The 62,611-nt window shown below is 57.4% G+C and overlaps 2 protein-coding genes and 1 non-coding gene across 6 annotated transcripts; 1 reads left to right on the top strand and 2 right to left on the bottom strand.

The window, feature by feature from the left end:
- Positions 1-2,675: 2,675 nt before the first annotated feature.
- On the bottom strand, positions 2,676-15,766 carry MYDGF (myeloid derived growth factor). 2 transcript variants are annotated; one of them, XM_060145515.1, is made up of 7 exons: positions 15,540-15,766; positions 14,135-14,185; positions 7,300-7,361; positions 5,856-5,937; positions 4,612-4,684; positions 3,174-3,242; positions 2,676-2,752 (listed from the first exon to the last, which is right to left on the bottom strand). In XM_060145515.1, the coding sequence occupies exons 1-7, from the start codon at positions 15,717-15,719 to the stop codon at positions 2,733-2,735; spliced, it is 537 nt and encodes a 178-aa protein (XP_060001498.1). In that variant the 5' UTR covers positions 15,720-15,766; the 3' UTR covers positions 2,676-2,732. The 2 variants fall into 2 exon arrangements, with proteins under 2 accessions (XP_060001498.1, XP_060001499.1); XM_060145516.1 differs by having other exon boundaries at positions 2,676-3,242.
- Positions 15,767-20,572: 4,806 nt separating this feature from the next.
- Positions 20,573-61,759, bottom strand: DPP9 (dipeptidyl peptidase 9). Of its 3 annotated transcripts, XM_060145508.1 has the most exons (22): positions 61,598-61,759; positions 60,557-60,609; positions 57,891-57,978; positions 54,004-54,257; positions 48,074-48,186; positions 46,708-46,881; positions 46,456-46,624; positions 45,595-45,708; positions 42,202-42,330; positions 40,871-40,932; positions 39,192-39,292; positions 38,349-38,526; positions 37,957-38,119; positions 34,483-34,562; positions 31,317-31,469; positions 30,776-30,911; positions 28,658-28,803; positions 27,565-27,711; positions 26,528-26,680; positions 25,760-25,902; positions 24,313-24,424; positions 20,573-21,643 (listed from the first exon to the last, which is right to left on the bottom strand). In XM_060145508.1, exons 3-22 carry the CDS (start codon positions 57,944-57,946, stop codon positions 21,551-21,553), a joined length of 2,676 nt encoding a protein of 891 aa, XP_060001491.1. In that variant the 5' UTR covers positions 57,947-57,978; positions 60,557-60,609; positions 61,598-61,759; the 3' UTR covers positions 20,573-21,550. The 3 variants fall into 3 exon arrangements, with proteins under 3 accessions (XP_060001491.1, XP_060001492.1, XP_060001493.1); XM_060145509.1 differs by lacking the exons at positions 20,573-21,643; positions 24,313-24,424 and adding an exon at positions 26,271-26,405 and having other exon boundaries at positions 25,765-25,902; XM_060145510.1 differs by lacking the exons at positions 20,573-21,643; positions 24,313-24,424 and adding an exon at positions 26,271-26,402 and having other exon boundaries at positions 25,765-25,902.
- A 259-nt stretch (positions 61,760-62,018) lies between these two features.
- TRNAG-UCC (transfer RNA glycine (anticodon UCC)) lies at positions 62,019-62,090 on the top strand. The gene has a single exon. It is a non-coding gene; the product is annotated as a tRNA-Gly (tRNA).
- The last annotated feature ends 521 nt before the right edge of the window (positions 62,091-62,611 follow it).

Below are 62,611 nucleotides of genomic sequence, written 5' to 3'. Positions count from 1 at the left end.
GGGTGGCTAATCCACTCTGAGTGGCGTGCTTATGAGAAGGGGACATTTGGACACAGACTCAGAGGACAATGCTATATGACGGTGGTGGTAGAGACTGGGGGGAGGTGTCTGAAGACAAGGAACACCAAGGACTGCCAGCCACCCCCAGAAGCTGGGAGAGAGCCTGGAACAGCCCTCAGAGGGAACCAGCCCCGCTGACCCCTTGATCTCAGGCCTCCAGAGGTGAGAGCGAACAAGCTTCTGTTGTTTCAGCCTCCCAGGCTGGGGTACTTTGTTCCGCAGACCAGGAAATGGGCCCTGGGAGCCACGCAAGGGCCGCGGTCGGTGCAGGTGTGTCAGTGAGGACGCCTCCTCCCTCTGGTTGGCATCGTGGCCCAGACTCCCACATGGGAGAGGAACGGAGTGTGCCCCCCATGCAGGGTGTCAGGGGAAAGCTGTCTGAGATGCGTGCATGTTTTTAAATGATTTCATATTTGGAAAACAAACAATTGTTTTTATAAGACAGGCCTCAGAAACAAAGCTCAACAACTCTTGGCTTTGGCAACGCTGGTGTGGCGATTCTTAACTTGGGGCATGGATGGACACGTTGGGGTGTGGGAGCGTTATTTGTGATTTGTCAGAAGTGGGCATGGGTTTTAAAAGAATGCGAAACCCGGCTGCAGGTCTGGCCATGTCAGGGCCGGGAAGGTTATTTTGGGCACTCAGTGGGGAGCAGGGGAATGATGTCTATTTTTGCAGAACCTGGTCTGTTTAGGGCAAAGACTGCAAACAGGAGGCCTGCAGGCCTTATTAGGCAAGAAGATGGGTTTGCTTAGCCCCATCCAGTGTTTGAGACATTTGGAATTAGTTGCCAACACTTAAAACCAAGGAAATAGCACGTCCCGATCTTGATCTTGGCGGTTCTCTAGAAAACGCGCCCGCACTGCCCAATGGTTGAAGCTGCATAGAGGTTGCCCGTCTTTGTTTTGCCACAGTCGCCACCACTCCCTTTTGCCTCTCCACAGCATGAGGGGCTGGCTGATAGATTAGGACCCCAGAATCAGGGCAGCGTTTCTCTGGTTTCTGCTGCTCTGAAAAAGTCAAAGGCTTTCACTCAGGAGCCAGCTGTTCCTACCTCTGCCCTCCACTTCCAAGGCAAACTTTCCCTCTTATCTTGGGTCAAAAGACATCTTCAAATGAACAGTCGTGCATTTTGATTACGCTGAGAAGCCCCACATGAAATCCTTTGCCCTCTGCTCTGCAGGCATATATCCATGTGATAAGGCTTTGTACCTGTCTGGACTCTTTTTATACACTTGAGATTTAATTTTAAAAAACCAAAGAGCGCTACAAAACTATGTAAATAAAAGCATCTGACAGTTTGCTCTCACCCACCTAGGGTTTTTGCGTTTTGAATCAAGGTTGCACATAAACGTCACACACCCGCAGCCTGTTGGCAGGTTTGATTCCCGCTGCGTTGGAGGACAGACTAGCAGAGGTGGCAGAGCTTGGCTTCTGCAGCCCAAACAGGGCTCAGTCCAGCTCCTCATAATGACCAAAGGTCCTGGGGCCGGGTGGCTTCGCTCACCAGAAAGCTCCGTAAAGGTACACGCGCACATCACATGGAGTAAAGGGGAAGCTTCTCTGTGTCCAGAGGCGCCCTGCTGCGTCCCAGCACATTGCACCTACCGCTCTGCATCCCTGCTGGCGCCCAGTACTTGGAAGTGGTAAGTGACTCCAGGCTGACCATAGAAGAATCAATATCCCTCTCAGCCAGGGCCTGGCCCTCACACACCTCGGGGCCCAGGGTGCACCATCGTCTCCGCCTGTGTCCAGCTGCCTGGTTTTGGCAGGAGGCCCTGGGCAATCATCTCCTGGGCCCTGTTGAGAACTGCAGGTCGCCGTGCTCGGTGGAGTGAGCCTCCCGGAGGACGTGTGCGCCTCCAGAGCTGCTCACGAGGTGTGGTGCAGATCGTGTGCGCTTGACCACTGAGGCTGCTGGTGCCCCGCCCCTGCCCCGAGTACCGTGGGCCCAAGGTCCCCCTCAGTGAGTCTGGGAACAGCTGTTCATCTTGCTTGCGCCTCTCTCTGGAGCCATTCCTACATCAGCCCCGCTGAGGCCCCAGCAGGTGGGGTCATAGCAGCACCGGGCTCCTGGGTGGCATGAGGGAGGGCCAGGTGAGTGACAGGAACAGAGAGGCCTCAGTCGCCCCAACGCGGTGATTCTGATCATCAAGGACCCGCTCCATGGCCACATGGTTTCTTTCCTCACAGTCAGAGGTCAGGGTGACAGTCCAGTGGGGGTCAGACTCCCAGGCCCTGCTGTTGGGAGACCAGGCTCCCCTGAGTGGCTGAGGCCTTTGGGGATGTCGTTTATTTATTTTGGTTTGCTTGCAGGTTTTTGTTTCTTTTTTAAAGTCACCGAGCTGCAATCCGACCTCAAAAAAAAGTAAGCAGAGCCAACCACAGGATGCAGAAGAGCAGGTCTGCCCTGGAGCGCTCACCCTCTGCTGGGCGTGGCCCCGTGGGCTCGGCAAGGTCCAGCTGCCTCGGGACCCGCACGTCTGCGCCTGCAGAAAAGTCCCTGTGCCCAGGGTGCTGCAGCTTTACGTCTCCAGCAGCGAAGGGAAGTAGGGGCCCCCAGCCCCACGGGCCCAGCCAGGTGGGCACCAGCGCCAGATGCCAAGACTGTGTGGTTGCTTTTTAATTGTCTTATTTATTTAAATATGAAAGAACATTTCACTTCTGCCCAGTTAGTCTGAAAGTTGGTCCCCTGGGGGATGACAAGAAAACAGCTGGCTTAGGGTCAGAGAGCAGCAGGACGGCTCCCCCCAGGAGCATCCTGGAGCCTGGCCTGATCCAGGGGAGACGTTGCTGGCTTCAGAAAAGCTGTGACCCCCGTGAGCCCCACCTTGTGCCCTGACGCCTCTTCTGATAAGAAGAGCAGTGGGTCTCAGAGCCACACTCCTCGTGGGGAGGGGAAGGTGGGAGCCAGGAGAGTCCTGGCCCTCCGGACTCTGCCCTGGCGCCTCAGCTGCCCTGCAAAGCCCTCTGAACGGGGCGACATCAGCCTGGGCAGAAAATTAACAGCCCCCACCCCCCAAGAAAACCAGTACTGGGCCCTCATGGGGCCCAGCTCCTGCAGCGGAGGTGAGGAAAAGCCACCCTCAAAGGGACTCCTGGTCACAGCTCACTGCGTGTCGCCTTGGCCACGATCACCAGCTTGGACAGCTCAGCCTTGAAGGCCCCGGGCCTGTGGGACACTGCAAAAGAAGAAACCCTCGGTCAGCCCTCGCCTCTGCAAATCCTCCGGGTCCTGAGCCGGGTGCGGGCAACGATGGGAGCAGTCTCCGAGTGGACTCCACAGGGAAAGGCCCCTGGCCCTGTATGTCTTACGGGTGAGGGATAGGAGAAAGGCGGGGAGGCTGTGGGCCTGTCCTGAGGGCAGTGGGAGGCCATGGGAGATGTCGACGTGGGAAGAGCCGTGGTCATTTTTGCCACACTGAGAATGGCTGGGGTTTGGAGGTTTGCACTGGCAAACGTGTCTGATGCTCTTCGGGCAGGGTCAGGGAACCTGGCCGCCCCCTGCTCTGCACACCCAGCCTGCCCCCCACTCCCTGTCCATCCTCACCATCTATGCTCCCTGGAGCTCAGGGTCTGCAGCAACCCAATCCCCTCTGTCCTTGATCTCCACTCTAAACGGGCCCCTGCCCCCACCCGGAGGACCTGCGGGCAGGTTGGGCCGCCTTCCAGGCCCTCCTAAAAGCCCCGCTCGTGCCGCCCACTCCCCTTCCCTCCCCTCTGGTGCCTGGTGACGTCCACGGCCACATGGGTTGCTCATCTCATCTCTCCCCCGTCCTTCAGGACCCTCGGGGCCCCCCGACTCGGCTCAGCCCCGTGTTCACTGTCTCACCCACTCATCCCCCCTTGCTCTCGCACCCTGAGCCCCAACTCAGGTGCCTACCGCCCCTCTTTCTGCTCGGCATCTGGCCTGCATGGCTACAGCTGAATGGGGTCAGAGGCCACGGGGGTCTCGGGGCCCCAGGAGGTGACCCCCGCCTCCCGTGTCATGCATGCACAAGGTCCCGACTGCGCTGCTGGAAGCTGTCACGGAGCCCAGGACGGCCAGGCTGTGTAGGCGTCAGACCCCGCGGCCCCCTGCTCCCTGGCCTCCTATGGAGCTGAGTGTCGCTGAGTGTCCCAGGACGCAGCTCTCATGCTCTCCGTTCTCTGCTAGGGATTGGGCAAGTGTGCCTGCCGCCCGTGGGCGAAGGGTGGTTTCTACACTTTCAAATAGTTTAAGGAAAATCAAAGGAAAAATGGCGTCCTGCGATATGACATTCACAGTTCAGTGTTCACAAAATGAAGTTTTATTAGAAGGCAGCCACCCCCATTCACAGACTAGCGGCTTATGGCTGACTTTGCCTTACGGGGTCTGGGTCGAGTTGTTTCAAAGGGGGCCCCAAAGCCGAAAATATTTACTAGGTGGCCCTCTGCGGAAGCCGTTTAGGGATGGCAGCCTCCTCTCACCACAGGGCCCCTGGATCGCCCTCTAGCGGGGGTCTTGTCCCCTCTCTCACCCCCTCCCTGCTTGAGAACCTAGATTCCAGCTCCACAAACCCCTCTACGTACCTGCTGTTTTGGTCACTTCAAATTCCTCATTTTTCAGGGGCACATCGCTCTCTCTTTCAAAAGCAGCTTTCGACTGAAAGGGAACAAGTGGAAACTTTTCTAATGGGGAAGGAACACGGCTCGCTTTGCTTTGCAGAGCAGCAGAGACTAAAGCTGCATGCTTCTGCTGAAGGGCCGCGAGATGCTTTTTTAAGCACATAAAAGAGAATCCGGCAGCAGTGGGTTAATCCACTTAAGAGATTGTCAACTAGCTTAAAACTTCATGCCTTCCCTGCAAATCGAAGGGAATTTTTTTTTTAGTTAATTTATGGAAATGATACTAGCATGGCAGTCTCTTCTTGCATGTAATTTTTAAACAGCAGAATTGTGTCTTTTTCAAATCAGTAAAAATAATAGAGTTTCAAAGTAAGAAGGGACCCCAGAGAGCGATTAGTTAACGGTGTGATGGACAGTCTGATGTGTCATTGGAGCGGCCACAGTCCCCGTTATACAATCAGACCCTTGCTGGGGTTGCTGGGAGGGAATTTTGTAGATGTGACAGAGGCTCATCCTGAGCTGACTTTAAGTAAAAGAGATTATCCTCGGGAACCTGGGCGGGCCTGATTCAATCAGGGGGCGGGCCTTCAGGGCAGAGCTGAGGCTTCCCTGGAGGAAACCCCCAAAGCCAGGCTCCCACAGTGGAGGCCGATTCCTGGCAGTGAATCTCTTAATGCCTGTCTCCTACTGGTTCTGCTTCTGGGACTGATAAGGTGATTTTCAAACTGTTTCTGACCCAGATGAAGAAGCAGGGGTGGGCTCTACAGAGTGGGTGGGCTCTGGAGGGGCCATGGGGGTCAGGAGTGCAGCAGAAGGTGCTGGCTGGCCTGTGAACCACAGGTCACTGGAGCCAAGGGGCGTGGGGCCCTCCCGACACCAATGAGCTGCCCACCTGCCCCCTGGGCCAACTTCCGCCCTCGCTGCCCCTGTCCCAGGGCTGAGCCCCCTTGCCCCCGACTTCCTGTTGGCTTTGCCAGCAGGGGGCACTGGTGGGAGGCCGGCGGGCCTTACAGGAGGGAGGCCAGGTGTCTCTGGGGGTCAGCCAGGTTCCCCTCTGGGCACCGTAACCCCGGCCCCCCGCGCCACCAGGCCTCCCTCTAAGGGCTTGGTGTCCCTCTCCTCATTCCCCCCCCAACACCCCGGGGTCTCCAAGTTGCAGTCCATGGTGGCCCAGCCAGGCGGCCACCCCATGTGCAGGTGACACTCACGTAGGCCATGCCGTACTCGATCTCAGCACCCCGCACCTCCACCTTGAACTGCGTAAAGTACAGGTAGGACTTGCCCTGGGGCCTGCGAAGAAAGGTCGGGCGACCGGGTCAGCCCAGGGCTGCGTGCCCCCACCTGCTCTCCAAGATGGGATCTGCTGCCAGGCATTTCTGGGAAGGACGGATGGGGCGCCCTCAATATGATCCACTCTTTCCTCTTTGCCAGGATGCTCTTCCGACTCGTTGATGGACAAGCCTCTTTCCCCTTCTGGGTAGGAGCTGTTCTAGAACGGGGCCTCTCGCATCCACTCACAGAACACTTCCCATCCAGTGGACAACATCCCACGTGTGCACTAGGGGTGAGGCCGGGCCACATCCCGGGGGTGAGAAGTATGGGGGTTAACTAGGAACGGCAGGGTGTCTGGGGCTGAGCGTGTCCTTGGGGGGCCACTGGGTGGTCAGCTAAGAGGCTGCGGGCTGAGGACCCTGCTTTGGGCCAGTGCGGCCTGGGTCTGTGCCCAGGTGGAGGGCTGGTGCTCACAAGCCGTGTGAGACGGTGGTCTACTGGCGGGGGGATGCAGCCCTGATTACTAACCTGTAATTAGGGAGTCCCCCACCCCGGCTCCTTGCCTCTGGGATGCTTCTCTCTGAGGCTGGGAAGGGGCACAGACAGGGTCTCCCCTCTCAGCGGGGATGATTGTAGCGTGTTGAGGACGCAGGGCTTCTGCCCCCACGAGAAGCTCCCCAACAATACTTGGTACTAAAACGCCTGCGGCTTGTAACGCATCGAGCAGGAGACGGGGATTCTGCGCCAACGCCTGCAAGCGTCTTCTTTAACTAAATGTCACTGTCGCTGCTCTCTGTGTCCCACTTCTTGATCCGTCCCCTATGTTGACCCCGGTCCCATGAGGGTGAGAACGCGGCTGGGACTTCTACGTCAGGCGCGTGGCAAATGCTTGAGAAATCTGTTCTGCTTGGGCGACACATTCCAGGCCGTGAGGCCCCGGGGAGAAGGGCCAGGAATTGGTGAAGCTCCATCACCCTCCGCCCCGTCAGAGGGCCCAACACCCCATTCTCGGGCTCATGGAGCTGGGCTCCAGGAAGTGGGATTATGAAAAGGGTGGGCACAGCGGGAGATGAAGCCCTTGAGCAAGGAATGTAACTGAGGTGACCATGAAGGGGGTGGCATCTGGGGAGCCCGGCCCCGCTCCCGGGGCTGCAGCCGCTGCCTAGACGCCACCTCCCAGTCCCCCCCGCCCCCCTTGGGCCTCAGTGTCAACGTGCTTCCCCGGGAGGCCCTCCTTGCCCTCAAGTCCCACACAGGACGGCACCCACCCCCTCTCCCGCCTGCGACCCTCCAGGGGCGCAGGACACCGTCAGTATGGGTACCGCCCAGAACGAAGGTGTCTCGTCCGGGAGGAGCTCCCAACACCGGACCCTCGCTCACCTCCAGATGGTGCAGGTGAAGTGCTGCTGGTCTTCGCTGGTCCCCAGACTCATCTGCCACTTCTGGGGAGAGAGGACAGGCAGGTCAGTCCGGGACACACAGCCTCGCCATCATTATATGTCTGTCCAAGCCCACGGCACACACCACACCAGGAGTGAACCCTGATGGCAACTCTGGACTTGGGGTGATGACGTGTCCGTGTAGGTTCATCAACGACTGTCACAAACGTCCCACTCTGGTGGGCGATGGTTAGGGGGCAGGGGTATACAGGAAATCTCTGTGCCTTCCGCTCCATTTTGCTGTAAAAAATAAAGTCTACTGGGAAAGATAAAAACAAAAATAAAAGAAGGAAAGACAATACACCCATGCTTGCTTGCATAAGCACAGAGCAGTCCTCAGAGAAGATGCAAGATTTTAATAACCCCGGTTACATGTAGGACGTGGGTGGGAACTGGGCCGACAGAAGGCGCTGGAGAGCTTTTTATGTTTTTTTCTTTTTGAATGACGTGTGTTAGCTTTTTTATTTTTATTTTTTTGGCCACACGGCATGCGGGATCTTAGCTCCCCAACCAGGGATCAAACCCATGCCCCCTGCAGTGGAAACGTGGAGTCCTAACCACTGGACCGCCAGGGAAGTCCCTGTGTTAGCTTTTTAAAAAAATTAAATTCAAAAAAAAATTTTAAATGGTTCCAAAACACACCGCTACCAGTTTATTCTCATTTTCAGGGCCTCTGAAAATCCGGCCAAACGCAAGGTCTGGTGACCTGCGGCGTTTTTGCATTTTGCTAGGAAAATGAGAGTGTCCCGTCCTCTCCTGAGAGTAAAGGTGGAATCCAATTGCTGATCATCTGGTGAAATGCCAGAGCTTTTCCATTAATAGAAACAAGGCCATTTGTATGTTAATTACAATGGGAGTAAACGGTGACTTGGAAGTCTTTTGCCTGCAGCGTGAAGGTAGAAGCCAATTACTCAGGTAGGGCAGGCATGGCAAGGGGACCTGCCCAACACATTTATTTTCTATTTTAAAACTCCTGCCCAAGGCTCCAGGCCTCTGAGCGCCCGGAAACAGTTTTACGCTGTGAAATATATCTGGGATGGTTTTCCATAGCTCTTAAAAGATTCATGAAAATGAGGCTTCTTTTTTTTTTTTTTTAATATTTATTTCTTTATTTATTTGGCTGTGCCGGGTCTTAGTTGGCATGCATGCAGGATCTAGTTCCCCGACCAGGGATCGGACCTGGGCCCCCCGGCATTGGGAGCTTGAAGTCTTAACCACTGGTCCACCAGGGAAGTCCCGAGGCAAACATTTAAACATTTTTTTTTTTAATTATGAAAGCAAACAAAATTTAAACCAAGAGCTTCTTAGCAATAGGGTCAACATCCCTCTGAGTGGTCTTGTTATATGAACTTGACCTTGGTCTCGAGGCCACAGGCCGGGGTGGGCAGTAGGTGCCCTTGGTAAGGCTCAGGTTTTGGCATCAGACACTCACACGACGGTGTGTTTTGGGGCAGCCTGTTCAGCCCGAGCCTCTGTGACCTTCTCTGGGAGACTAGGGGGCTCAGGATCTAAGTGGCTGGGTGTAATCGAGGACAGGTAATTGGTAACCGCTATTATTTTTTATTAGGAGACAAGTAACAGGTAGTGAAATGGACCCATTTCAGTGTCTGTTCTATGAGTTTTGACAAATGCACACACTGTGTATCCACCGCCCAATCAAGATACAGATCAGTTCCATCTTCCCAGTTATCTCTCCTCCATCCCTCTGGAGTCAACCCCTTCCTGCAAATTCCCGGTAACCACTGATCTGCTCTGTCCCCATAGTTGTGCCTTTGCAAAATGCCACCTGAGTGGAATCACACAGGACATGGTCTCCTGCGCCGGTCAGTCTCACTCAGCCTAACGCATATCAGATTCACCCATGTGGCTACACGTATATCAATAATTCACTTGCCTTTAACAGCTTTATTGAGAAACAGTTTACATAACATACAATATGGGGCTTCCCTGGTGGCACAGTGTTTGAGAATCCTCCTGCCAATGCAGGGGACGTGGGTTCGAACCCTGGTCTGGGAAGATCCCACGTGCCGCGGAGCAACGAAGCCCGCGTGCCACAACTACTGAGCCCGCGCGCCTAGAGCCTGTGCTCCACAACAATGAGAAGCCTGCACACCGCAATGAAGAGTAGGCCCCACCTGCCGCAACGAGAAAGTCCGCACGCAGCAACGAAGACCCAATGCAGCCAAAAATACATAAATAAATTTACATTAAAAAATAAAACATGCATAGACGATATGCTCTTTTAAAGTGCGTGCTTCAATGCTACCTAGTATATTCAGAGCTGTGCAACCATCACCTGTATCTAATTCTCATCACCCCCCAAAGAAGTCCCATCCCCATGAGCAGGCACACCCCCATCCCCTCCCCCAGCCCAACAACCACGAACCCACTCTCTGTGTCTGTGGATCTGCCTGTTCTGGACGTTTCCTATCAATGGAATCACACACTCTGGGTCCTTCCGTGTCTGGCTTCTCTCACTGAGCATCGTGTTCTCAGGGTCCATCCACGTTGTAGCAAGTGTCAGTGCTTCACCCCTTTTCATGGCTGACTGATGTTCCCATGTGTGGAGGGACCACACTGTGTTTATCCATCATCAGCTGGGGGACACTTGGGTTGTCTCCACTTGTTGGCTATTATGAATCAGGCTGCTATGAACATTCACGTACAAGCTTTGTGTGGACATAAGTTTTCATTTCTAACAGGGAGATACCGAGGAGTGGAAGCATGGGGTCGTATGTTTAACTTGATAAGAAAGGGCCAGTCTTCCCAAGTGGCCGCATTCCCGGCAACCTCGGACGAGCTCTCTGGCCGCTCTCAGGATGCTGGCCGGCACTGAGATCATGAATAACGCTGTGCCTGCTGTCACCCGGCACCAGCCAGCCTCTCAGGTGACCCTCTGGAGAAACGAACCACTGTCAAAGCAGCCTGGCCTCCCACTCTCCCCAGGCCCAGCCTGCATCCCGGGCCCCCTGGGAGCCCAGACCACAGACCCATTTCCCCTCTGTTGACGATGGCTCTAGAGAAGTGCCACTTGGGCCTCTGGGGCTTCCATTCCAGCTGCTCCTAGGGGCATCTTGGCAGGGCCCCCAAGTGTGGCCAAGCGGATCCCGGAGAACATCTTGGACGGCCCCTGCATGTTTGCTGAGAATCCGGCCGGCTGTTTGCTCCTAAGCGGGCGGCAGGCCAGCAGCCAGAGAGCCCGTGGGTCGCACCGCACGCACGCAGCTCTGCAGTCGGCCCGTCGTGTCTGATGATCACAGTTCTAGGCTGGTGCCGCTGGAACAAGTGGGTGCTGGACGTGTCTGCTGGGCTCTTAGGTGTTTTCCTTGAGGATGCCCGAAACGGCAGAATCAAGCCTGATGCTGGTTTTAGAATTTGTGACCCAGCCACCTTTCCAAGAGTGAGCCTAGCTCTCTCCCCCTACGCTGCAGTGGACTGTCCATCCCAAGGGTCCCGTTAGGGAGACGCGGGCGTTCTTTTCTGAGCTGCTGGTGACACGGGGCATGTCCTGGCTCAGGGCGGCGGTCAGGGGCCTGCGCCTTGGGGACCTTGGTCACGTCCCAGCTGGGGCAGCCAGGTCAGTCTTCAGTCTCTGAGCCACCGTGTCCTCGTGTGTGAGGCGGGGATAAGGACAGCCTCCTGCGGTTCTGAAGAGGAAACGAGACGTGTATCTGTCTCAGCACATTGCGGGCCGCCCGACAAACACCAAGGCGATGGTGTTATCACAATTTTACTGTATAACGAATTAATCATCTACACAACAAAGGAGGCATGGAAAGGGCTGACTGGGGAAGGAAGGCGCTTTGGGAAGGATCTGGAGCTCGTGGCAGGGCACGGCTGGACCAAGGGAGAATGTTCCACCCCTTGTCACCATCCCATAATGGAGTGGACCACCTGGAGAAGCAGCAAGGCCTGGAGGTGGCCAAGGAAGGGGCGGATGATCGCAGGATGCCTGCTGTCCTGGAGGCAGGCGGAAGGGCGGCAATGCTCCCCAGCAGAGCTGCCACCCCCTGGTGACACCACGGGGAAGGGTGTCACCAGGCGTTTGCTACATTTTGTTAAAATACCGTTGCTGGGGGACTTCCCTGCGGTCCAGTGGTTAGGACTCCGTGCTTCCAATGCCAGGGGCGCCGGTTCAATCCCTGGTTGGGGAACTAAGGTCCCACATGCTACGTGGTGTGGCCAAAAAAATAAATAAATGACATAAAATACTGTTGCTCGGAATCATTTACTTTTACTTACAAACTGGAAATATGCAAAATAAGGAGTGCATTTCATGTCACTCTAGCCCAGTGGTTTTCACTTTTGTCCCCCAGCGCACACGGGGTGGGGCGGCTGCTGGTATCGAGGGGGTGGGGGCCAGGGAGGCTGCCCAGGACAGCCCCCCACAGAGAGCGACCCCGCCTCTAAAGTCAGCAGTGCCCGGTGGAGCAGGCGGACTCGCTCTCACCCTTTTTTTTTTTTTTTTTTGGTTTTGGCCGCACTGCCCGGCTTGCAGGATCTTAGTTCCCTGACCCGGGATCGAAACTGGGGCCACGGCAGTGAGAGCACCGAGTCCTAACCACTGGACCCAGGGAATTCCCGCTCTTGCCCATTTTAATGTGCTGCCCTAAGTCAGGGAGTTGGGGGGGAAGAGATGTACTCAGAACCAGGATGCTGGGAGGGCCAGGCACGTGGCAGGCAAACATGGAGCAGTCCCCAGGCAGCCTCCATCTCTGGGACTCTCCATTATTAGGGGACACAGTGCCATAGACTATTCTGAAAGGACAGTAGTGTTCCCTACAGTCTGAGGGTTGGGGAGGAAAGCACAATTTACGGGTACAAAAGATGCTTTACACTGACTTTCGCAGTGACAATTAATTCTTCCTTTTCAATTATCTTTCATTCTTTCTAACAATCACGAGGAGAAAGTCTGTTTTGTGTCTCTTCTCAAACACGTGTGCTGCCCTCCCTTCAGACAGAACCAAGCGGCGGTGTCTAGCCAGAATTTAACAACAGTATTTTATCCTCAGAGTATTTATCTGTAATGGTGCATTACTGGCTGTAACAGTAATCTATTGCTGTGTGTATTCGTTTCCTGGGGCTGCTGGAACAAATCACCACAAATTTGGTAGCTTACAGCTGAAATCTGTTCTCTCACAGTCTAGAGGCCAGCAGTCCAAAAAAAAGGTGTGGGCAGGGCCATGTTCCCTCTGGAGGCCCCAGGGGAGAATCCTTCCTACATCTTCCAGTTTCTGGTGGCTCCAGGTGTCCCTTGGCTTGTGGCCACATCACTCCACCTCTGCCTCCATCTTCACATGGCCTTTTCCTCTGTGTGTCTTCTTTTTATCAAATCGCCCATGTGTGTCTCTTATAAGGATGTGTGCCACTGGATTTAGGGCTCACCTGGGTAATCCAGGATAATCTGTTCATCTCAAGATCTTCAACTTAATTATATCTACAAAGACTTTTTCTTAAGTGTCACAGGTTCAAGGCATTAGGATGTGGACATATCTTTATGGGGGGGGCCTCATTCAACTCACTACACTGTGTGACAAATTACCACAAACTCAGTAGCATTAAAAGCTGTGCGGGACTTTCCTGGTGGTACAGTGGTTAAGAACCTGCCTGCCAATGCAGGGGACAAGGGTTCGAGCCCTGGTCCGGGAAGATCCAACATGCCGCGGAGCAACTCAGCCTGTGCGTCACAACTACTGAGCCTGCGCTCTAGAGCCCGCGAACCACAACTACTGAGCCCACGTGCCACAACTACTGAAGCCTGCGTGCCTAGAGCCCGTGCTCCTCAACAAGAGAAGCCACCGCAATGAGAAACCCACGTACCGCAACGAAGAGTAGCCCCCACCCACCGCAACTAGAGAAAGCCCACGCACAGCAACAAAGACCTGATGCGGCCAAAAATAAATATAAATAAATAAATAAATAAATAAATAAGAAGCAATACCAATTCATTAGCTCACAATTCTGTAGGTTAGAAGTCCGGGCGTGGTGGGGCTGGGTTCTTTGCTCAGTCTCATAAGCTAACATCAAAGTGTCAGGCAGATTGTGTTCCCACCTGGAGCTCTGGTCCTCTTCCATCTCATGTGGTTGCAGCAGAATTCATTCCTTGCAGTTGGAGGACTGAAGCCCTCATTTCCTTGCTGCCAGCTGGGGGCCGCTTTCAGCTCCTGGAGGCCACGTCCTCCCTCCCATGTGGTCCCTCAAAGCCAGCTGTGGTGCACTACATCCTTCTCGTGCTTTGAATCTCTCTTACCTCCTCTTCTGCCTCCAGCTGGAGAAAACAGCCAGCAAGGAACTAGGGACCTCAGTTTCACACCGAAAGGGACCGAATTCTGCTAACAACTGGAATGTGTCTGGACGAGGGTTCTCCCCAGAGCCTGCTGGTGAACACCCAGCCCAGCTGACACCTTGATTGTCGCTTTGTGAAGCATCCAGCTGAGCCGACCGGGACTTCTGACCTCCAGAACCGTGGGATAATAAATGGGTGTTGTTTTAAGCTGCTCAGTCTGTGATAATTTGTTACTCAGCATAAAAAATGAACAAAATACCCTAATAGAGACTCATGGGAATGGCAGAGTCACGTCTCACATCCCTCCTTCTGTCCAGACGTTTGTTCACTCCGTGGAATTATGAATGGAATCTGCCGTCGTTATGTAACTTAAGCACTGTCTTTTATTGGTTAGATAAGAATAGTCTGATGTCCAGTGTCCCCTAGAGAGCATCTCTGTATGACAATGGATATTGTCGTACTAAACCACGTAGAATTTTGAACAACTCACCTCATTGGTCCCTCCTTGAGATGCGTAGGTGAACACACAGGTATATTTGTCCTAGAGAATGGAAGGAAAAAAGAGTCTCGGTAGGAGATAATCGTTAGTGCTTGAAGTACAGGGTCTCAGGATGTCCTTCTGAGATCCAGAATCAAGAAGATCCTGCTTTTGAGTATCTGCACTCAGAGAAAGGAGGTGGAGCCAGATCCCTCTGGCCGATGTCCCTGGAGGCCAGCCCTGCAAGGCCTTCCAGTGTCTGCAGATCTGGAATTCCCACACCTGTCTCCCTACTTGGGAGATCCTGGGTAAGGACAAACAACCCATATGGCTTCTGGGGGATGAAGACCAGGAAGGGGGAGGTCACACCCACCTCCAGCACCCACCCATCTAGGAACACGAACTTTGGAAGGAGGGGCACCTAGGGGCCCATCTCTGCTCCGCTGTGGACCTTGGACAAGTGCAAAACTTTCTGAGCCTCTGTTTCTTCATCTGTAACATAGGCCTCACATAAAGAATTTGGCGGGCTTCCCTGGTGGCGCAGTGGTTGAGAGTCCGCCTGCCGATGCAGGGGACGCGGGTTCGTGCCCCGGGCCGGGAAGATCCCACATGCCGCGGAGCGGCTGGGCCCGTGAGCCATGGCCGCTGAGCCTGCGCGTCCGGAGCCTGTGCTCCGCAACGGAAGAGGCCACAACAGTGAGAGGCCCGTGTACCGCAAAAAAAAAAAAAAAAAAAAGAATTTGGCACAATATCCTTTGGTTATAAGGAAGTACTCAACAAATAGTGATGATTGATATCGTTGTTACAGGCAGGGAAAAGGAGACTGGGAGAGGACGTGACTTCTCCAATAAGCTAGGGACGGGCTAGACTAGACCCAGGCCTGTTACCTCCAGGTAAGGAGGGCCTGGCCCCACATTTCAATGAAAAAGACGGGGGGACCTTGTGCAATGGAAGGAAAGAGCAACGCCTGTCCACTTCCTCCCTGGTCAGAGCTACAGCGGGACGACCTTCTGCAGGCCCTGGAGGCATATGCCCATCAGCCTCCAGCTCCCCTCTCCCCATCTCTGGGCCCGTCCTGCCCTCCAACAGCGAGGGAGTTACCTGGGTCTGGGGGATAAGGCTGCTTGGGCACGCTGGGCATGAGACAGGAATTAGAGACGAGGCTAGTGACCCAGGCTTCCCAAAGCCGCCAGCCCCCAGGAGCCCCGCCTCCCTTCTTAGTTCTGTCAGGCCTCGCTACCAAGTCCCGTCCTCCATCCTCAGGCCCTCGCCGGTCTGCGACCCCTCAGGCCCCGCCCCCTCCGGTCCGTTTCCCCCCATCCCCCCCAGACCCCGCCCCGCCGGTCCGCGCCCCCTCCCCAGGCCCTGCCTACGCATGCACCATTGCTCAAGCCCCCGGGGTGGCTGAGACACATACTCCAGGGCCCACGTTCTGGGAGAAGGAGTGCACCACGCCGCCGGGCCGCACGTCAAAGGCCACCGTCGTGGGCTCAGACACCGCCCGTGCCGGCCTCAGCGCCACGGCCACCAGGAGCAGCGCGGCCCACAAGCTCACGGCGCCACCGCCGCCATTCCTTCTACTGCTGGGCGCCGCCATCTTGGGATCAGGTTCGCTGGGCAGGGGCGACGGACGGAGCGCGGCGAGGGACAAGTGGGGCGTCAGCCGGAGGCCCCGTCAGCGTCGACACGACCACGTGATCCGGAGCGCCCCGCCCCTCCGGCCCGGGCCGCCATCTTGGGGCGGGGCTTGGAAGTACAGAGAGGGTACTGGGGTGTGTGAAATTGGAACAGGTTCCTTGGTTTAGGGTCCGTTCGTCCCTCACTAGGCAAGGGATTGACCCTTCAGTTCCAACAGTTCGTACATGTACAAGGAGTGAAGTAAATAAAAGACCACCAATAATATTCAGATTAATACATGTAGGCAGAATGAGGGAAATGACAGATCACCGTTGAGCAAACACCTCATGATTGTTACAGCCAAGATCCGTGGATCGCTGCTGAAAACTGGTGGGGGAAACGTATTGTGAGAAACGTATTGTGAGAAACAACGTATTTGCGTTGTCTCAAAGAATTTCCCCCCCAAGGTACATATTAGTTACAAAGGGAAAGTAGTAATTTTACAGTAGTGACACCATCTTTAGCCTAGTGATCAAGTCAACGTCGCTAAAAATGAGACAGTGACACCATGGAGCCGCCAACGGGATGCAGAGAAGGACATTCTCAGTGGCATCTCTGTGGAATTCCTGTCCAAAATGGACGACCTCAGTTTAATCAAAGCAAATACCAAATGAACCCAAGTTGAGAGACATTCTACCAGGATAACTGGCAGTACTCTTTAAAAGTGTCAGGAAAGGGTTTCCCTGGTGGCGCAGTGGTTGAGAGTCCGCCTGCCGATGCAGGGGACACGGGTTCGTGCCCCGGGCCGGGAAGATCCCACATGCCCCGGAGCGGCTGGGCCCATGAGCCATGGCCACTGAGCCTGCGCGTCCGGAGCCTGTGCTCCGCAACGGGAGAGGCCACAACAGTGAGAGGCCCGCGTACCGCAAAAAAAAAAAAGTGTCAGGAAAGACAAAGACTGTGGAACCATCACAGAGTGAGGAGACCAAGACATGGAAAGGAAATGTGGGATCCTGGATTGGATCCTTGCCTTAGTCTGGGCTGTTATAACAAAGTCCCACAGACTGGCTGGCTTAAACAACACACGTTTATTTCTCACACATCTGGAGGCTAGAAATTCAAGATCAAGGCTCTGGCAGAATTGGTGTCTGGTGAGAGCCCATTTCCTGGTTCACACACTCCATCTTGCTATGTCCTTACATTATGGAGGGAGAGAGGGAGCTCTCTAGGGTCCCTTTATGAAGACACTTATCCCATTCATGAGGGCTCCACCCTCATGACTTAATCATTTCCCAAAGACCCCCACCTCCTCATGCCATCACACTGGGTGTTAGGGTTCAACATGAATTTGGGGGCAGAGGACACAAACAATCCGGGACCAGAAAAATGACATTAGAGGGAGAAATGGTGAAATCCAAATAAGTTCTGTATATTAGATAAAAGGATTGAACTGATGTTAATTTCCTGGCTTCAATAACCTGGCTTGTACCATAGTGATGTGAGATGTTCACATTAGGGGAAGCTGGGTGAAGGGCATTAGGGAACTCCACTATTTCTGCAGAAATAGCTCCCTCTTTGCAGCTGGCTGCTGTGGACCCGTTAGGAATTGGCTCCATAAATTGGAGGCCGGCAGACCTATTCTGTGTTAAACACAGCAGGATTCCATTATATCTCCATATCCTCAGCGCTGTGTTTGACCAGCCTGTCACTATGAAGGATTCAGATAGTGGCCAAGCGCTTTTGCTAACAAGGTATTTCAGTTGTGAGTGGTCTTGAGTTTCCTACTCAAAGAGGGGTAGGTGTGTGTCTGTGTTTTCAGAAAGACTGAGCCCCAAGCCTCTTGTTTCTCCGTTTTCCTTTTTGCCTCCAAAAAACAAACAAAAAACTGAATGGATTAAAAGAAAAAAACCCATCATTCCCAAGATCCTGCTTTTTGATCATGACATGAAATCTAGCAGTCATAAAGGAAGAAAAGATTTGATAACACAGGTATCACGACTTTTCTCTCCATGGTCAGGATGCCATAAACAGGGTGAGTGAGGACATAATGAAGAGGATGCATGAAGGAGCTCCTTTGTGGTGAATAAACAGCTTTTTTTTTTCTTTTTTTTGGCCGCAGGGCATTTGAGATCCTAGTTCTACGACCAGGGATCAAACCTGGGCCCCCTGAAGTGGAAGCACAGAGTCTTAACCACCTGACCCACCGGGGAAGTCCCCAACAGCTCTGTATTTTGACTGTGGTGGTGGTTCTAGGAATCTGTACAGGTGACAGCGTGGAACAGACCTACACACACACAAATGAGTGCATGTGAAAGCTGATAAAATCTGAATAAGGTCTAGAGTCTAGTTAATTGCGTCGTATTCACATCAGTTTCTTGGTGTGACAGTGTGCTGGGGTTAAGTAAGATGTAAGCTGCGTGAATGAAGGGTACACGGGACTCTGCACTGTTTTTGCAACTTCTCATGTGTCTATAGTTGATTTTAAAAAAACAAAAAAAAAAAAAAAAGAAAGAGGCTTCCCTGGTGGTCCAGTGGTTGGGACTCCGCGCTTCCGCTGAGGGGTGCATGGGTTCGGTCCCTGGTTGGGGACCTAGGATCCAGCATGCCTCGAGGTGCGGCCAAAAACACAAAACAAAACACTATACAGCATTATAAATCAACTATACTTCAATTTAAAAAAATAGAGAATTTAAAAAATACCATAAACATGTTTGAAAAGCAAATGACAAACTGGGAAAGTATCTGCAAACGATATGAAACGGGTTTTTATGTCCATCGCTTATGGGTTCTTGCCAGTTAGGGAAGAGCTGAGCACTTCCACCAAGAAAGGACTCGAGCATGTACACGGGCGACCTGAAACAGAGTGGGAACCCTCCCTCAGATGGAAATCCCACCAGTGGTGGAGAAAACAAGTGGCCCTGTATCAACCATGAAGAAAACAAAGGTCTCTTAAACTGCCACCTCCAAGACCAAGACCTTCTGCCAGCAGACACTTGTCCTTTTGTAGCTGCCCGTCACCCATCCTCCCATGTCCCTCCCCAGGCCTTGTTGTCCGGGCAGGAATACAACTGACTGAAGTTTGACTGATGGATGCTGAGTACTGACCGAGGGAGGTAGGGGTAGTAAGTTCCGATGAAGAGCTCCTGCTTGAGGGGCTTCCTGGCGGTCCAGTGGTTAAGACTCCACACTTCCAGTGCAGGGAGTGTGGGTTCGATCCCTGGTTGGGGAACTAAAATCCCGAATGCTGTGAGGCACACCCCGCCCCACCCCCACCCCCCACCCCCAAAAAGTTCCTGCTTGAGACAACTGCAGGGCATGGGCTGCCAAGCCTCAGGGGGCAACCCCAGTGCCCCCTTTCTCACCAGCTTCTGTCATTCTGTGACTTGTGACTAGCTGCCTCTCCACTTTCTTTCACAGCGGATTAAGGGCAAGACATCTTCTTGTTCCTGAGATGATTTTAAACATTCACTGGCTGAGATTCCTACCCATAAAACTGTTTGAGAAAAACAACACAGTTCAATTTGCAACGTGTATGACCATGGACTGATTTCCTTCATATATGAAGAGTGTCTACAAATCATTGAGGTCAATAGATCAAAAGAAAGGTGGGCAGGGCTTCCCTCGTGGCGCAGTGGTTGAGAACCCGCCTGCCAATGCAGGGGACACGGGTTCGTGCCCCGGTCCGGGAAGATCCCACATGCCGCGGAGCGGCTGGGCCTGTGAGCCATGGCTGCTGAACCTGCGCGTCCGGAGCCTGTGCTCCGCAACGGGAGAGGCCGCAACAGTGAAAGGCCCACGTACCGCAAAAAAAAAAGGTAATTTGCAATATTCTTCAAAATTAAAAATGCATATGCCTTTTTATAATTCTAGGAATTTACCCTATGCACTCAGACATATGCCCCAACCATGTACAAGGCTGTTTGTTGTAGGATCCTTTATACCCAGGGGTTTGGTCAGTTACAGCCTGTGGGCCAAATCTGGCCGGCTGTGTGGCTTTGTAAATAAAGTTTTATTGGCACACAGCCACGCCCACTCATTCACACATCACCCGTGGCTGCTTTTGAACTGCAAGGGCTAGAGTTGAGCGGTTGCAACAGAGACTGCCTGGCCTACAAAGCCTGAAATATTTACTATCTGGCCCTTGACAAAGTCTGTTGATTTATACAAAAAGCCCAGAATAATCTATGTTACCCCTTGATAGGCGCCTGGCAAAATAAATTGTGGCACGTTCACAGGGCAGAACAGAGGGCAGGTATTAAAAAGAGAGACTGGGGAGGGGTTACCTCTCGGGAGGGAGGGCGTATTTTTCCTCTATATTCTTTTGTACTAGTTTGTTTTATTCTTTAAGCCATTAAAAAAAACCTGGACTTTCCGAAAGGATGGAGTGGCTGATGGCACAGGGAGAGGCCACCGTGCTGTTAGAAACTCAAGTACCAAGAGTGCCCCCTGCGCAGGCATGGTCTCTGGTCTCCTAGTCTCTCAGCTGTTAGGACATGAAGAGGGGCACGGCCTGCCGTCCCTTGTCGGTGTGTCCTGACCCCCAACTGCTGAGTCAAGTCTCTGGACAAGGAGAGGTGCAAAAGGAAGTAAGGGCCAGGCACCTCGGAGGCACCCACGGGCTGCCTCAGGACTCTGGGACTGTCCTTACTGGGCCAGTTGGCGCCCCACCCCCCCACTTCATGCCAGGGCAGCACCGCTGAGCAAGCAGCGCCCCCATCCTTCGACTGCAAGGACCGCCTTGCCCTTGGCTAAGCCTCCTCCCAGGACCCCCGCCCACTCAAGGAGCCCCCATCACCAGCCCCAGGGGTTCAGAAGGAACCTCAGGCAGGCGGCGACGCTTCCATCTGGAATCGTTTAATGAGTCTACTTCTTACACGCATAATTATAAAAGAATAAGAATCGACAAAAATATTTTCTTTTCATAATGTGTAGAGGTGGTTTGTCTCTGGTGGGGTTTTTTTTTGTTTTGTTTTTTTGTTTTTTTCCTACCCGCCCCTGGCAGAACTCTTGGCGGGAGGGAAAGGAAGGAGTAAGGATAACCCTGAGGCGGGGAGGGTTCCACTCCCAGCCCTGGAACCCCGGTCTGGGCCGGCGGGCCAGGCAGAAACGTGTGGCAGAGGGCTGGGCTGGGGAGAACGGGGCCGGGTGCGCTTCAGAGCCTGCCTGAAAGCCGGGCCGGAAGGCTGCCCCACTTCCCTGCGCACCGCTCACAGCCTGCCGGGCACGACTCCTGCTGTGGGCTTCGGGTGCTGGCTGGGGTGAACCCTGTGGCCCAGCGGCAGACCCTGAATCTAGATTTAGGCACCCCTTGCTATCTTTCTTTTAAATAATTCATAAAAATGCCCACCCCCCAAAAGAAAAACAAAACGAAACACAAATATGAAGTGGGCAGGTGGGGAGGAAAGGCAACCGCATGCTTCTGCGCCGGTGGCCGGGCTGGGCCTGGGGGTCCCCGGGGCAAAGGCTGGCTCCTCCGAGTCTCTTCTGGCCTCCAGTGCCCAGCGGAGTTGAGACTCCCGCTCCTGGATGACAGGGAGAGGAGGGATGGCTTGAGGAAGTGCCTCGTGGACGTTGGTCTCATCTCTCCATCCTGGCCACGAAGAAGCAGCAGGCTGAACCCCCAGGAGCGTTAACGAAAACAGTAAAAGGCGTTGGCGCGAAGGCGGCAGCTCCTGGGGCGGGCGGTCTGGCGGGGCCGGTGGGAGGAGGCGCTGCACAGGGCCTGCGGGGCCGCTCGGTCCCTCCGGCAACGGCGGCTGCGAAGCCACTTGTGCTCTGACTGTGCAGGCCCGCACGTGGCGGCCCGCGGGCTCAGAGGTATTCCTGTAGAAAGTGCAGCAGTGTGACTTCATAGTGCTCGCCGGACTCGGGGCAGCGGATGCTGTGTCTCTCGTTGGGGTATATCTGGGTGGACAGAGAAGGCAAGGCTGGTGGCACCGAGGCACCCCTGCACCCTGCTACCCCCGAACCCCTCCACCCCCGGGCTCAGAGTGTCTCTCCTCAGGGCCTCGGTCCCGCCCCCGCCCCCCAACCCCTGGGGAGGGTGCAGGAAGGGAAGAGGTCTTGCTCCGGCACTGAGGGACCCAGGTTCGAATCCCCCCTCCACGGCCAGCTTGCTGTGTTAATTCTGGGCAAGTGACAGCCTGCCTGACGGCAGCCCCCCATGAAAGCTGAGCGAAGAATTCAGACCCTGTAGGGTCTTTGTGGCCTGGGCAAGCTAAGGTCTCAAACACAGAGGACTTGCACATATGAAAGCCTTAAGAAACTGTGCTGCTGCTCTACCCCCCAAACCCAGAGAGCTGCAAGGAACCCAGCTCCGTGAGTGGCTGGGGCTTCATGTCTCACAGACGTTTGGTGCCTCCAACTGAGCCACGTTCATTTCACCAACAGGCCCCATTGGGGATTATACATGCTAAGGCCCCAGGACAGCCTCCCACCCCAGGCTGTGCCAGGTGTTTTCCTGGGTCTGCTCACCACCTGAGGGGGGGTCATCCCCAGAGAGAAACGGCAGCACGCTGGTGCCAAGGGCCATGCCCAAGGAATCACCCAGTCCCTGAAGCCTGGCTGAGCGCATGTCCAGGCTCTTGGGTAGATGGTGACAGGGACGCAGGTCTTGCCTCTGGCTATGAAATGAGGGCTCCTGCACCCCAGCAGTTCTCAGAGGAGCCCTAAGGGCTCATGGGGTAGGCGTGAAACCTGCTCCAGACCCTAGGAATGCACCGAACTGCCCAGAGATCTCCCCTCCTCCACCCTTGCCTTGATGAATCCAACCTGGATGAATCACAAGTCTGATCACATGGTCCCCAGCTCAGAGGTCCGCAAGGACTTGCCAGCTTGAGATCAAGACCTGGACTCCTGGGTCCCGCTGCCCCTACAGCCTCACGGGCCCCACTCCTTCCGGGCCCGGGGCAGCGGCACTGCCTGGGACAGACCCCGCTGCACCCACCCCTTCATGCCACCCTGGGTCTGGTTACTTCTTCCTCCTTCTGGGCTGTGAGGGCAGGGAGAGGGTCCATCTGGCTCCCCACTGTGCTCCCAGCCCCCAGTCCCAGGCCTGACATCTGACAACAAACGTGATGCACCAACAAGCTGGGGCTGTCAGCCTCCAGGCCAACTGCTGCCCGGTGTCTGAAGAGGAAGGTGGGCGTGCTCCATCTCCCCCACTCGCAGCCCCCAAGGGAGTGTCTTGTCTCACCTTCAATTTCCCCTGGGCAGGCAGGGGCACAAGCCTCTGGGACCCCCTTGTGTGCCAAATGCTTCTCCTGAGAGAACTCATTTGACCCTCACAAGCTCTGGAAGGCAGGGGTTATCACGCCCATTTCACAGATGAGGAGACAAGGCCCAAGGTTAAAGGACCTGCCGCCAATGGCCACATGGGAAGGGAGTGGCTATCCCAGCAGCGAGGCTCAGGGCTTCAGGCTCAGAAGGGACAGGTGAGGATCCACCCTGGCCCCGCCTGACTCCTTTGCTCTGATGTGCAGCTGCCTCTGGCCTGTGTTTGGAGAGCATGTGCAGCTGGGGGGGGGACTGCCAAGCAACGCCCAACCCAGCTCTTCACCCACAGGGAGCCCCGCCTCCCTCCTGCCCTGTCTGGCAAGCGCATGCCCAGCCACAGGTCCCTGCGGCCTGTCCCTCCTGCCCGATGACCCTCAGTTTCCCCATTTGTTGAATGGCAACATGTCTTCCCCTGACAGCTCAGAACGCATGGAGGCGTCCAGGAAGCGGAAAGACTGCAGGGCAGCAGCAGGTAATAAAATCTGTCCCTCTCGCCTCCAGCACACCCACCCCCCACTCCTCCGAATCCACCAGGCCTCTCGCTCCCCACTCCCGCCCCCTTTCCTTCCGGGACAACTGACTGTGGCTCATGTCCCACTGGCCCCCATGGGCCTCTGTCTACAGGGCTGCCAGAGGGAGGCCTGACACCTCGCCTCACCCTTCGGAACAAAACACAGCCCCTCCCCTGAGGCCCACCCCTTACCGCTGAAGCCCCGCCCTCTCACAAGGCCCCGCCCCTTACTGCTGAAGTCCCGCCCATCAGCGGAGGCGTCAGGCGGCTTGCCATGCCGGTCACCACATCCTGCTCCCCAGCTGTTCTGCTGGCTCCAGCTACCCTGGTCTCCCGTCCTGGAGCTGCTCCCGCCTACTAATTTCCTGTCTGGTGTCTTCCACAGCCGCCCCCCAGGCCTAGATGAGTTCCCACTTACTCTTTAGCACCCTTAAATGTCACCTCTTCGGGGAATTATTTTCTGACCCCCGTCAAGGGACACCCCCCCCGCCCCGCCCCCAGATGCTGTCAGTATTCTGTACAGTTCCTTCAAAGCAAGGTTCCTGGCGCGCATGCGCAATCATTTCGGTAACATCAGCCTCCCTCCACCGGGCCCAGTTCCCAGGTGTCGCCAGCAGCAGGTGGCGCGGACCCGGAGAGATCAGCGCGCCACTGCTGAATGGTGGTCGGGACCCAGGGAGCCGGCTAAGTGTGGAGCCAGGCAGTCAGGTGTGAGGATGGGGGCGCGGCCACGGGTGCCCCAACCCACTGCTGCCCACGCAGCGGGCTCCTGGGAGGAGCCACCCACCTGGAGCTGGTAAGGCTTTCCTGCTCGGATCAGCTGAGAGACGAGGAAGTTTGTGTGGAAAAAGTGCACGTTCTCATCCAGGAAGCCGTGCAGGATGAGCAGGCGGTTGGGCCTGGAAGACAAGGTGGGCGTGAGGGTCTGGGGCGAGACCCCCTTCTCCCGCCCATAGGCAGTCGCACCACAGTCCACGCTCAGCCAGGGCTGGGGGCCCAGGGTCCCGTCCCAGCCCCAGGACAGCGAGGGCGGAAGCAGCAGCTCATCAGCAGAACGTGGCGGAACTCAAATCCCGTGCACAGTGCACAACTGGCGGGTCTGGGAGACCCCTCACTTCCTTCCAGGCGAGGAGGGGAGGGGTGGGCGCAGAGGCTGTGCCTGGAATGCCCTGAGCTCGGGGAAGCTTCTGGAGCAGTGCTGCCCACGGGCACTCTGAGAATGATGGAACGTTCTAGACCTGCGCCACCCATCGCCGCCAGGTGGCTACTGAGTGCCTGACATGTGGCAAGGGTGGTCGAGGAACCTTACTTTTGAAAATTTTGATTTATAAATAAAAATAACTTATTGAAGTGACACTCACACAACCTAAAATTACTAATTTTAAAGGGATTTCGGGGCATTTGGTGCATTCACAGTGTCGTGCAACCATCATGTCTATCCTGAGTTCCAGAGCACTTCCATCACTCTGGAGCAAACCCCTGTGCCCATGAGCAGGCACTCCCCACCCTGGGCAACGACTGGTCATCTGTCTCCACGGTTTTACTGTTCTAGTGAATGGGGATGAATGTGAACGTAAATCGGAGTGGCCATGGAGCAGTGGGTTCTGAGCTTGGCTGCATGATAGCACGCCACTGTGGAGCCCAGGCCACCCTCCAGACTAGAGAGCAGCCTTGAGGGGAGAGGGGCCCTGGCGGGGTCAGCCTGTGACGAGAACCCTGGCACTAAAGGTGGGGCCCAGGTTCACCAGACAGAGCCACACCAGAAACTGGCCACGCCAGTTTCTTTTCGATCGGCGAATCAGAAGCCAATGCCCAAAGCATTGACGTGGGACATCAGAGCTGTTCCAACACACCTACATGTTAGAACCACTGTGGACCTGTGTTCTGAACCACGGTGTCAAAACCCACAAGACAGAGGCCGTTCAGGTTCAAAACTGACTCAGGGGGTCCATGGTGGGCTGCGTGTTTGGGGGATGAGGGGAGCCAGCACGTGCAAGGTGTGACTCTAGATCTTCCCTTCTATCTTTCTGGGGGCAGGGCTGGGGGGCTTCCCTCCCTCCTCGCTCCAAGAGAACCCAGGCACCTGCTTTCAGTGAGGAGCGGTGAGGAGGGAGGGCTGCGGGAGCAGAGGGGACCAAGGGGCAGGCACAGTGGGAGGTGCGGAAGCCACGCCCAGCCGGCCACAGGCGGGCCAGCCCTGGCGACCCTGAAGTCAGGGCGGGTGGGGGTCTTACTCATTGGGCAGCTTCTCCACGTGCAGGGCCACGGAACCCGCCTCGTAGCCAAGCTGGTTGTTTTCTGGGACATCCATGTAGCGTTCTGTGTACCCTGTGTCGTAGGCCATCCAGACTGTGACCGGAGCACCTGCGATGGCCACCTGAGGGCCACAGTGGATGGAGCGGGGGAGAGAGAGAGAAAGAAAGAGAGAGACACATACACACAAAGTTCAGGTCCTGGGAGCCTGCGCTTGGCCGGCTGTCCCGGGGCCTCCCCCGGAGGACGTGAGGAGCGGGCATGCACACGGGGGCTGGCAGGGGAGGGGCCCTCAGATGTGTCTCCCCCGTGGACCGTGCATTGTCTCGGGAGGGTGGGTGAGCTGAATGAGCACGCCGGGGCCGGGATCGGCCCCTCCCTGGGCCCACTGCCTTCCTGCCGCCTCCGCCTCCTCATCGCCGCCCCGCGGTGCCCTGACAGTGCCGCCGGCCTGGGGGCCCCTCCCCCGACGCTCTTCACACCATGCCCCACCTCTGCCCATCCGAGGCCGGGGTCCCGGGCTCAGCCTCCCACAGAGAGCTGCTGGCGGGGTTTTGTGCAGCCGGACGCCATCCTGGGGTCAGCAGTGGCGGGCAATGAGGAGGGGGGCTCGGCCCCATGGGGCTGCTGCGGGGAGAAACAGCCACGTGGCAAGGCCCCTGCCAAGATGCCTCCCCCGGGGGGGCGGGCTCCAAGGGGCACGGGTGGGCGCTGGCAGACAGGAGGGAGGAGGTGGGGACAGGACCCACCTTGAACACCTGGGGCTTGTGGATCAGCCCCATGAGCGAGAGGAAGCCTCCATAGGACCAGCCGTGGATGGCAACCCGGCTCAGGTCAATGAAGCCGTACTTCTCGGCCACGAAGTGCAAGCCCTCCACCTGGTCCTCGATCTCCACCTGGCCCTGGGGGATGAGGCCAGGCACCTCTCAGTGGCCTCCTCCCAGGCACGCGCCCTGCTGTCCCACCTCTTCCCTTGCAGGGAGCCCTCTTCCTCTTGGATCAAAAGCAGCTCTCTGGAAGCTACCCCTCTCTCCAGGCCCCATGCAAATCTGCTGTCTGGGGTGGCGGTCAGACAGGCCTGGCACCAACCCTGCCCCACCATCCCCTGGCTGCCTCTGAGAAAGTCATGTCCCTTCTCTGGGCCTCAGTTTCCTCATCCCCAAAACGAGGACGTCAACATGAATAGGACCGAGTCTACAGTGGGTGTGAGAATGAAACGAGATGCCGAGTGTCCTGTACCCTGAGGCCTGGCGTATGCTGAGGCTTGATGAACAGCTGGTGTCATCACCGTCATCACCACCGTCAGCACCATCCTCATCACCACCACCACCATCAGCATCATCCTCATCATCGTCCTCATCCTCATCACCATCTCCACCTTCATCACCATTATCCTCAGCATCACCACCACCATCACCATCACCATCCGCATCACGATCACCATCGTTATTATCACCACCACCACCATCACCACCATCAACACCACTTCCACAGCCACCAGTGCCTGTCTTGCCCAACCCTTGGGACTTCCTGCTGATCAGGCCTATACTGACGTGTCTGGCTGCATCTGGGTTTTAGGCACCAGGTGGGGCGTGTGTCTACCTGTCTCCCCAAAGGCTCAACTCAGAGCTGAGCAACAGAGTGGATGTTCCCTCTGGTTCCAAAGGCCGCCCCACTTCTGACTGACATCCTGGCCAGGACCATCTTTGATGAAGGTGCCCCAGGGCCACCCCCAAGCCCCAGGTCCCCCTTCACCACACAGGAAGGGACTGAGAAGAGATGTTACCATTTGGTTTTTCAGGGCCCCTTCAAATCGGAGCCCTCGCTGACAGGAGCCCCTGCCGTCAATCACGACCACGGCGTAGCCCAGAGACGCCAGAGTGTTAAGCCGCAAATACTTGATTCCTTTGAAGGAGTTATTGACCAGCTGCACCTGTGGGGAAGGCGAGATGAGGCAAGTGTGAGAAATACAAGTAAAACACCGGCAGGATGGGCTAGACGGGCGAGACGCCAGCGGGATGGGACGGGGGCTTACAGCCTGAAGACGGGGCCTGTGCTCTATCGTGAAGGCTATGGATGGCCCTGGGCAGGTTGTGGAAGTGGTAGGGAGGGGAAGGTCAGACGGGGGCCCACTGTGCACCAGGCCTTGTGCTTGGGATGTGCTACAGAGAGGAAGGCCCTGGCCAGGCTCCCTTCTCGGCCAGGGACTCTGCCCCAGGCCCTCCACGGAATTACTCCCTTATTTCTTCAGCCTCTTTCTTTTCTACCCTTCAGTTATCTCTAAAAACAGACACAAAAACTGCTGCGGGTGGCGGGCGCTGTGTTCCCCAAGTGACGTCACTTACGCTAGTCCCTTATTTGGCACGATGAATGTTTGGGGCCGTATCGTCCTCTGCGGGTAGGGGCATCCCGCTGATTGTAGGGTGTGGACAGCATCCGAGGCCTCTACCCACTAGATGCCAGGAGCATCCCCCACCCCAGCTGCGACAACTACAAACGTCCCCAGACATCGCCAAGTACCACCTGGGGGACAGACCACCTCCAGCAGAGAACCGCTCTCTTAGATGGACCTGCTTGCCAACCTGCCTGGCCTGTCCCCTTCACAGAGAGCTGGGCCCAGGGCCCTTGGCCACCTCTGTCCCCAAGCTGGTGACCAGGGGTGAGAGTGGGTCACTGCTGGGCAGGTGGCCCAGACACACACGCCGGGTTTAGGGGGGCTTCCCAGAGGGACACGGGAGTATCAGCAGGTGAAAGGGTGGCTGTGCCGGAGAGTGCGGTGTGCGGAGAGCCAGGGGCCCCCAAGGACCCTGCGTGGCCAGTGGGGATGGGGAGGGGCACTGGGGGAGGGGGGAGGGTGTGGGGAGCAGGGCAGCGCCCACCTGCGGGCCTCCGTACACAAAGAGGACAGTGGGGTGCTTCTTCCCTGGCTGCACGGCGTGCGGCTTGTAGATCATGCCATAGAGCTGCACATCCGAGCGCGTGTGGAAATGGAAGATTTCCGGGGGCACGTAATCCGGGGGACAGCCTGCGGAGACAGAGTGGCTGTGGCTCCGAGGGCCGGGCTGGGCCGGGGCGGGCCCGGGAAGCCCACCTCGAAGCAGGGCCCATGTCTGGCCGACGCCCACACTCCCCCAGCCCCGGAGGGTGGACCGGAGGCACCCCATCTCCTGTGCTGCCTGACAGTTAAAATCAGAGGCTGAGGGCGGAAGTGACCCTGCACCCTGTGAGCCAGCTCAGGCCAGGCCACAGTCTGGCCGGGACCAACTCCAGAGCCCTGACACTGGCTCACCTAGTACGGAGGTGATGACAACGCTGGGATCTGATTAATGGACAGTTTTATGGCGGGGAGGGGGCTCTCTCTGATTTTCATGGTTACCTGTATCTTTGCAAAGCAACACTGCTTTTCCAATCCAGTGGTGAAGACAACTCTTCCTTTAAGTTTATTTAGGTTAAACAGAGTGTCCATTTAAGAGGAAAATAAGTAAATAGTGATGTAGGTCAGGGGTCTGCAAATATTTACTGTAAAAGGCTAAGTAGTAAGTATTTTTGGCTTTACACGCAGAAGAGCCGTCGTGTGTCTCTGGGTTGTAACCACACTCGTCGCTCTGTATCCTCAGGGGATTGGCTCTAGGGCGCTCCTCAGATACCCAAACCTGCCAATGCTCAAGCCCCTCATGTGAAATAGCACAGTATCTGCATATAACCTAGGCACACCTTCCCCCATGCTTTAGCTTTAAGTCACCTCTAGGTTACTTATAATGCCTGATACCACACATTATGTAAATACGATGCAAGCGCTATGTGAACAGCTGCCATGCACAGCTCAAGCTTTTCTCTTTGGAATGCTCTGCGGCTGGCTGCGTCCGTGGATGCGGAACCTGTGGCTAGGGAGGGGCTGACTATACTTGACTCTGCCGCTGCTGCAGCCCCAGTCACCACGGGTGATGCCAAAAAGACTGGACGTGGCCGGAGTTGGCCCACAGGCCAGCTTGCCAGCTTCTCACAGATGTGGCGAGACTGGACTTTTGGGGCAGCGGTGCCCCCGTCTGCCTGCCTGCACGCCGGGGGCTGGGGATCGGGACACCCGCGCCCCCAGCGCTGCCCCACTGGCTGTGCTGGGTGCCTTGGCAGGCCCCTCCCTTCCCTGTTTCCTCTTCTGTGAACCAGGGCCAGAGTTCCCGCGCTGTCACATCCATGGTGACATGGGGAGAGTCAGGGACTGAGCTGTCAGATGGAGGGGGCTGCTTGCTTATTCAGCTTTCGGGGGCGGTGATGTGACAAACTGTTTTCCAGCCCATAAAGCCCACCCCAAACTCCAGGGATTCCTATTTCCTACAGTGTTCTAGAAATCTGCAAGTGGCAGGGCTGGGCTCAGGAAAGGGTGTCCTCTTTGGTGAGCGCTTCCTATGAGCCGGGCGCTACGTGAGCGCTTGGTTTACATCCCATGGGGGGCCACTGGACCGTTCCGTAGATAAGCAAACATTTCAGCGAGATGAGCTGACTTGCCTTCGGTTCCGCAGCCAGAATTGGAACATGGGGTCAACCGGGCAGAGTCCTGGCACCCTGGAGGCTCCTGGGCAAACTGACAAGCTGCCTCGTGCTCCCCGAGGCCCCTCACGACCTACTCCTGGCTCCTTCCACAAATGAAGGCTTTGGAGCGCCTGCTCTGCACAGGCGTCCTTGGAGACGGCCGCCCCTGAGGACGAGGATGGCCCGTGTAGGGACCCCCATCCATCTGGCAGAGTCGGCTCCTGCACTGAGTATGTGCTCCATCCATAACAGCAGCACAGAAGCCAGAGACTGTCTCCGGGGGCCCACAGGACAGGTCGGGACCTGTGGTTATGCTCGACCCGCTCTCGGGGCCGCGCCGCTCAATGCCTTGTGCTCGCCCAGATGGCCCCCTCTCACCTGCCTTATTTACCAGGCCTGTGACGAGAAAGCTGGGGCTCCCCAGGGGAAGGACTCGCTCAGGAGCCCGGGGGCCTGGGGCTACTCACTGGCCGCCTCCATCATGCTGGCCCAGAACCGGGGCTGCTTGTGCAGGGGATCGTCATCGGGGCCGCTCAGCTTGTAGACATGCACGCAGGGTGGCGTGCCCACGCTGCTGTAGTGGCTGATGAACATGTCGAAGTTCTGCAGGCGGGACGGGGTGCTGAGACCGCGGGGCGCCTCCCCCTCCCCCTCCCTGCTCGCCCGCCACCTGCATCAACCACATGCCATCTTCACCCCGTGTGGTGTGTTCCCCTGCCTAACTCTGCTGCTGTTACCACCAGCCCTGCCTTGCAGATAAGCAGACTGAGGTGAGAGGAGCCTGTCCCCTGGCCAGGGGACCCCAGGCGGAGGCCGCTGGACCCAGCGGGGGTGGGGGTCAGAGCCAGACCTGCCCGATGCCAGAGTGTGCCTATCTTGCTGGTTCTGCAGCCAGCAAACAGCCACTGGCTGCTTGCCCGGGATGGGGGTAGCCCTGTGCTCATGTTCCAGAATGCTGCCTGATCTTCCAGAATGTTCCAAGGGAGGGAGCATCAGGGAGGTGCCCACCTGGCTCATGGAGCAGCTGTGGGAGAAGCCGGGCGTGGTGAGGCGCACGATCTCACCGGCTGACTCGTAGCTGACCACGTAGAGGTGGTGCTCCAGGGGCGTGTCCTTCGTGCCTTGGAAGTACACCAGCTTCGTCTCCTCGTTGACCCAGATCTGCGGGGGCACGGGGGCTCTTGGTGACAGGGCCGCCCTCCCCACCCCCAGGGAGGGCCCAGCGTTCTGTGGACAGGGGACCCGTTCTCTCCGAGCTGGCTTGAGCCCACAGGCTGGAGAGCTGTCTGGGAGACTTCACAGACCCCGTGGGGCAGGAGCAGACCCCACTAGGGCTGGGCTAACTGCGTGTTCTCCGGTCTGACTTGCAATCAGAACTCCGGGTCCGGACAGCTCCTTCCAGGCAGATCCAGATCAGCCGCTGAGGGGGGCTGAGGCCCCAGTGCTGGGACAGAGGCTGAGGGAGGGCCTGTCCTGGGCCTGCCAGTCCCCCGGCCCTGGTCCCCAGTGGGGACAGCCCACCTCTCTGACCCAGGTGCTCAGGGTTAAGCAGTGGTAATTCCCTGCCCCACCGGTTTCCTGGGGGAACGCCCATCAGACCCCTGGCATGGTTCTTAGGCACTGTCCTCAGGAGGTGCAGGAAGGAACCTTGCTCTGGGGCCGGGAACAGGCACTGCCTTGCTGGGGCTGACCACGCAGCACAGATGCTTAAAGAGGCACTTCAAAAAGGCACATCCTCCGAACCGGCAATTACACCCCTGGGAATTGCTCCTGAGGACTCCACCAGAGAGGTGAGTTCAAAACGAAGGCACAAAGATGCTCCAAGTGTTCTTCAGACTAAAGAGAGGTGACACCCCGAATGCCCAAAAGACGGACTGGCTCCGTAATTACGGCACAGTTCTCCGTGGCCACATAAAGCTGTACTGTCTAAAAAACCCCTACAAATCCTCTACAATTATGATGCTCCTGTGGAGATGTGTGAAAATAGGAAAGATTTGCAGTGATTTCCCCCCGTGGTCACCTCTGAGGCGGAGTGGGGAGGTCACAGGGGTCTGGGGTGAGGATGGAAGGGGATTATTTAGAACGATTCAATTTTTACAACAAACACTGATGTGTTCGCTGTCACTGTACTTGGAAAAATAAATGCTGGTTTTCTAGAAATGGAGGATGTCGTGGGAAAACCCCACACCACAGGTAGTTAAGTCGTGTGCTGCTGTCGTCACAAGGACCATGTGAGAAGATATGCAGGCAAGAAGGATCTCCAGGCGGGGGACCCACCGAGGCCCGGGGCCATGGCACAGGCCACATGGAGCACGCGGCCGTGGCGGTGGCAGAGGGCTCTCTTTCCCTTTTTAATTCTTAAAATGCTTTTTTTAAAAGAAAATTTCTGGGTAAAAAGATAAGGCATGCAGAAGGTAAAACTTCCACATTAAAGAAAGGTTTTGGGTTTTTTTTTTTTGGCTGCACTACACGGCTTGTGGGATCTTAGTTCCCTGAGCAGGGACTGAACCCAGGCCCTCGGCAGTGAAAGCGCCGAGTCCTAACTACTTGACCGCCAGAGAAGTCCTTAGAGAAAGGACTGTCTTGTGTGTCTGCCAGATGCTGCGCTGAGGGCGTCCAAGTATATTAAAGCAGGGTCCTCACCCAGGGCTGTTCTGCCCCCCCCCAGGGACGTTTGGCAGCCTCTGGACACATCTGTGGTTGTCACCCCCAGGGTGGGGCCAGGGAGGCTGTTCCACACCCACAGTGCCCATCTCTGGGTGTGTCCATGGCGCCAAGGGGGAAACTGCTGTGGAGAGGACCAGCGCTATCTGATGGTCCCATCTCACAGGTGAGGAAACTGAGTCTTAGCACCCAGCTAGCGAGGGGCCGAGTGGGGCTATGAGCACAGGGGCCTCCAGTGAGGTTCAACCACCGCAGAGCGACTGAGTAGGGCCAGGTGTGGTCATACGGGAACGGACACAGTTACCTACAGAACCGGAACTCAGCAATAACACTTTTCTCTTGCTCGAGTGTTTTCTAACCACTATTTCCCACTGTATGAAGAGCACAGCAATGCACACTTGCACGTTAACCTCTCGAGTGTGCCCTGGGGTGGCCTCGTAAGGTCCACGCCTAGACCTGGGGCTGCCGGGTCAGGTGAGACATAGGTTGACACTGTAATAGATGCCGCCTCTGCACCCCGGAAAGGCCGAGCCACGTCCCCTGGCTGCGCTGCCCAGGGGTGCCTGGCCCCCTTCTCTTGGCAGCCCTGGGCAGCACACAGGCAGCCCACCTCTCAACTTTAAAAGGGTTGGCCACATCTCCTCCTGGTTATTTGTATGGTTTAGTTTTTTCCATCTAAGTCTTTGGTCCAGGAGGCCTTTATGCTGGTGTGAGGTAGGGATCCAGGAGGTCTGATTAAGGGGTCTCTTTGGAAAATCTGGAATTCTGTAGACCTGGACCCCGGTGAAGATACTCTGGTCACATTTTTTTTTTTTTTTTTTTTTGCGGTACGCGGGCCTCTCACTGCTGTGGCCTCTCCTGCTGCGGAGCACAGGTTCCGGACGCGCAGGCTCAGCGGCCATGGCTCACGGGCCCAGCCGCTCCGCGGCACGTGCGATCTTCCCAGACAGGGGCACGAACCCGTGTCCCCTGCATCGGCAGGTGGACTCTCAACCACTGCGCCACCAGGGAAGCCCTGGTCACATTTTTATGATGGAGCATCTGGGTCGGGGAGTGGAAGGTGCACCTCTCAGCCCTGCAGCTGCATCTTTTGTTCCCAAACCTCCCGGGGCAGGCATGGGGGTGGGCCCCCGTTGGAAGCTGCAGGACAGTTCTACGGTGGGCACCACCAGCGTCCCACAGACTCACAAACTGCTGTCCTGGGGACAGGTGGCTTCATGGAGTGGATGGAGGCTAAGTGAATGCTCCAGGTGGCACTGAGAATGGGCTGGGCCTCACCCACTAGGATCCAACAAAGGATGCTCAGGACAGCCTGCTTCCTGGACCCAGGGTCTCCAGCAGGTGGGAAGCACAGCCCCCGTGGCCCTCGGCGTGCAGAGCAGGAGGGAGTGGCCGGGTGGGGGGGCGGAGAGAGAAGCCACAGGCCCAGGGGGTCTGGAGGGGGCGGGAACGCGTGTGCATTGTGTCTGTGCACATATGCGTGTACAAGCACGCATGGAGACTCGGGTACCTTGGAGCCGTGCCTTGCCAAAACCTCCCATTCGCCGCTGGTCAGTGTGATCTCCTCCTTGATGGGGCATTTAAATTCATCTGGAAGAAAGGAAAAGAGGTGAAGGGAGCCCGGGAAGCTATGATGGGGACTCAAAGCACACAACGAATTCTCCATGGAGCCCAGGCAGCCAGGTGATGGGCAGGTACACCGGCTGGGCCCCAGGGATGGTACAAGGACCCGCCACACCACGGCCTAGGGAGGGAGGTGCGAGGTTCCCACCATGTGGATGGGGCGCCAGCATTTCCCCAGAAAAACCAGGGATCTGCATTTTTATCAAAAGCACCCAATTTTCAGGACTTCCCTGGTGGTCCAGTGGTAGAGACTCTGCACTTCCTCTGCAGGGGGCGCGGGTTCAATGGCTGGTTGGGGAACTAAGATCCCATAGGCCATGTGGCCAAAAAAAAAAAAAAAAGCACCCAATTTTAGAATCCTGCAGGTCAAACCGCCACCTTCCATGCCTGGACCTGTGACTGCTTAGGCCACGTAACCAGATCTTGATTAAACTCTGGGGCTGAGCAAAGGCTCAGTGGAGTTACAGGAGGTTTTTTGGTGGGTAGGCTTCGCTGTTGAATTTTTACCAGGTACATAACAATACAGAATGTGTCTTGCCACATGTTAGAAATTATTAAGACAGTTTATGAGCACTGGCTAAAATTGTTTTCTTTGCTTTTCTTTCTTTTTTTAAAAAATATTTATTTATTTATTGGCCACACTGGGTCTTCATTGCTGCACATGGGCTTTCTCTACTTGCGGCAAGCAGGGGCTACTCTTCGTTGCGGTGCGCAGGCTTCTCATTGCGGTGGCTTCTCTTTGTTGTGGAGCACGCGCTGTAGGTGCGCGGGCTCAGTAGTTGTGGTGCACGGACTTAGCTGCTCCGTGGCACGTGGGACCTTCCCGGACCAGGGCTCGAACCCGTGTCCCCTGCATTGGCAGACAGATCCTTAACCACTGTGCCACCAGGGAAGTCCCTAAAATTGTTTTCTATCCTCTTGGATCTGAAGCAAACTACTGACCACGTCACCTAGGGAGGGACAGATGTCCCCGCACAGATCCACAGGGCTGCACAATCAGGAGCTTCCAGTGCAGAGACCTGGGCCGGGTGACTTGTCACAAGAAGACCCAGGAGGGAGGGCTGTTCCTCCGCCCCTCACTCACCAGGGGCCAGATGCGCCACTTCCTGCCCACTCACGCCTTTGCTGACACCCACTCTGCTGGGCCCAGGCAGGGAGCCCAGTCGCACAGGCCTCCTCTGGGGCCGGCCCTGCCGACACGCATGCTCCCAGTCCACAGTCGCTGTGCCCTCAATTCTCCTGCTGCCCCCAGGAGGCCCCCAGGAGGCCTGGGCGATGGCTCAACCTGCTGGTCCCCCTGCCTTGCTCCCACTTGCTCTGACTGCCCTCAGTCGTCTTCTGGGCTCAAGCCCACGCTGCTCACGGCCCAGAGGGTCCCGCCGACCATGCCAGGCTCCTCCCTCCTCCCTTCCCGGCCCCTCGCTGGGGAGCCACCTGTGTCACCTGGACACACTCCTCCTGACCGGGTCCCCCAGCCTCCTGACCGCCCTCCCACTCGGCCGGGACGCCCTTAAGGAACCCACTCCTTTGGCCTCGCCTTCTGGACCGTTCAGTCACCTGCAGCAGGCGGAGGCCTTGAGGCAGGGCGGTGGGGAGGATGCAGTCGGGGCGCCAAAGGGCGGAGGGGAAACCAGCAGGGCCCACCTCAAAGGCAGGGGTCCCCCGGGGGCACCTGCCATGAGCCCCACTCAACAACCACCAGGCAGAACGAGAGCTCTTGGCTGCCCATTTCAAGAGGGAGGATGAGGATTTCTCCAGTGAGATCTCCAAGGCGAGGGGGTTTCCAAACAGGAAAGCAAATGCTGACGAGTGTCTCTGAGACGGCTCAGCTGGCCTGTGACGGCCGCGCTCAACCCTGAAGGACAACAACGCCCAGACGGTGGTCACTCCTTGGTCCCCATCTCACCTGACGCCCCGGCAGCTTGTGGCTTAGTCTGTTCCTGACCCTCGGGCTCCTGCGGCGCCTGAGCCCCCCGGATACCCCCTCCCTTGGGTGACCGTCTTCACACTGTGGCGGCCTCAGTCTCCTTAGCGGGCATGGCCTTGAAGCCCTGTGGCTCATCCAGGACAGTCCCACCCCCAGGGGACACTGGATGGTGTCTGGGTTCATCTGTGGTTGTCACAACAGGGGTGCTCCTGGCATCGAGTGGGTGGCGGCAGGGATGCTGCCCACAGGGCCCCGACACCCCCCAGAGAGTGACTCGGCCCTGATGTCCGCAGTGCCGGGGAGACCCTGCTCCAAGCTCTGAGAGCCCTGGCTTGGCACTCAGACCACACCCTACCTACCCAGGCTCCGCCCTTGGTGCCCCAGCCTGTGCCCAGGCTGAGATGCCATCCGTGTGTGAGGACACCCACATTCCCACTGTGGATCCACCCTGGTCCCCAGAACCTGCACGGAGCTTCAACTTGAACATGTCCAAAACCCAACTCAACAGTTCTCTCCTACACTATCCCCTCAGAGTCTTTCCGTCTCAGACTGGAACTCCAAAACCCTTTCAGACGTCCACGCCGTCCCTCTCTCTCTCTCTCTCTCAGACCCCAGTGCAATCCACCGTGTCAGCTCAGCAGTCAAGTACATCCAGAATCGGGCCCACCTGGATCTAGAGCAGAGTCAGCTCAGCCCCACTGCCTGATCCCAACTTTGTCACCTCCCCCCTCCCTCAGGCTCTGCTCCATGAACAGCCACAAGAATCATTCTAAACCGGCCGAAGGTCAATGGTAAAAGCCCTAGTCCTCCCCGCGGCCCACGAGGCCCTGTGCCACCTGCCCCGTCCCCTCCCTGCCCTCCCCCCTCCCTCTCTCCCCCTCGCTCACTCTGCTCCAGCCACACGGGCCTCCTGGCTGTCCCTCCAACACGCCAGGCCCAGCCCTGCCCGGCCGCAGGGCCTTTGCACGGGCTGACCCTCGGCCTGGAGCGCCGTGTTGTGGCTGCTTCTGCCTCCACCCGGTCTCTGCTCTGTGGCACGTTATCCACTGCTGTGCCCCTGGCCTCCTGGCCTCTCACTGTATGTGGATGATGCCTGCCTCCTCCACCAGAGCAGAGGTCTTCGCTTTTCTCTTCCTACAGTGATACCCGCCCCCCCACCCCCACCCCGCACCTAGGGCGGGGCAGCTTTTCCTGTAAAGAGCCAGACAGCACAGACTTGGTGTGCAAAGGGCCTAGCATGCAGTCGGCGCTCAACAGATACTGCCGCCTGACTAAGCCGGGAGCCGGCTGTGGTAACCCTGCCAGACCAGGACTGCCACTGGGGAAGGCCGGCCTCTTCGTCACTGGCACCCACTCCCTCTGGGGCAGGACCAGGGAGCAAACCACAGGCTTGAACCACAGGCGATGAGCAAGGTGTTAGTCAGGGTCGCTCACCTTCCCCAGGGCTGAAGGGCTGGGTCCAGTCGTAGCCACGCGGCTTCAAAACAGCAGTGACTTTGTACAAGTGGCAGAAGCCGGTCTTGCACTCGTTGGCGCGGATGAAGCAGAGTTCGTCCTCTCCCTCTGGTTGGGGGAAGGGATAGAAGATGTCGTGAACCTGTCCGGGCAGAGAGAGAGAGAGGATGTGTCAGAGGCGGGGGCTGGGGTGGTGGGGGGACACATCCCTTTGAGAAAGGGGAGGCTCCGACTGCCGGGCTAGAGGTCAGACCCCACCGACTCTCCCTCCGGAGCTGGCTTCTCCACATCGCCAGCCCCTGTCCAGCTGGGGAGCTGGGGGCGGGGACGCGGGACCCCGGCCCGGGCGGGGCACACACCCCTGCCCTTACGTTGATCCACACGTCGGTGACCTCCTCGTACACCACGTGCGGCTGGGCGCTCCTGGGCACGGCTCTGGCGAAGGCTGCCCGCTGCTCCTCGTTCTCGGCGGTGGGGATGAACAGGGCCGGGGGCAGGAGGACGAGCTGAAGCCGCTGCTGCGGCCGGTCCAGGAACATGGCCCAGGCACTGGGGGGCGAGGCAAGAGAGAACCGGCACCTCAGGGGCCAGCGGAGGCCAGCCAGGGCCCAATGGCCCCCTTTCCACACTTGTGTTTGATCAGAACGGTGCCTCCTTTGCCGACCTCACTGACACCTGAGCAGGTGACCCTGCAGCACGCAAAGGGTCCGTAGCCGGCACGCCCGCTCAAGGGGAGACGGGGGCGCTGACAGAACCGTGCAATCCAGCTTGTTCTGAAAACACCTCACATCATTTGTAAACTTGGCCGACTTCTGCCAAATCCTCAGCCTTTATTTATCCTTTGTTTCATATTCTACTCTAAGTGGACAGTTTCTTTTTTTTTTTTCCCCCCAGTCGTGCTGCGTGGCCTGTGGGACCTTAGTTCCCTGACCAGGGATCGAACCCGCACTCCCTGCAGTGGAAGCACAGAGACCTCACCACTGCACCACCAGGAAAGCCCCCAAAATACTCTTCTTTGGATCTCCCCCTGCATCACTGAAAAACGGACAAGCCATTCTTGGCTTGTGGGCTGTATGGTAACGGGCAGCGAGCTGGATTTGGCCCCCGGGTGGCGGTTTGGGGCCCTGGTTTAGAGGTGTCTGCCCCAACTTGGGCAGAAGAGGTAGAAAATGGCTGCGAAGGGACACCTTCTACCTAGTGAGGGAGACACTCACTATTTGCCGTCGCGTGTCCAGCCGGCCCTGGCGATGTACTCCACCTTCGGGAAGAGCGTGCTGAAGGGTTGTACCAGCTCCTTCTCTTGCGTCGACACAATCTAAAGGCAAAGCAGACTCGGGTCACAGTCCGGCCTGCCCATGTGCTGCCCAGGAGGAGACAGCCACTGTTGGGGGGCACTGTGTCCCCCCCAGCTCCACATGTTGGAGCCCTAACTCCTGGTACCTCAGAAGGGGGCCTTATTTGGAAACGGGGTGGTCGCAGGTGTGACTAGTTCAGATGAGGTCGTACTGGGGTGGGGGGGCCCAACCTAACAGGACAGATGTCTTTATAAAAAGGGACAGAGGCACCACTCAGGCAGAGAACGTCTTGTGACGAGACACAGGGAGCAGACGGCTGTCTCCAAGCCAAGGGGGGCTGCCTGGAACAGATCTTCCCTCAAGGCCTCGGAAGGAGCCAGCCCTGTCAACACCTTGATTTTGGACCTTTAGCCTCCAGAACCGGGAGATGATGAACTTCAGTGGCTTAAACCTCCCAGTGGTACTTTGCTATGACAGCCTGTTGCCTGGAAACCAAGGGCTCTGGCCTGGGCTGTCACTGAAGAGCCGGGTGGCCTTGGGTAAGACACAGCCTCTGGCCGCTGTAGCTTCCTGGAGGTGACACGGGGCTGGCAGGGCATCTCCCCGGGAGGGGTGACAGGAGAGGCAGGCAGGGCCTCAGCACGGCCCACACCCAGGCTCGCCACCAACCCCCGCCTGCCCCACCTGCCTGTTCAGTGGGCAAAACCCACGCCCGCCTCGGGACCTTGCCCATCCGACGCGGCCAGGAACCATTTACAACAGCTGGTGGGGGTTCAGCAAAGCCACTTAGGACAGATCCCTGTAGAATCTGCCGTAATGTTCCGGTCAAGAGTGCAGAAGGGGTTTGGTTAGGGCCTAATCATGCCCAAACCCAAAACCACCCCCCCAATCATGAAAATAGGTGTATTTAAGCTCACGCCTCTTTTATGAAACATTACATGAGAAGCCACTTTGGCAAAAATATGCAGGGGCTTCCCGGCTCGTCTGCCTGCTCCAACCTCTGCTGCGAGGGGCGTCGCCCTCTGACATCCCCACGTGGGGCTGGGCATCCCTACAGCCCTTCTCCCCTTAGCCTCCTCTGCCCTCCTGGCTGTGGGGTCCTGAGGAACGACTCCCTGGGCGATGAGGACCCTTGTGTGCGACGACGACCAGCTGACAGAGGGAAGGATGCAGAACAGATGGGGCCGGTGAAGTGATATGTGAGGAGCTGCTCAGAGGCTGGGGTGGGGCACCCCTGGCCTGAGGTCGGGGTGCTCCAGGCAACTGCTCCCCACCCCTCTGAGCTCCCTGTTCTGGAAGCTCTGCGAGCCACCGCCCTCGTGTGCCCGGGCGTCCCCTCCCCACGCCTCGGGGCCACCTGGAGGCAGGTGGGGCTGGGCTTACCACTCCCCGTCTCGGAGTCCAGGTTCAGAGTGACGGGCGGCAGGGCCCAGCCTGGAAGCTGGGGCTCCGGGCAGAACCTATTCAGGTTCAGTTGGCCAAGAGAAGCACCTGCCATGCAATGGGGGCGAGCAGCCTCCGGACCCGTCTCCCAGCACACACCCCGGCCCTCCTCTCCTCATCCAGAAGCTTCTCCCGGGCGCCCAGACCCCTCTTACCTTGCCCTGACTGTCGGTCTGAAACTCAGCCAGTTTCAAGGCGATCTTGGGATTTTTGCTGCCTGCAGAAACGAAAGCGAGGTGGATCTGGCAGGTGTCGCCAAGAGGGCTCAGAGCAGGTGTTGGGGGCGGTGGCTGGGGTGGGGGGTGATCCTCACAGGCAGTGACATGGCTGGCATGGGGGGAGGGGAGGAAGGCGCCAGGTGGCCAAAGGTCTCTCTGTAGGTGCGTCACCCTCTCTGGCCCAGGCACAAAGTCCCCCAGGCAGGACTGTCTGACTTTGGGCCTGGACCTTAGTCCCGACAGTGACGTGGCAACGTCTCTGCTGTTTAAGAACATAGGTCAGGCCTGGGCTGGTGGGAGGGCCGTGAGGGGGACACAAACACGAGGAGGATGCCTCTCTGCCTCTGGAGAGCTTGAATGCTGGCTGCAAAGACAGCACACGCCCGTAACAAAAGCACCAATGATGCAGAAAGGTGGCCCACGTCCCAGTGACACAGCCAGTCTTCAGCTGTCGGGAGGCAGGTGGCCTATAGGCTGGGGTGACCGAGACATGCCCTCCAGGGTGGGATTTGGTTCAGGCCCCCGTTATTCCTACGACGGATCTCAACTCTGGCCCCCGTGGCTCTCGCACCCCAGCAGGTAATGTCTCGGTGCCTCTGTTTCCTTGTCTCTCCAACAGGGGAAGGGAAGGACCGACTTCCCCGTTCACACCAGGGACTGGAAGTTTCCGTAGGGAGGCTCTGCCTAGCACGGCCCACAGTTAGCAAGAACGAGTCTGTCGTAGGCTTCCACGGAGGTCCCAAAGATGCTGAACCTGGCCTGCACATGTATTTTGTGTGGCTAAGTCTTTTTTTTGTTGTTAAATTGGCCGTGCCACGTGCGGCATGCAGGATCTTAGTTCCCCGACCAGAGATCGAACCCGTGCCCCCTGCAGTGGAAGTGTGGAGTCTTAACCACTGGACCGCTAGGGAAGTCCTGCTAAGTATTTTTAAATGATTCGAGCCACGTTTAAGAATTGGTAGATTTCTGGGACTTCCATGTATTTCTGGGCAAACCCTGTATTCTCACAAGGCAGTGAGTGTCTGATGCGACCCTGGAGGGGGCCCACACCTCCCACTGCCTCCCCAGGGCTCCTACTGTCTCCTGGGCCCCGAGGCAGGACACCAGTCACCACTGACGGTGGCGCTGGCCTGGCTGTTGTTCCCAAGTGCAGCCTGCTTCTCCGGGGCCATCCCTGTCTGGGTCCTGTGGGCCCATCCTGGCTGGTGCCTCACCGTGTTCTATGAGGCTTCAGAGCCGAGCCGCCCTCGTGTGTCCTGGGCCCTCACCTGTCCTGGGGTACCGGTAGGAGTCCGTCTTCCTCTCCTCTAGCGCGGGAGAGGGCACATGAATGATCTCCACCTCGGACTCGTCCACTTCCTCGTACAGGATCCGCAGTGTCTTGCAGCCTTCTGAACCTGGGAGGGGGCAGGGCCGCTGCTGAGGGTGCCGGGTGTCCCCTCTGCCGCCCCGCACCCCCCTGCCCACACGGGGACTCTGCTCTACCATGGCAGGGCCCAGACAAGAATGGTCCCTGGGGCCGGAAACCCAGCTCTGCCGTGTACTAGGCCTGAAGCCAGTCACATGTCCTCCTGGGGCCTCGATTTCCTTCCCTGTAAAACCAGAGCAAGAACGGCGCTCTTCCCAGCACAGGGAGGCAAGGGAGATGGCCACGTGGGGACTTACGGGCTGAACCACACGCCCATCCAACTCCTACATTCAAGTCTCAACCCCTGGACCTCAGATCGGGACTGTATTTGGAGATCGGGGTCTTTAAAGAGGTGATTCGGTTAAAATGCAGCCCTGAGGGTGGCCCTGATACGGTATGACTGCTGTTGCTACAGAAAGAGGTTAGGACACAGACACGCAGAGGGGAGACCACGTGAGGACAGGGGGAGACGGCAGCCGTCTGTAAGCTGAGGAGAGAGGCCTGGGAAGAAGCCAAACCTGCCGACACCCCATCTCAGACGTCCAGCCTCCAGGCTGTGACGTCTGAGCTGCCCCATCTGTGGGACGTGGTCACGGCCGCCCGAGCAGACTAACACTTGGGGCAGGGCTCAAGAAGGGGTACAGTGGAAGTTGTCATGAGAAGTAAGCGAATCACTGGGAGCTGACAGCCTAGCAAGGGGCGTGAGCACGGGCAATGCCAACATCAAGGGGACAGAGCCCACGGCTGTTCCTTTCTCGGCTGCCGAGAAGGGTCCCCATCTGCTTCCTGTACCCTCGCCTGACTCACTAGGATGAACCAATGACATCCGCTGACCTCGGCCAAGCCCACCCTGCCTTCAGGTCTCCACACCTGCTCTATGGGGCGCTGGCAGCCACAGGGCTGAGGCAGTGGAAGTGCTGCAGCTCTGACTCAGTGATAAGGGCTCCTATGTCTGTCCACTGGGCATGGGTTGTTCCGGGGCCCTGAGTTTCCTGGCCAGGAAAGACCCTCTTGGGTTGCTGTGGTCATGTAGCTCCACGGGTGCATGCCATGAATGGGGCTACAGCAAATGGGGTAGACGTCCCTTGGCCTCAGCGTTCAGGGGCTCTATCTGAGCCCCTGAGGGGTTCTGAGCTGTTAAGAATAGTAGAGTCAGTATCTTGATGTCATTGAGACCAGTGGATGGCAACCAGGGGCCATTCTGGGTCCCCAGGGGCCATGTGGCAATGTCTGGGGACATTTGTGGCTGTCACAACTCAGGTGACAGGTGACACGCTGAGTCACCAAGGCCCCCCACAGAGAATGACCCAGCCTCCGTGGCCACAGGGCCGAGGGGGAGAGACCTCACTTTATAGGCCGGAAGTCGAAGGGTGGATGGTCACCTGCTTCAGGCACGCAGAGTCACAAGCTGAGTGACCTGACCCAGCACCCTGACTCCTGACCTGGAGCCCTTTTCCCCAGAGACACGGACCAGGGGCACACACAGCACTGCGGTGGTGAAAGACCCCGGCCCAGATGAAGGGGGAGCACGTGCAGCGTCCTCCCCAGGAACGTGCCGATCCCGGCCCCGTCTCGGCAGCACCAGCAGCCCTTAGGCGCCTGACGCTGGCAAGTCGTCCTTTACCTGGGCGCTGGCTAGCATGTTCGGCGCTGGTTTCTCTCCGCTGCACGTTTTTCATGCCTAGCTTCTATTCATGGTAGGACCATGATGTTTTCTTTTCAAATTGATTTAAGGAGAAGACACGCTGAAGTCAAGGCAGGGGTGACTAGCAGACGAGGTGGCACTTGGCTGAGGCGGCGGATGGCCAGTGCCTGGGCCCCCGCATCCTGGCTCGCGTGGCCGCTCGCCCACGGACGCACACGGAGGCGCTAAGGCCAGGGAGGACTCTATGCGCAGCGGAGGCCTGGCCCACTCCTGCTCGTGCAGCAGAGGGTGTGATGGTACTCACGCACCGCAAGAAACGACTCTCCCCGTGCTCAGGAAACAGACTTTGGTCCACTGAACAGGGGAGATAAGACACCCTCGCCTCACGCACAGCACAGAAAAACAGATACAAAGTGGCTTGCTGATCTGGCTTCTTTCTAACTTGTTGGCAAAACCCGTCAAGATTTAAGATGCATGTAGCTTCAATTCATCTCTCTTACAGCTGGGAATTTTCTCTAAGGCAGGATTTTCGATACTTGGCGCTGCAGATATTAGGGCCGGGCCATTCTCTGCGGGGGGCCACCCTGGGGTGGGGTGTGGAGAAGCACCCCTGCCCCCACCCCCTCGATACTGGGAGCACCCCCAGTCGTGACAACCACAGATGTCCCCAGACACGGCCCAGTGTCCCCTGGGCGTGGGGGGCGGGGCAGACCACCCCTGTCTGAGGACCATTAACATACTCCCAGGAGGTCACGAGGATAAATGTAGGAAGATTTTGCTGCAGTATTGTTTACAACACCAAAGCAAAACCCAAACCGGAAACTGGCAACAGCCAAAGTGCCCATCAGTGTGGACTTCTTAACTAAACTGTGGTACATCCACGCCCCCAGGACATCCACAGTTAAAGGATTCTCTGGGTGCTGACTGCAATGGACTAAATGTCTGTGTTCCCACAGAATTCAAATGTTAGACCCTACCCCCCAGTGTGATGTATTGGGAGGTGATTAGGTCACGAGGGTGGAGCCCTCATGAAGGGGATCAGTGCCCCTATAAAAAGGAACCCCAGGGCTTCCCTGGTGGCGCAGTGGTTGAGAGTCTGCCTGCTGATGCAGGGGACACGGGTTTGTGCCCCGGTCCGGGAAGATCCCACATGCCGCGGAACGGCTGGGCCCGTGAGCCATGGCCGCTGAGCCTGTGCGTCCGGAGCCTGTGCTCCGCAACGGGAGAGGCCACAGCAGTGAGAGGCCCGCATACCACACACACACACAAAAAGGAACCCCAGAGAGCTCCCTGACCCTTCACCATGTGAGGACAGGGTGATATGACAGCATCCGTGAACAAGGAAGAGGCCCTCACCAGACACCGAATCTGCCTTGGACTTGGACTCCCAGCCCTTGCAACAGTGAGGAATAAATGCCAGCTGTTTATAAGCCGCCCTGGCTGTGGTATTGTCACAGCGGCCTCAAAGGACTGAGACACAGATGCTGATGGGAAGGTTGCTGAGGTTTATCTTAAATGAAAAGAGCAAAGAGCAGACCAGCATGTACACTGTGCTTCTGCTAACAGAAGTGTTTGCAGAAGTGTTTCTAAAAATGGAAAGGCGCTTACCCTCCCAGGAGGCTGTGGGACACCACCAGTAGCCAGTGAAGCGGTCAAATTCTTCCTGGATGACGAAGGTGGCTACACCCGCGGATCTGGGGTCGTCAAGGACACTGGACAAGCCTGGATGGGGAGGGGGCCAGGCGAGAGATGAGGAATCTGGTTTAGAGCAGGGCTTCTCCCCTGGCACGGCTGACATCAGGGCCGGACCGTTCTCTGTGGGGGCATCCTGGGCGCTGTGGGGTGTGCAGCAGTCTCCCTGGCCGCACCCACTCGATACCAGGAGCATCCTCACCTCGCTGTGACAGCTGAAAATGTCTCAGCACATGGCCAGTACCCCAGTCGCCCCTGGCTGAGAAGCTCAGGTTTAGTGAGAGGGCACCAGGGCCTTGGGCAGGACAGGAGGCAGGGATCAGGGTCAGAGGCCACAACCCATGCAGTCCCGCAGATATATCTGCACAGGATTGATGTCACTGTCGGCAAGCAGGGGCCTGAGGGGAAGGCCGGGTCTGGTGAGTTCTGGGCTGGAAGAATGGCATGGGGACAGGAGAGCGGAGGCAGGAGGGGGTGGGGGAGCAGAGGCGCACAAGTGTCCGGCGTGGAGGCCAGGCCCCAGTGGCCGGGGCGATTCACGCAGAGGCAGACCCTGAGCCAGGCAGCTGGACTCTCTGTGGGGCCAGAGGGGGAGCCACGGGAGAGGGGCCGTGGGATCACGTTCTGGGAAGGCGCCTGGTGGTCCGGCAGGGAGCACAGTGACAGGGGTGGGAGTCTTTCTAGAAGCTGGACTGGTGGCTGTGATGACAGACCACACCAGGGGTGCTGGTTCCCGTCCGCCCCGCCCTCCTCCCGGCGCCCTCCACCCGGCCTCACCCTTGTGGCAGAAGGTCAGCCGCTGCTCCTCGCCCGTCTCGATGTTGGCCACCCACAGGTCGCTGTTGTTGATGAAGGAGAAGAAGGCGGGGTCGGCGGGGCAGATCTTGGGGTCCATCCGGGGCCCGGAACACTGGGTCTTGATTTCCAGGGGCTTCATGGGGGACACCTGGGGACACACAGAGACCCAGCTCAGGGGGTCAGGAGGCCGCCACCTGCCCCACCTCCCCCCACCAGAGAGCGGGGGCTCACCATGAAGCCGTTCTTGCCGCCGTCCCGGCAGTGAAAGAGACTGTTGCTGGCCTGGAAGAGGAAGAGGCCGCTCTCACTGTGGAAGTCGTAGGAGGTGATGCCGAAGACGCCCAGGCGCTTCCGCTCCCGCAGGAGTTCCTCTTCCCGGGAGTAGACCCCGTGGTGCGGCGTGGCCTGGGGACACATTGGGCGGGGCCGGGGGGCGGGGCGGAACACTGGCATCAGCAGCTGGAGGCTCCAGCACCTTGGCCACAGAGCGGCACAGACGGGCAGGGCTGCGGGGCTCACCTGTAGTTGCAACCTCCTCACCCCCCACCAAATCGCTCTAGGACACATGAGGCCCTCCTCCACCCCCAGGGCCACCCTACACCCTACAGACCCCCGCCCTCCCTCCCTGGTCACAGCCTCTTCCTGCGAGAGCATTCGAGCTGAAGCCACCCACCACCAGCCGTTCATGCTCTTGGCATGGGTAGGGGTGGGGCAGATTCCACGCCTGACCACCCTAACGCCTGACCTTGGGCAGGGTGGGCAGGTAAACTATGGTGGACACCATGCAGCTGCCCCAAGAAGAATTCTGAAGATGATGTGGAAATTCAGAGGAACGTTAAAGGGAAGAAATACATTCTTATTTTCTTAATTTATTAATTTTTTTTTTTTTTTTTTTTGGCTGTGCTGCGTGGCATGCATGGTCTTAGTCCTCCGACCAGGGATCGAACCTGCGCCCCCTGCAGCAGAAGCGCGGAGTCCTAACCACTGGACCGCCAGGGAATTCCCAGAAATGCATTTTTAAAGAGCAGAATCCAAAGCACAATGAGCCCCACGCTGCGAGGAAAGCCGTGTGAATAGGAGTTGGTCAGCCCGGGACAGGGGACAGGCAGAAGAGAGGGGCTGCACGGGTTCCCTTCCCTGCGTACTGTCATATTTTATTTTTGATCAAAAATAAATCAACATACACCAGTGCACAAAGCACTCTCGCCGCTCACCGGCCGTCTGCCCCTCTGGAAGCGAGGTGACTTTGGGCGGCATCCATTATTAGCTAAATTTCTATAAAAGGGTCTCGGCCCAAGTTACTTGCACGCCGTTGGTGAGGCATTTAAGAGGAAGACGTGCTTCTGACGGGAGCTGTCGCCGCAAGCTACACGCTGGGGCTCGGGTGTGCACCAAAGGGAGGGGATGGGTGTGGCACAGGTGTCCAGGGCCAGGCGCTCCTCTCTGAGGGGCTGCCGTTAAGCGGGGGATGGGCTGGGACCCCCTCAGGAGGGGTGGGGTGGGTGCAGGGCCCAAGGAAGCTGAGTGAGGCCGAAGAAGGGGATGCCGTGCGCCCACCTGCCTTGCCCACCGGGAGGGCCTGACTCCCACGGCTCACCTGAAAGTGATCCAGCATCTGCTTCCAGGACAGGAGCAGCAGTGCTTCCTTCCGGACCTTCCTGGGGATCTCGGAGTAGAGGAGGGAGTTCTCTCGGCTGCCATAGGGCATCCCTTGGGAGGAAGAGAGGAAAACCAGAATGGGCGCCCTTGCCAGGGTTGGGGCGAGGGACTCGGGCGGGACCGGCCTCGGGCCCTGACTCCCCATGGCTGGGCCCGGCTGGTTCCTCCTGCTTCTCCAGCACCCTGACGGCACACCCCTCCCCAGAGAAGCCACGGACCCTGGGTTACACCTGCCAGCAGGAGCAGCAGGCAATTCCACCTGAGATGTTAGTGCTGAATATCTTAGCCTCAGTTACTAAAGAAATAGCGCACAATGGGGCTTCCCTGGTGGCCCAGTGGGTAAGACTCCATGCTCCCAATGCAGGGGGCCCGGGTTGGATCCCTGCTTGGGGAACTAGATCCTATATGCATGCCACTACTAAGAAGTCCGCATGCCGCAACTAAGACCTGGCGCAGCCAAAATAAATAAATGAATAAATAAATAAATAAAAAGAAACAGCACACAAGAGGATGAAAAACGGGGGGTTGGTCAGTGATTCCCAACTCTCCACAGGTTGGGCTCTGGTCCAGGAATTAATCGAGGATCAGAGAACGGGCAAAGCTCCAGAAGGGCTGGGAAATGTGTATCCAGTCCAGCCTCTCCCATTCGGTGCTGCGGACACCGGGACCGGTCATCCTCTGGGGGGCAATCCCAGGCACCGGGGGGTGTGGAGCAGCCTCCCTGGCCCCATCCACTGGATGCCAAGAGCACCCCCAGTGTGACAACCACAGACGTCCCCAGACACTGCTGAGCATCATCCCCTGGGGCAGGAGCACCCCGACTGAGAAGCGCTGAGCTAATGTGACCTTATCTGTAAAATACAGTAGCTGCCTGGCGAGACCCCTGTGTGGATGAAGTGAGGCAAGAGATACAAGCACTCAGCACACACAGCGGCAACTAAAACAAGGACGTATCTTCTAACCAGGTTTCTTTCGGCCACGCCACACCCTGTGTGGGATCCTAGTTTCCCGACCAGGGATCAAACCCATGCCCCCTGCAGTGGAAGCACGAAGTCCTAACCACTGGACTGCCAGGGAAGTCCCAACTGGAAGTGCCTCTGCCTTGATGGATGACGATACTATGGCTGTTAACAAAGTTAATGGCGGGAGCAGAATGGTCCTCAGGAAGCTTTGGGTTCCCCACTCTCTGGGCAACAAGGTGAGGGACTGGGGCAGAGCCCCCCGGCAGCAGGCGGGATGCTCTGCGGTGGCCCAGGAATGCGCTGTGGCCAACAGCGGGTCACAGAAAGCAGGCGTCCCACTTTGACCCCTCTCAATCCCAAATTTCTCCAGGAGGAAGGCTCGGTTTGGTGCTGGCCTCTCTTCCTCGTAGGCGCTCTCACTTTTTTTTTTTTTTTTTTTTTTGCGGTACGTGGGCCTCTCACTGTTGTGGCCTCTCCCGTTGCAGAGCACAGGCTCCGGACACGCAGGCTCAGCAGCCATGGCTCACGGGCCCAGCTGCTCCGCAGCATGTGGGATCCTCCCGGACCAGGGCACGAACCCATGTCCCCTGCATCGGCAGGCGGACTCTCAACCACTGCGCCACCAGGGAAGCCCCAGCGCTCTCACTTCTAAGAGTGGGAGAACAGGCGGGCCGCCCCCCAAGCTTGGCACCTCCAGAGCTAGATAGAGCTTCATAAATAATACCTATTCCACCACAGTAACTCTTATGGGTAGCTTCTCAATATGGCAAGTGACTCGCGTCTTCCACTCATGACAGTTTCCTCATGAAGTATAGTTAGTAAAAAAAGAGTGAAAACGCAAGCTACAAGTGGGAAGCATTCACAATTCGACTTCTAAGGACTCTCTAAGCTGCCACAGCTGGAATCATTCCCAGCTAGAGGCACGGATGTGACGCCGCCCGTCTGAGTTGCCGACGGGGCTATCTTCCGAAGTTCACAAGACAAGTTGGGACGAGAATCGTGCAGTGCATGATTCCATTTCTTTTTTTTTTTTTTTTTGGCCACACGGCTTGTGGGATCTTAGTTCCCAGACGAGGGATGGAACTGCGCCCCCTGCAGTGGAAGCGCGGAGTCTTAACCACTGGACCGCCAGGGGAAGTCCCTGTGATTCCATTTCTGTGAAACGTCCAGAACAGGCAAATCCAGAGACAGGAAGCAAGTCAGTGGGTCGCTACGGGCTGGGGGAGGGGGATAGGGAGTGACTGCTAATGGGCACAGGGTTGCTTTCTGGGGTGATGGAATGTTCTGGAATTTGACTGTGGTGATGGTTGCACAATACTGTGACTGTACCCAAAACCACCAAGCTCTCCACCTTTAAGAGAGAATTTTATGGGATGTGAATTACATCTCAATTTTAAAAAAAGCAAACACCACGCAGCGTGGTGGCTGGGAGGGCCAGCGTGGAAAGCTGGGAGGGAGCAGGTGGCCACTCTCGGCAGAGCGCTGTGGGCTCTGGACAGCCCCTGTCCGCAGGCTCTCTGGGAGCCAGAGCCTTCCAAACAGGAAATCAACGGTGCAGCCTTGCCAAGGACATCAGAGCTGCCTCCCCCCGCCAACAATTCATAAGCAGTGACATGAAACAGCCCATCCCGGCACATTCCCTGGAGGAGCTGCCCTCGGCAGGCACCTATGCCGGTGTGCACGGCAAGGGTCTGGGACGGCTGACCACGGCCGCTGACTTCTGCTGTCACGGTCCCCCCTGCGCCTCCTCTTACCAGCTCCACTCCATCTCTGGGGACAGCACCCCACCCCAAAGCCCACCAGCACGGCAGGTGGCCCAGGCCTGGGCAAACACCGCGTGGCCTGGATGAGGGGCCACATGGGGCGTGTGACCCTGGACCTGGACACAGGACACGAGGGACCCCCTAAGGGACCCCCAGTGCTGTCTGGGGCCCCGTGCCCTCCTCCACCGAATGCAGGACACCCGTTTGCAGGGGGGAGGAGCCGACCCACTAGGAGCAGTTGAGCCCTGGAATCATCTTCCGGGGACGTGCCCGAGCAGCAGGCACGTTCCCTTTTCTGTTCCATCCCACGTGCACTGGGCTCCCAATGAGCCTTCCCAGAGGACGGTGACTGGCAAGCCTGGGGCCCGCCCAGGAGGCAGGGGTCCCAGGGGAGCAGGGGGCGGGCTGCGCATCGCCCCTAGAGGTCCTTTCTGTTCAATCCATAAATGCTTCTGGCTGCCAGCATTCCCCTGGCACCAGGCTAGTGCAGACAGGTTATAAATACATGGGGGTTCTGGGGAGACCTGCCCCAGGAACTTGGACATGGAGTGAGGTCAAGGGTACTCCGAGGGTGTTGAGTGATGCAGACTGGATCAGCTCAAGGGTGAGCAACGTCACCCCAAGAGAAGTAGGATGGCTTTGGGCTGTTCTAGGCACTTTTTGGAGCCGCAGTGGGTCCACAGTCCTTGTCTGGAGCTGCCCCCTACAAGAGAGGGCCCTTAGCACCTGCTATAGACAGCAGGGACCGCCCGCCCCAGGCCAAGGATGACTGGATGAGTGGATGTCTAAGCCAATCATACTCGCTGTCCCAGAAATTCAGAAAAAGCTGGTCCATTTCTGCTGGTGGCTGGAACCAGACGTGCAATCCCGGGAGTGTGGCAGTGGAAGGTAAGTGGGCAGTGAGGGTGGAGCCACGGAGAGAAACATACGAGGGCAGATGCCTGGACTCCATATGGTTGGGCTTCTCAGTGCTGGTCATGAGGCTGGGGGGTTCCCTGACACACCCGTGTCCTTACTATGAGGGGCCCTTGGTGGCTCAAAGTAGCTCGGAGCATTTCTGTCCCTTTCGGCAGCTCTGTGGTTGGCTTAGCAATGGCTACGCACTCATGTCCTAATCTCTGGAAACTGTATGTTACCTTCCTGGCAAAAGGGCCTTTGCAGACGGGATAACGTTAAAGACCTCTAGCTGGGAAGATTAGTCTGGATTATCTCAGTGGGCCCTAAATGTAATCTCCTGCCTTATCAGAGGGAGACAGAGAGATTACAGACACACAGGAGAGGAGGAGGCGATGAGACCACAGACGCAAAGACTGCAGTGACGCAGCCACAAGCCGAGGAATGCCGGTGGCCGCCAGAAGCCTCAAGAGGCAAAGAACGGATTCTCCCCTAGAGCCTCCGGAAGAAGACTGGCCCTGCGGACACCTTGACTGGCCCAGAGAAACTGATTTCAGACTTCTGGCTTCCGGAACTGAGAGAGAATACGTTTCTGTTGTTTTAAACCACTGAGTCGGTAGGCATTTGTTTCAGTAGCAGCCCCAGGAAGCTCATATAAGTACCGTGACCAGGACGGCACCTTGAACTTGAGAGAGTGAGAGGTCCAACAGAGACTGCGTTGGGAGAAAGGGATTGGGGGCCACGGAACCACAGGAAAAAAAAAGAGAGAGGCAACAGCTCACCACTGTCCCAGAGCCTTGGCCACTTTCGGTCCTAACAGCCAACTCTCCCTTGGGTAAATGAAACTTGAAGCATGCCCTAATCTCTCCTAGGCTAGAGTTGGCAAACATTTTTCTGCAAGGGGCCAGAGACAGTAAGTATTTTTGGCTTTGCGGACCATATGACCTCTGTTGCAATTATGCTCAAAAGCAGCCATAGACGGTCTGTAAACCAGTGGGCATGGCTGTGCACCGGCCAAACTAGATTTCTAAAAACAGACAGCCGTCGCTTGCCGACCCTTCTAGACCATTCTTCTCTCTGCCTCTGCTTGCCAAACTGCCATATGGTTTCCACATGGGCCTTTAGGAGGAGAGACGGCATGGACTCATGGACTGTGGGAAAGGGAGAGCCATCTGGCGTCCATCTCAGTCACTCTCACGGTCCTCGGCGTGGGGTCAGCCTCAGGCAGGGGATGACCTTCACTCATTCATTCACTCCATCACTCGCTTCCAATACTGACGGCGGGCTGACTGGGGGCAGGCTGAGGATACACAGAGAAAGCGCTGGCCTCCAATGTCCAGTGCTGAGGTTAAAAACCTGCTCTGGACCAACAATAACGTGTCAGGCTACTTACAAAGGGACATGCTTGGCACTGTTCCTTTCTGCCCTGGAAGACCTTTAAGCGAAATTCATTTGCTCAACAGGTATTTGCTGTCCCCCTACCAGGAGCCAGGCCCTGGCCCAGCTGCTGAGGCCACAGGTGTACACGACGCCTCATCTGTGCCCCAAAGGCCGGCAGGGAACACAAACACATAAATAATTGCCAATGACGTAGAAAGTGCTGCTCTCAAGGCACATACCAGGAGGCAGACATGATTAGCCATTCACGTGCTTAGCCGCCAGGGATCTCGGGCAGGGAGAGCAAACCCCAACTGTCAGCCCACGAGGCAAAGGTGCCACCGTGGCACCTTTCCTTGAGCCTCAGGTTCCTTCTTAACGCGTTGCTAGCCGGCAAGCATCTACTTGAGTTACTTTCAACTCCCACTGAGGGGAAGTCAAGTTGCTCACTAGCCAGGCCCAGCCCAGCCCAGGTGGCGGGGAAGTGACTCAGGGGGCGGGCCCCGCTGACGAGGGCTGGAAACAATCTCAGGGCCTCAGACCCACAGGCCAGGCCCGAACCATGGTGCTGCTGTAACACAGATGGAGCAGGACTGCCCTCTGCTCTGGTCACATACACATCTGAGCCCCGTGGGGGACCCTTGCCCCACACTTTCACTGTAAACAGATGTCATCCACGGGTGGCATCACAACATGGGCAGCACTACGTCATTCATGGGACAGTTTGCCCAGGGCCAGGCCCTCTATTGGGACCTTCTAACTAATTGGACTGGCCAACATCTGGAGACTAGAGGACTTAGTAACAGCCTTCCCAGAAATGCTGCCCGGCTCGAGGGCAGCCGTGGGGGTCCGAGGGGAGCCCGGGGGCTTACCCAGGTAGTAGAGGCGGTGGGAGTGGGGGCCCGACTCGTCCGTCTTCTGCACAAACTGGAAGTCATGTGGAGCTTTGTTGACGATGAGGCCCGAGTTCTTGCGGCTGCCGTGGATGATGCTCCGGAGCCCGTCCCACGAGTGCTTCTGCACCTGGAAGCGGGAGGCTGGGTCCTCCATCTCGACTGCGTCGCCCCGGTCGGATGTCGGCGCCCCAGTGGCCATCCTCTCCGCCCCCTCGGAATTCAGCGAGAAGCTACGAGGAGGGAGGGACGGGTGGGAAGACAATGAGAAGGTGGGGGGGCGGTACCTAGGTTCCACTTACAAGCTGCCTCCCATCAGACTCTCCAACTCCCCTGGCAGGGCCCCAGCCCCGTGCAACCTTCCCTGCCCCGCCTAAGTATTTCTCAAATCGTTCCTCTTCTCTCCATCCACGAATCCTGAGATCCAGGCCACCATCACCTCTCAGCTGAATGACTGCAACCGTCTCTCAGCTTGACTGCACATGCACTGCAACTCGGATCCCCTGACTTAAAACCCTTCCTTGTTTTTCCACACCCTCCAGGGTTAAAAACCAGCGCTCACCACGGCCTCTGACCTCTGCCAGGCCCTCACACCTCACCCACCTTCATTACTAGGCCTCGGGCAAACTGGCCTTCTCTCAGCTGCCCAAACAGGCCAGACTGCTTCCTGCCCCAGGGCCTTTGCATGTGCTATCCTTTCTGCCTGGAACACTTTTTTTCCTCTTTCTACTGGACTAACTTCTAATCAGATCTCAGCTTAAGTATCTGTCGGGTCCTCAGGTGAACATCTGTACCAAAACCTGTCTCTCCGTTCACCTTTCACCTGCCACCTGGTTGCCCTGCCCTCCGAGCATTCGTCACAGTGGCTGTTCACGGGTCCCCTTTCTGTCTCCCCCGCGTCTGTCCCGTTCACAGCAGCGTCTCAGCACCTCACACGGCCCCGGCACACAGGAGGCATTCCTCGGAGAGCCACAGCAATCATGGTCTCCCCTACAGCCCGCTGGGAGACACAGTCACTCCCGCACCAAGAACTGAGCATTAAGCAGTGGGTCTGAAAACCTCCTCACCGGTGCTGTCAGCTTGCTGGTCAACGAGGGAACCTCTCGTGCCTCCCCAGAGGTGCTCAGAGGCCCAGGCAGATATTCGCTGGACATCGGGGGAGCTCCACGTGAGAGGATGGATGTGCAACCCTCCCCCAGAGGCCATCCCACTCTCTCCTCCCCCTCCAGGGGCAGTGGCTGCTGTGCAACGGCTCCCCCCTACCCCCACCCCCGCTGCTCAGCACACTTCTTGACTGAACAGGGCTGGCCAGACAAATATTTGTTTTAGGGAAATCTAAACATGGCCACGGTGACCCGGTTCTGGAAGAGCCAGGGTCGTCTAGCGAGGCCAGCCAATGTGAGTAGGCCGGGCTCGAGTTCCTGCGAGGGCACCGAATGGCTGGAGGCCTCGCCAGACGCTGGGATCCCTCATCCTCTGGGATTAGCGGCTTTGCAGGCACAAGTCTGAGTTCCCTTGCAGGAGGGGACGGCTTTAGAGAAGTCATGGACAGAGCTGGTGCCCCCCCTTCCAGTGGGAGGCTTAAGACTCCCAGAAGGCTTTGCCCCTTGCCAATACGAGACCCTGAAGAGACCACCACAGGACAAAGGACCCCTGCCCGCTCTGAGAGGCAAGGGGAGAAGGAGACACGAGGCGGTTCCCATGGTTCCTGAGCACCCACTGCAGGCTGATTATCAGAGTGCCCTTTCCAACCGCGCCCCCTGCTCAGTCCTCCCTGACCCAGCCGGGCTGGGGAAGAGCGGTGGCGGGGCAACAAGCTGGCGTGTCCTGTCCCCCCGACACTTCAGCTCCTCCCACGGCGGCTTTGAAGACACGGACCACAGGCCATCAGAGCCTGCGGGGCCCTCGGGTCAAATAAAGCAAACCCGGGAAGGACGGAAGCCTTGCCGAGGGGCACGCGTGGCCCGTCCTGGCCTGCCGCAGAGCTGCGGTTCACCTCGAGGGCGGCAGGGGCCACGGGCGGAGCTGGGCAGGGGCCGGGCCAGGACCGGCTGAGCGCTGCAGAGCCCACACGGCCCCAAGCGCTGCTGGCACCAAGCCCAGAAAACCAAGGCAGGGGATGTCCTCTAACCCGCCGAGCCCCCCACCGACTCGGCTGCCACAATTCAAGCCCCGCTCACGGCAAAAGAACAGACCGTGGCCTCCAGGCTCCCACGGGGAACCCCAGAAGCGGAGAGGCTGGCGGAAGCACTCCCGGAATCTCACGACTTCTTTCCACAGCAAAGAACGATAAAAATGATCTTGCCTCCGATCCGTGCAGAGAGCCCAGGAAGCAAAAACACGATCCAGGAGATGAGAAACGAGATGAAACATCGGGAGAAAGTCCTAGGAATCTTCTAGATGTGGCCAGGCAGCCCGAGCTCCCAGGCTAAGGCTTGCTGCTACACCCCGGCCCTCCGCTCGCCCCTCTCCTCCCCAGACGCAAAGGGAGCCTCGGAGGGGGAACAGGTGAATGCAGTGCAGCCCGTAGGGTGCCGGCCCGTCTCATTCAGTGCCAGCTGGGGCTCGGCTTCTTGCCTCAAGAGTTTACACAGCTGGGGAAATCAAAGTGGATGCTAAGCCACTTAGGCCAGGTCCACCTACGCTCTCCTTCTGCCAATCGGTAGGACGCCTCACAGTCCACGATGCCGCCAGTGCACAGCTCGGGACCCGCTGGTGCGGTCACAGGCGAGGCCCGATGGCATTCTGTGATCTGTCTGAGCCAGTGCTTCACGGGCTGGGACCACCCGCCCACAGGGGCACCTGGTGGAGACCCAGGCGGGGCCAGTGATGAGGGAAGCAGATTCTCATAAGGCACAAGGGGAGGGGAGGGGCGGGGCCCGCCACACTCCGGAAATGCCTCAGAGTAGCCCTCAGGGAACTCGTGGATGCCTGCGGGTGCAGTTCCCTGGAAGCAGCAGGCCATCCTCTGCCCTATGAAGGCCATATGCCCTGGCACTGCCTGGGCCTTCAGCTTCTTCAAGTCAGTGTGCAGCCCAGCCCGTGCCCACGTGGTACCTAGCGCACATGAGAGACGAGACTCGGGGTCCCATCACTAACCGACACCCGAATGCACGCACACCACCCGTTTTCAGAGCCCACATCCGGGAAACGAGTGACTGTGCTTAACGTCAGCCCTGTCTTCCAGAACCATCTTCCGTTCCCTTCCTGCCTCCCCGATCCTTGCGCTCCCTAAAAGCAGATGAGCCTGAGGATCAGAAAACTGATAGTGAGAGAGGTCGGCTAGGGTGCGGAACTCCTGCGGTGCCTTCAGCCCGTGCCGGGCCCCACACGTGGAACCTACAAGCGCCTGGGCCTTGTGTGGATGATTACGTTTAATCCCCACTGCAACCCTGGTTAGTGAGTTCTGGGTTCGTCCTCATTTGGACTGGAAAGTAGGCTCAGAGGTCATATGGCTCGCCCAAAGTCACCCACGAGGAAGGACAGAAGCCCCAGTTTGTTGGACCCCAAAACCCACATCCTGACCATCTGGCCAGGGGTGCTCACCTGGGGCTGATCCTGTTCCCAGGGGACACGGGGTGATGTCTGGGGACATCTGTGGTTGTCGTGACGGGTGGGTGATGCTCCACACCCGACAATGCCAGTGCGGGCACTGAATGACCCAGCCCCAGTGTCAAAAATGCCAAGGCTGAACACCCCCTCCCTAGCCCACGCTGCCGCCCACGCAGAACAGCCAGACGCGCACCCTGGGGAAATGCAGAAACGTCGGGGTGGCTAAGGTGCCTTCCCAGACCTAAGACTCTGCTGGAAACTCGGGAACCTCTACCGCGTCCCCACCGACCAGGCTCCCACGGCATGCCTCTTACCTTCTCCAACGTCCTGTGTTTGTGTTGTCCAGCCGCACCTTCTTAACCTTCCGCATTAACCACTCGGCTGACCTCAGGGTGGGTGAGCCTGCGAGGGGGGCAGACCGAAGGGCTGCAGCTCTGGCAGTGTGGGGTTGTGGGCCCCCCTCCCCGCTCCCATTCCTCGAGGCCACCCTCCTGTCTGTGGGGAACACCCGATGCCAAGGGCCTCCTCATGAGGCAGATGGTGCAGGCCCTGTCCTGAAATTCGAAGTTCGAACACCTGTCCGGGCGTTTGCCAGAAACCGGGTGGTTCTCCCAAGGTGAGAGTCCCTGAGATGAGAGTTTCAAACGATTCGGGGGCCACCACCCACGGCACTTGCTGGAAATCAAATAAACCCAAATTCCCCACTGTGGTTGCTCCCTGATGGCCTTCCTGACCCCACCTCCTTGACCATGATCTCCAGACACGCTGGCCTTAATCTCCCCTAAACACGCTGACTCAGTCCTACCTCAGGGCCTTTGCACTTACCATTCCCTCTGCCTAGAACACCCTTGCCCCGCTTTTTGTATGATGTCCTCCCTCTTATCCTTTGGGTCCCAGTATCACCTCTTCAGGGGTCTTTCCTGGCATGAAGTCCGAAGTTGCTACCTTGTTATCCCCATCTCAACACCTGGGCCTTTCTGCAAGCACTCATTCTAAAATGGTAGTTCTCAATGGGGGTGATTTTCCCTCTCTCCCCGCCCCCCGTCCAGGGGACCCTTGGTGATGTCTGTAGACAGTTTTGGCTGTGACCACTGACTGGGGAGTGGTGCCACGGCATCCGGTGGGTGGGGCCAGGGATGTCGCTCGTCACCCTACTGTGGCCACGATGGCCCACCCCAGAGAATGATCTGGTCCCAGTGTCCACAGTGCCCAGGGGGAGAAACTCTGTATTCATTGTCTGGGGGAAAGAAATGGAGTTAGATCCTTAGGCTCACACTAGACACCAAAATAAATCCCCAGTGGTTCAGATGGTATAAATCAGGGTGGCCCCCGGCGTCTGTGAGTCGCCTCCTGTCCCTCCCTCTTGGTTTGTGTGTTTAAATGTGTGCAGCATCCTAGGACCTCTGAGGGTCAGATGGTCATGGAGCTCAGAGTCTCTTGGGGGCGGTCAGTGAACCCCCTAAGCCAGGGGGTCTTGACGAGGGCTGGTGTTCCCAGGAGGCGTTTTTGGTTGTCACGACTGGGAGGCATGCTGCTGGCATCTGGGTGGTGGAGACCAGGGATGCTGCTAAGTCCCCCACAATTAGCAGGATGCCCTTCCCCCACCAGAAAGAATAACCTGGCCCCAAATCTCGCTAGTGCTGAGGCTGAGAAGCCCTCTCTGGGGTGTGTGAGCACCCCGCACCAGGATGTCAGCTCCACGGAGGCAGGCCCCCATCTGTCCTGTTCCTGCTGTGGCCCCGGCCACAGGAAGCACTCAATACAGCAAACGTCTCAGGTTGAATGAACAAGTCCCTGTACTCACTTGAACGCTGAACAAAGTCAAAGGGACCCCTGGTTTGGTGGGCACCCCACCCCCTTCTTGACGAGACAGGTGCCCTGATGGTTAAAGGAAAAGAAAGCAGCGCCTGGTCCCAGGACAGAGATCCAATGGAAGAAGTGAAGCAAAATGTCACCATAAAGAAGCACTGATTTCACCTCAGTCCAGTGGTGAAAACTGTGGGCTCTGGTGTCAGAGAAGTCTGGGTTCAAATCCTGACTCTGCCACTACTGGGTTAGGTGACCTTGGAGAAGCTGCCTAACCTCTCTGTGCTTCCATTTTCCCAGCTACTAAGTGGGACTGCAGGGCTTCCCTTGTGGCACAATGGTTAAGAATCCGCCTGTCAACGCAGGGGACACGGGTTCGAGTCCTGGTCCGGGAAGATCCCACATGCCGCAGAGCAACTAAGCCCGTGCGCCACAACTACTGAGCCTGCACTCTGGAGCCCGTGAGCCACAACTGCTGAGCCCGCATGCCTAGAGCCCGTGCTCCTCAACAAGAGAAGCCACTGCAACAAGAAGCAGCCCCTGCTCGCCGCAACTAGAGAAAGCTCGCGTGCAGCAACAAAGAGCCAACTCAGCCAAAAATAAACAAATTAATAAATAAATTTATTAAAAAAAAAAGTGGGACTGCAGTGCCTACACCTAGGACTACTGTGAGGATTAAGTGAGATGGCACGGGTAAAGCAGCTGACATAGCAGAAACTACGGGCCAACTAATATTGCCATCTAACCAAGTTACTTAAAATTACACCAAGGGGAGAATTGGACTCAAGTTCCTTTCAGAGCCAGAATCCACACCATTCACAGACTGAGCGCCAGGCACCGTATAAGGTGTGTGTGTGGCGGGGGAGGGGGAGATGCAGCCACACATCCACCAAATCCAGCTGGAATTAGTGCTCCCTCCTTTTTCTCCCCCAGTCCTTCCAGGGCTTCTGTCCGTGGACATCTAGCATACGATGCTAGATAGAAAGAAAAGTCTCCAGCAAGAGCACACGAAGCTGCAGCCCCTGGCCTGGGGCCTGGCTAACTGTCCCCAAGACCAGTGACCCCAGGGCTGCAGAAAACCACTTCCTGCCAAATTCTGTATCCAGGAGCAGGCAAATGAATCCCACCAGCACACACCCAGCCTTCCCGGCCACCCCAGCCCAGCACCACTGACCTTCTAAAGGGTCCAGAGAGCCTCCATTCCAGCTGCAGACGTGGGACACAGACCTTGACAGAGTAAATGTCTTATTAACGCTGTGATTTAATGGATGGACCGGCTAACTACTCATTTTCCTGCCACTCGGAGAGTCCCTGATGGTTGGGCCTGATTTTCTGTACCCACTAGTTCCTAAGGATGCCTCACAGCCCTGAAGCGCTGTATGAACCACACCAGGGAGGAAAGTCCTGCCACGGGGCCCAATTCGCCCAGGATCCAGCAAGGGACGACAGGGATTGGTGGCCACAGGGCACCCCTCCTGGGCTCTAGTCCCAGCTCCTGGAAAGGTTTGTTCTTGCCGCTGAGGCAAGTGACTTCCTCGCGGTGGGGGGGAGGGGGTCAGGGATGGGCTCAAAGAGAACGGGCTACTCCTGAAGGCTCAGCTGCCGCATGGATGGGGAAGTGTCAAGGCTGGTCGGAGCCTCTGTGCGAAGAAGGTGGGTGGCTGGACTGGCCTGGGAGCGAAGCTGAGGGAAGGGGCTGGACCTGTGGGGATGTGGGTGGCGGGGAAGCCAAGCGCTGGGGAGGGGTGAAGGGGTGGAGCAGGTCAAGGAAGTGGTCTCTGGTCTCATATAGATAACGTGAGTTTGGATGGGGACGGGGAGAAGGTGGGGACCTCCAGAGCCGACAAGGAAGGGAAGGCGTTACTGGGTGAGGCCACCCCCGGAAGGGGTCAGAGCCAGGTGGTCTGGGTAGCAACGGGATGGGAGAGGAGGTCGGGAGAGGCCGGGCGTTGGAAAGGCTGAGAGGTGGCCCTGCCGATGGAGGGAACGGGCGGGGAAGGAGTGAGGAGAGGCCGGGGCGGAGGGGAAACGGAGGCGGGGACTGGAGCAACCGCGAGTCTGGGCAATGGCGGGGCCGGGGTGCGCGGAGGCCGGGACGGAGGGTACCGGGGAGGCCGGTCAGTGGAGGATCCAGAGTCGGGACTGAGGTGGGGCCGGTCAATGGCGGGTTCAGGGTCGCGGCCGAGGCCGGACGGGGCGCGCGGGCTCTGCTCACCGGGGCTCGAGGCCGGTCGCGGGGCGAGGGCCGGGCTGGGCAGGGCGTCCCGGGGCCAGCGGCGTCTCAAGCTCGCGGCTCCATGCCCGGGACTGCAGCCCAGGAAGTGGCGGGCGCAGGGTACAGCGGCGGCAGCGGACACGGGACACCCGGCAGCTCAGGCCCCTTTGACCCGGAAGTCGAGCTGCCCAGGCGGCGGCCTGGGATTGGCCACCTCCCGGCCGGCACCAAGGAGTCCGGGGCGCTGGGGAGGGGAACGCGCCAGCACGGCCCCGCGGCAAGTGGGGTGAAACGTCCTAAACGTGGCGTCTTCCTGTGCGAGCAGGGACGTTGGGAGAGACACCCCCAGTAACTTGGTATTGCCCGGCCTAACCGATAATACTTCTACTAAAGGCTCCTAGAGAATAGCGTGTTCGTCTAAGCGTTGGTGGTATAGTGGTTAGCATAGCTGCCTTCCAAGCAGTTGACCCGGGTTCGATTCCCGGCCAACGCAGGTGTGTTTTACAGCTTTTTCTTAGTTTTACCGTCCACTTAAAACTTTCTCGTCAAACATCGACCTAGAGTTTGTGTTACTTTGCAATAACTTTTTAAATTCCATAATATCTAAAAAAGACTAGAGAAATAAGAAAAAAGAAAAAGGCACCGACGCTGAATTTCTACTGAAATTACTTTGAAGCAAATTTTAAAATTCTACAGTAAAGATGTAGAAATGTTTCTGCTGGGGATCGAACCGGGGACCTTTCTATTGTGAGGAGAACGTGATAACCGCAGCACTAGGGAAACATGTTAGGGTCGCCCTTCTTAAGCTTATCATAAACAATGTTACGGAGATTGTTACATTGTAGCTCCTAAAATGAACATTATTTGTTTCCTTCCTTCACGGTGGTCTGGGCAGCAACTTCCTGAATATCCGCTCTTACTGAATATCCATCACTCTGCTTGATGCAATGGAAGCTGGAAGGAGGAAAATACAGAATAAAAAAAATCCAATAACCCCCTTCGCAACACGCACAA

The sequence above is a fragment of the Lagenorhynchus albirostris genome, chromosome 3 (genome assembly GCF_949774975.1).
Source record: "Lagenorhynchus albirostris chromosome 3, mLagAlb1.1, whole genome shotgun sequence".
In the NCBI taxonomy this organism is placed as follows: Eukaryota; Metazoa; Chordata; class Mammalia; order Artiodactyla; family Delphinidae; genus Lagenorhynchus; species Lagenorhynchus albirostris.
This window is presented reverse-complemented; position numbering and strand designations above follow the sequence as displayed.

Bases quoted from the DNA above. Each gene is read 5' to 3' on its own strand.
- DPP9 (XM_060145508.1), bottom strand. From the start codon at position 57,946: ATGCGGAAGGTTAAGAAGGTGCGGCTGGACAACACAAACACAGGACGT. The intron at 48,187-54,003 runs GTAAGCCCCCGG...CTTCCTCCCAAG, and splicing joins CCACCGCCTCTACTACCTGG to GGATGCCCTATGGCAGCCGA. The intron at 34,563-37,956 runs GTGAGCGACCCT...CCTTTCTTCCAG, and splicing joins GCCCTTCAGCCCTGGGGAAG to ATGAATTTAAATGCCCCATC.
- MYDGF (XM_060145515.1), bottom strand. From the start codon at position 15,719: ATGGCGGCGCCCAGCAGTAGAAGGAATGGCGGCGGTGGCGCCGTGAGC. The intron at 7,362-14,134 runs GTGAGTTGTTCA...CTCTCTCCCCAG, and splicing joins CTCAAGGAGGGACCAATGAG to AAGTGGCAGATGAGTCTGGG. The intron at 2,753-3,173 runs GTGAGCTGTGAC...GTCATCCCCCAG, and splicing joins CGTGGCCAAGGCGACACGCA to GGGACCAACTTTCAGACTAA.